Genomic DNA, 72,089 nt, shown 5'->3' on the forward strand with positions numbered 1-72,089 from the left:
ATATTGCTGGTCTTGCAGTGTTTGCGTGTACATCGTAGTTTAGGATGGAATGCAGTCTGCATAGCTCTCAACAGTGGGCCTATCCACATGATGGTCAGTGGATTGTCTGTTTGCTTTTGCCTGTGTACCACACAGGGCTTGTCCTAGATATATCCCCGGCAATCTATCTGATGCATGCTATCAGTACATGGCTACTTCCGTTTGTGTTCCTGATGTGTTATTCTTGCATAAGGGTATGTTGCAATGAATCCTGTGATGCCAGCAATTTGCAGGGTGTGTAACAGCAATATTATGTGTATGGCCCTATGTTCCTGCCTCTGTCATCCACATATATGGCTGGCTTTGTCCTGCTGTGATACGGTTAGGGGTTGTTCGGTATTGGCCTATCATTATTTACTGCTAGCATTCCTGCTATCATCCCAGTCATATCGTGGACTCCCACAATGTTTGTTGGTCAGGGTCCATACATATGACAGATACATAGACATTAGCACAGGTAATAAATGTCCCCCTAGGCCTTGACTACAGGGTGTAACTGCTGGCTTCTGAACTGCATCTGTTATTGTTTATTGTTAAATATCTCGATGGCAAATCCTTTGCCTACAGTTGTACGAATTGACGGGCTTGGGCTGGACAGCATAGTATGTTAAATATCCGCACTGTCTACATCTACTGTTTTGTGTGGGCCTTGCATTCCTCACTGATTAAATAATTCCAGATCTATGTGCTGTAAGTAATGGCATATATTATTGTAAAATAAAAAAAAACACCGTAGCACTGGATGTAACACAGCAGAATATCCAATTTATTGTAAGTAAGTGCTTTCAAGGGTTAACCTCTTCATCAGACTTAGATAAAAATGAATTAAAACAACCACATTAAATAGTATTCCAATTAACATTAATTACTTCAATTAAAAACAATTAAATTATTTAAAGCCATACTTAACATTTTTAAAAACATCACAGCATACATAAACTAAAAACTTGTGTCTCAACTCTCTCGCTTTTAGGAAAGGTTTAATGGAAACCATATTATTCAAACCAGGTGCTTTGTCAGCACGCAGTAATACAATCCATTTTTGTTCAGCCGCCTCAGTAATATTCTTCATATCTCCTCCCCTTTTTCTGACTGTAAGTATTTCCATGACCAGAACCTTAAACATGCTCACTACCTGCATTCTTGATGTGCATAGCCAAGGCACTACTTTCCTTTTTATTTTTTATTTCCCTCATATGTTCAAGTATCCTGTCTTTGAACTGTCGATTAGTCATGCCAATATAATATGAAAAACATTTGACACAATAACTCAAATATATTACATTGACTGTTTTACAGTCAGCATAGTGAGAGGGCTCTATTCTCAAGCCTAGCTTAGGGTGTACAAAGTTAGTACCTGTGTGCATATATGCACAGGCAGTACAACTTCTGCATGTATATGTACCTACTCTATCTGATCTAAGAGTAGTCCTATTTAAACTAGATTTATAACAAAGATGGTTCTTTATGGTCTTATTATTTCGAAAGCTAAACTTAGATTTGTCTCCTACTATCTCCTTCAACCCATCCAAAGTAGAGAGTATATTCCATTTCTTATTAATGACATAGCAGATCATATTTATATTATTGGCATATGTCAAAGTTATTCTGAAATCATTACTACTCTCATTAGTGATCTGTCGTAGCATCTCACTACTCTCGACAACACTACCTACATGTGGGTCACATACTGTTGCATGTAGGTAGTGTTGTCCATGTCTATCTTTCCATGCCTCTTTAATGTGCCTATCTATATCTTTACTTTTATAACCCCTTTCTATAAAATCCAGTTTAAGGGACTCTAGAGCTGAATTCAGCTCTGCATCATCATTATGTCATCCCATCAACCTGACCACCTGTCCTTTTATTATATTACGTTTGCAATGATTCGGGTGCATGCTTGTACTGTGCAATAGGTTATTCTTTCTAACCGGTTTCCTATACAAACTAGATTTAACAGTGTTGAGCAAATGCTTACTAACAGTCACATCTAAAAATTCCACCTGTTGTAAACTATAATTGTATGTGAATCTCAGAAAATCAGTGGTCGTATTGAAATAGTGGATAAACCCTCTTAATCTTGTCTCAGTTCCTTGCCATAATAAAAAAATATCGTCCACAAATCTAATATATTACAAGACAGAGTTGGCATAGGTCATATTAGAGAGTATAAACTCTGTTTCCCATTGCACCAATGAAAGGTTGATGTAGCTGTTGGCACAAGCTGTGCTCCTCGCCACACCAACCTTTTGAATGTAGTATTCATCACTGAACATAAAGACATTGTTACTTAAAATAATGTCGAATAGGCTACAAATTAAGTGTATTTTATCACCCTGAATCCCCTTCCTATGCAATAGTTCACAAATACTATCAATACCCCATTGATTCGGTATGACCGTGAACAGAGATACAATGTCCATAGTAACAAAGTAACATTCAGAATAGTCAGGTTCCCATTTCATTTGTAATAGCTCTAAAAAAAGTTTTAGTGTCCCTTAGAACAGTCTCACACTCTTCTAATATGTGATGTAAGTTCTTTTCAACAAAAATGGATAGGGGTTCCGTAGCTCAGCCTCTGCCAGAGACTATAGGTCACATGGGTGGAGTACTAAGACATTTATGAACTTTTGGCAAACCATATACAATTGGTACCACTGGATGTTCAACTGAGAAGTATTCAAAGAGTGGCTCTGATATCATATTAGTTATTAGTAGATTGAAGATCAGAAATGCTATTCTATCCATAACAGCTTTAACAGTAGCTACTGATATACATTCATAGGTATCACTTTGACTTAAAAGAACATACATTTGTCTGTGATACAGCTCCTTATCTAAAATAACTATACCTCCACCCTTGCCAGCGGGTCTAACCTCTATGGAAGTTAATTCTCTCAGTTCTTTCAGTGCATCATACTCTTCTTTAGACATATTGTGGTAGAGTTTATGTTCATCTTCACTATCAGAACTATCCCTGATCTGTTTATCACAGATCTCCACAAAGGTATCAATAATAGCATTGCTGGGTGGAACAAACACACAGTTTTTTTTAAATCAATTGAGTAGTATTTGCATTATTAAAAAACACACGCAATGTCAATGTCCTGGCAAATAGCCTTAAATCTTTAAGAACATCAGTTATTTGTGTTTTTCTAGCTGGTACAAAGCTGAGCCCTTTGCTCAATAACAGTCTCTGAGCATCAGTCAATTCATACGTTGAAATGTTCCAATCTTCCGTACCTTGTATTCTCGTTTTTTTGGTTTCTCATTCGACTCCTGGACCTTCACATGATCGAAACCCTATCCAGAGTTGCTTAGACAATGGCAGTTGATCAACCTCGAATGCAGAGCAAGGTATTTGCAACTGCTTATTGATTTTTTTCACCCACAAGAAGAAGAGCTAATATCTGAAATCAACAGGTTACAGAATAATATTTATGATAATTATTCACCAACTGTGTTAGGTGATAAGATGGATACACTGTATGAGAACATTCAGAACTATGAGAAAAGGTTGCAAGTAACCAAAGTCAGAAAGTTGCAGAGAGACTTTGGTGACTTCAGGAACGGCAATGTTTTCTTGTGGAATAGAAGCAGGAATGATACATGCCCTATATGGCATGAAGGTGTGGTTGCTGAGACTACCAGCAATGTTAGTAATGATTCTGCCCCTATTGTCTCTGTGGAACACTTCCCGCCCTCCCACTTAGAAGTGAGCCAGAACTAGGAGGCAACATAGTGGTAGCAGGACAGACCTGTTGTCGTGTCATGAATAGACTTTGCTGGTCTACACTGTTTCTCCCACTAGTAGCATCCTGCCAGGGGTTTGAGAAGCAGCAGTTTGCTGACACACCAGACCAGTCTCATCTCTCGCTTCCATGGATGAAGCACGCCACCACGGCGTGCCCCATTTTCCATTCCTCTCTTCAGTATTACACAAGACTACTGTTCTCACAGTATGTGTGGACAGGCACTGCTCATTGATACTCATAGACTGCTCGGAATACTGTGATTGAGCAATGTGCACATGTTTGCTGCTATTAATCTACATACTTACATACATTTCCTATACTGTTGACTGACTGTGCTGGATGATATGTTTGTGATAACAGCAGCCGATTGTATATCCGCCATGCCTTCGTGGTAACTCCCTTGGACTATAGTGTGCAGGGTGGGAACCTGGGACTGCTGATTATGTTGTTACTGGCCACGATGAGGGCTGTGGGCTACAGCGTGCCTAAGGCACTGTGGGGGAAGTGTAGGCAGGTATGCGCTGGTGTGCGTGAGGCTCAGACTTGCTGACCTCTAGTTATGGCATCTTACACTGGGTTGGCCTCCACATTGCTTAACCAGTGTGGGCATTGCTTACCGCCGCCCAAACAGGCGTACTCCCACTTGCTGCCGCATACCCACATGCTACTTCATGAACATGTCGGTATTATACATGTTAAGTCAGGTGTACATGTCAGATATGACTGTTCATCAAGGTCAGTGTAAGATGAAGTGGGAATCCAGTTTAGCAGTTCTGGATAGGTTACACTCAGGTATTCGGGTTAGGTTTAGTTATGCCATACCTGTGTTGTAGAGTAGATGCGAATAATGAAGATGTAGGTGGGTAGGTGGAGGGGGGGACATTTTAACTGTATGGTAGGCCATTTGACTGATTGGTGGGGGAGCAGTAGTGTAGGTTTGCAAGTTGTTGGGATAGGTATGCGAGGAAGAACAGGAGGCGTCAGTGTCAGTAGTTGGTGTACGGGTGTGGAGTGTTGGGGGGTGGACTTCACCAGGTGGTGAGCAGGTGGTGATCTAAGTGTGCTTGAGTTTTCCTTTCATGTCTTATTTACATGTGTCGTCTGGGACAACTGCGGTAATACACCTGGGTTGGGGGTTCCAGATTCTGCCAATATAGTTGTGTGGAGGGTGTCACCTACTTGTTCATAGGTTCATAGGTAAGTACTAGGCTATTGGCCCTAGGGCCTATATAAGCCTAGCCAAAAAATGTACCCTGGCTTTCGCCACCCAAGAAAATTATTTTCCTGTGCCCCTGCCGAACAGAGCCACAGGAGTGATCACTGGGGTGAATTTCCCATTTCCCATCCAATCATCAAGATTTTTCTCAAAGAGTGCTAATGAGGAGCTCTGTTTGACATAGATAGGTAGTCTGTTTCAGAGTATGGGAAGTCTCTTGGACAGGAATCTATCCCTCCAGCATGTTCTTTTTATTGTGGTGACAAGGTTTAGGTCCCTAGAGTGTGTAGCTCGGAGGAATTGGGATTTCTTTAAGTGGAGCATGTCCAACAGCTCTGGGTTTGACATAGCTTTGTATGTTAGGCAGAGATCGCCCCTGAGTAGGTGATATGCAATGAAGTAAAGCTGTAGTTTTTTGAGACGGTCTGCATAGGGCATCTGTTTGAGGCCAGTAATCCTCTTTGTGAGGCATTTCTGTGGCCTTTCCAGTTGTTGTAGATGTCTTGTGAGGTACATACCAAAAGGGGCATTGTACTCTATAATGGGTCTAATGAGTGATGAGTAGAGGGGAACAATGACCTCTTTTTTTCTGGATGAGAATCCTTTTGTGATGAGATGAGCCACATAGAAGGATTTCCTGACCACTGTGGCAATGTGATTATCAAAGGAGAGACTACTATCCACCTGTGTCCCAAGGTCTCTTATCACATTTTTGGCAGTAAGTAGACTACCAGCTATGTGGTAGTTCATAGGTACAGAATTTTTACCAAAGGGGATGACAATACACTTTTTGGCATTGAGCTTCAGGCCATGGCTTTGACACCAGGCATCTGTCTCAGTGAGGCCCTTTTGTAGGATGTCCACATCGTTAGGAGATTTGATTATGGCTCCTAGTTTGCAGTCATCTGGGAACTTTGTTAGCCAAAGACCTTCTCTGTTAGCCTGTACTTCAGAGAAGTAGATACCAAACAGGAGAGGACTCAGGACTGAACCCTGTGGTACTCCACTTGTCACTGGTCTGAAGTTGGATTTAAAGTCTACTACTTTCACAGTGTAGGTTCGGTCAGTGAGCCAGTTGGCAACCCATCTTTTGACATACGGATTTATACCTAGTTTAGTGAGCTTATCTATAATTCCAGAGTGGGGGATGGTGTAGAACGTCTTGAAATATATATATATATATATATATATATATATATATATATATATATATATATATATATATATATATATATATATATATATATATACATGTGGATGCATGGGTGGCTGCATATGTATATATCTATATGTGGGTATTTATATATGTCTGTCTATGGTATGTATACATTTGTACTACAGAGAGGGAGAGGTATATCCCCATGTAGTTATGGGTATATATATACACACACACATACCTCTACATATTTAGCTACATATGTTGTCATGTTGCCTGTTATTGTTGGGTACTGCTTCATGTGCATACCGGCCAACCTTGTGTGCTACGTATGCTTTGCAATACCTACAACTAAATCCATTAGTGTACACAGAGTAACACATCTCTAGTATCTATCACTAGTACCAGATAATCATTCGTCCCATGCAGGACAGCCCAAACATTGGGTATGCAACTTTCGTCTACACCCAGAGTTACAAAGCTAGCCATGGCTATGTGCAAGGAGTATGGTGTGTGCCAGACCTAGGAGACTTGGGTCAATACAACATAAGGGATGGGTCCCGAGGGGGGGTGGAGGGGGGCATTGTATAGTGGTGTGGTAGCTATGGGCCAGTAACCAGGGTTAAGATGGTGGCTGCATGTGTGCAGCAGGTGAGGGGAAGCGGAACTGTGGGTAATGCATGTATGGCTCGTGGATGGCCTTGGTTGGATGGGCCTGTACTGCTCGGGCTGCTAGTGGGTGGGGGAGAGGGGGATGTGATGTCAACATGTGGGACATGACCGAGGACTAATTTAAATCCCTATTTCAATGACACATGTACATTATATTAAGCTTGGTAGTGTTTTGCAGGAAGGTCATGTTTGTCTGGGTGGGGGGTATGCCAATTCGTTTGTGACGTATATTGTTTGAGGCCTGTCAAGTCAGGACAAGTATGTGTCTGTTACTCTACCATTGCTATCTACAGATGTCTGGCCATACATACCTCTGTGGGTGTATATATTTGCTTACATATTTCTAACTATGTCCATATATACCTATGGGGGCATTTCTCTACATACATATGTGTAACTTGCTGTGTATATGTGGACATATGGTTGTTGACATATATATGTGTAGTTGTCGGCATTTGCATGTATATCTGTTCATATATTTGTATATGTATGTATATATATATATATATATATATATATATATATATATATATATATATATATATATATATATATATATATATATATATATATATATATATATATATATATATATATATATGACTACATCTATAGATATGTTGTATCCGTTTAGATAGTAATACATTTGCACACACACATGCATCTAGCTGTAGGTCTACATTCTCTGTGCTGTTGCATGACTGGACTGGATGATATGTTTCTGACATCAATTTTATTGGTATCTTTCATAGCTTAGTGGTAATTCCCTTTGTCTATGGTATGCAGGGTCCTTGGTTTCTAGCCTTTGCAGGAGCTGTTTATTTTGTTGCTGGGCAGGACACCGGCCGTTGGATACAGACTGATTAAGGCACTTTAAAGCAGTTGTAAGCGGGTTTGCGTGGGTTTGAGCAGAGCTAAGCACTGCCAACTGTCAGTTACAGTTTCTTACACTCATTTAGCTTCTAAATTGCTTAAACTGTGTAGGCATAGCTTGCCCCCACCCAAACAGGCTGTTACCTGCTTACTGCTGCTTAAAAGTTCCTACTCCCACTTACCCCCATGCTAATTTCTTTAAAAGAAAAGAAAAAGGGGTGATAGGAAAGTGGTGAAAAAGGAGCACAAAGAGGGAAAGACAATAGGCAATATATCTAGGGATGTGCAGGAAGTGTGTAGGGAAGGTCCATAGCTACCCATTTCATCTACAGCAACAGCTGTGCATATGCAATGACTTTGGAGGTACATTTGAACACTCCAACCCCTAGGAGAGGGGTGAGGACAACAATAATATGTTGTGATGCCAATTAGACCAGATTACATGTGTCCAGTGGACATATGTGCAAAATGGACAGCAATGTATGGGGTGTGATTTTTTTTTGGGAACAGATTGCCCATTTTTTTTTTTTTTTTTTTTTTTAAGGTGAGAGTGGGATGTTGGGGAAGGAGAGTAGGTATGCTCAGGGAGGATAAGTTGTGTAGGATGACAGACAAGATAGCATACAGGGGCTGTATATGACACATGTGGGGGGACACCTTGGATGGGGAGGGGTGTTTGGAAGTCGCAAGTCCATGACCCCCCAAATGGAAGCAGTGGGACTGAGGTCCCCACCCATGGGCAGTCACCACTGCACCTTTACAGCCCCAAAGGTGGTTGTGCTGGGGGCTGTGTAGGAAGGGCTGGCTCAGCCTCTAATTGTGCCACTCAGCCCTCAAGCTGGCGTAGCTGCTCTCGAATCTCCATATCGAGCTTCCTATGCACCACGCCCTGGACCTGACAATGGGTGACATGTTCCTCTCCATGCCCACTCCCAGGGTGGGGTGAGCCCCATCCCCTGTGGTGGCTCCACCCGAAGGTGGTGCAGGGCCAACGGAGGTCCCAGGCTGAGCCCCAGAAGTGCTGGTGCCTGGTGCCATGGCCAGCTGAGGTGGGACAGGTAGGTCTGCTGGGACTGGCCTTCCCATATGAGCTATATTGTAGCAGGTTTATGACAGATATGGGTTAGTAATAGTCAACAGCATTCGGGATTAGTTATAACAGCATGCATAGGTATTCCCATTAACCCAAAACACCAGATTTAAAATGGTTGCAGAGCAAGCAGAACACATGCATATATGGAACAACAGTGGCCATTACAATAGGATGCAGGTTTCATTGATGGCAACAGGCCACCAATATGGGTGTATTTTAACATGGCACATGTATAGAAACAAATGTGAATATTTATAAACCATTAGGACATATGTCCCAACATAAGTTTGGAGTGTACACATACCAATTGAGGTGTGTCATTGGGTTATTTTTGTACATATGGTAGGGGTGAGAGAAAGAGTTCAATTAACAACTAATATATCCTTGTAGTTTTCACAACATTCTTAGTCATTGCAGTGAACTGTCCCTTACATGTATTATTACACTACCCAATGGCCTTATATTGTACACTGGTATGTTTATAGATTATTATATACGTGACCCGTGTCTTATATACAGGTGTAACAAGATGCAGGTTTTAATGCAACATATGTTGAGAATTGCTCTCATACACTTTGGGTGAGGTGCTAGAATGACAGGTTTGTTTTCATATACATTCCCTGAGTATGTACACGTCTGACTATCAGTTATATGTCATTAACGGCTACCTACATTTCTTGGATTATCACACTGATTTTTCAGGGGAACAGAGTACCAGGCTGGTGATATGGGCAATTTATCTGGACATGCTGGACAGATTGGAACAGTTGTGGGGTATGAATATGCATACAACTTTCTATTTGAACATTCTAGCAAATTCTGTACAGTTGTTGGGTGTAATTATGCATACAGATTTCTATCTGAACATTGTACCAAAATGTGTACAGTTGTGGGGTATGATTATGCATACAACTTACTAGCACTCCCGGGATTCAAACCCCTGCTGTGTGTGACAAAAACATTACAGTTAACATCACAGTACACTGTGCTATCAGGGAATTGATGTGAAGCTTTCTACTGTTTTCAGTGTAAGTCTCCCTCACTTGTACAATATGACTGACCTCTTGGCACTTCCAACATTGTTATACAGAACTTCATACACATTTTATCTGCATACCACAGTGTGGGTAACACTGCTTAATACAACAGCACTATTTATAGTATGCAACAGTTCAACAACATATGAAAGAAGAGTAAACAGAAGCATTCCAGGGGTTATACCTTTATTCACAGAATATTACACATTTATTTCTACTGGTATGACACTTTCTAAGACTCCTGTATTTATTTGTTATGACAGTAAACGCTGAATAATTACTAACCTGCCTCGTGATGCAGCCTTTGCAACCTAGCATTATGGACTTGCTGGTTCGCAGCCCACTCATCTGCAGCTGTCAGAGAAATACAGTGGTATTTAGCCATACCTATCCATAGTATACACATCATGGGCTTGCTGGTTCGCAGCCCACTCATCTGCAGCTGTCAGAGAAATACAGTGGTATTTAGCCATACCTATCCATAGTATACACAAGCTAGGCAATTATTAACTACTTAGTAGAATGAGTACTTACTCAGTACTGGGGCATTAGGCATCTGCCGTGACTCCTGGATCCAGTGTTCCAGTACATCCTCCCTCTGCCGCTTCAGGTCAGCATGGTGGTGCCTGACCTGCTCACCAGTCTGGGGAATACCTGTGGCACTGGTGAGGTCACGGGCGAGACTGTCCCAGGCCTCCATTTTATACTGCAAGCCCCGGTACTGGCCCTGCAGTAGTCTCTGCTCACAGTGTTTTACCAGGAGCCATACCATGATTTTTGACTCCTGGATGCCCCAGCACTGTGCTCTGAATCAATGCCTTCACCCACACCCGCCATTCTGCCTGCAGTAGGAAGCTACAACCAGTTATGGGAAGTATTCCCGTCTGTGCAGTTTAAATACAGCCAACTTCCCGCACTTTCCGTGATTGACCGGTTTTGAAAAGGCTAAGCTATGGGCACACCTGCTTACCTAAGGTTGGCAGTGCTTAAGGAGGTATACCAAAAGGCAAATTGAATCAGCTGCCCTACACATTGCTTATACTTAACAAGCTAAGTGGTGCAGTGGTTAGCATTGCTTAACAGTTACTTAGCATTATATTTGCTTTTTGGCAGTGATTTATTATTCATTACAAGTTATATATGTGTCTGGTAGCCATGATTCATGTGTACATACGCTGTATGGGGTCCTGGGGACTTCTACAATTTATTACAATAACACCTCACATCTGTGCTTACTGCAGTACTCCAGTTCACATATTTATGTGATGTAGCTGGGTATACAACATAAGGCTTTATAAAAAGTCCTTTCACATGTTCAGCTTGTTTTCTTATGGAGAGGTTTGTTTCTTAAAACCTCACTCTTATGTACTGATGTGTTGGTTTAGTGGTTAAGTACTGTGACTCAAGTGTACAGGGCACTGAGTTCGAGCCTTGCAGAAGCTGCTTATTTTCTTGCTGGGCAGAACATGGGCCATTGGGTACACAGTGATTAAGGCATTTTAAAGCAGTTCTAAGCGGGTGTGCACGGGTTTTCTTGTAGCTAAGCAATGCTAACCTCCGGTTACAATTTCTTACACTCAGTTAGCTTCTACTTTACTTAATCTGTGTAGGCAATGCTTACCCCCACGCAAACACACTTAAACATGCTTACTAGTGCTTATATATGCTTACTACTGCTTATTTGTGCTTAAACCTGCTTACTAGTGCCTTATTCATTATGACACTGACACTTCACATGTGCATTTAATGCAGTACTCCAGTTCACATTTAAATGTTATTTAGTAGGTTATACAGCAAAAAATTTTCATATACAGATTTCACATGGTAAATGGAATGTGCTGCAGTGGGAATGGAACCGGGAATGCCTGCTCATTAGGTGGATGCTCTGCCCACTACACTACTGCTTTGCTACTTTACTTGGATATATCTTCCTTGTTATCCTCTTCAGCCTTTTAAGCTGCTTTAACTGTAGCTAAGCGATGGGCACACCCATGCACCTACAGTTAGCTTTAATTGGTGTTTTAAAAAGAAATAAAAGGGTTTCTTTATTTACCTTTTCAGTACTGTTGCTGTTGTACACATGGGGAACTGTTGGTGGGGATATGCAGACACCTATGAGCGATCTCACTCATCACTTAACACTTCCTGCTTTTCTGCATTTATTCAGAGAGCTCTGCTCTCAGACATGCCCCCTGCACTGGTATATGCTCTGTGTAAGCCTGGGAACTCAGGCAGTGTGCCCTCATTAATATGCATGGCGCACTGCTGTCATGCTTCTAAACGGGTGCTTCTGTTCAGGACTAAGCTAGTCCTGCACGGAAGATTAGTGAATCCGAGGGAAAGTTGCAAACCAAGCTGGTAACACTGTTAATGCAATATATATATTTGTGTGTATATATATATATATATATATATATATATATATATATATATATATATATATATATATATATATATACATGGGTCTACTTTGAAACATCTAAAACCCATACCATTTAATTTCATAACATTGACACCAGAACATCTAAAACCCATAACATCGAATTTCATAGCATCTAACACTACAAATCACAAGAAAATAACATCATCTCCATATATAATGACACCAAACTACCAAACACACCTTTTACTACATTTCTGCAGAGGGGCAAGCACTCCTGCACCTCTCATTTGGGGGGGTCCACCCCCACCCCCCATAAGTTAAATATACCAACTCCAAGATCACACTACAGTTCGAAAAAGTTAATTTCCTAACCCCACTGTACCAAGCGCCACTGCAGAAATGTAGTAAAAAGTGTGTTTGGTAGTTTGGTGTCGTTATATGTGGGGGGATGTTATTTTCATGTGATTTGTACTGTTAGATGTTATGAAATTCAATGTTATGAGTTTTAGATGTTTTGGGTTTTAGATGTTTTGTTCTCAGTGTTATAAAATTAGATGTTATGGGTTTTAGATGTTTTGAAGGGGACCCATATATATATATATATATATATATATATATATATATATATATATATATATATATACATATATATATATATATATATATATATATAAAACATTAGAGGTCCATTTCGGAAATGCTACTACAAGGTATAGCTGAGGTGTACACTTCTTGGTAAACATTTTGTATTCATAGCAAGCCCCATCACTGTGCTTTAACATTAAGATTTGCAGCACCAGGGTGCCTTGTCTCCATGGCCATGCTAAATGCTTATGAGGCATTCCTTGGCAGAGGCATATGTTAATTAACTAGCTGCTCTCCCCAGAACAGCCTATGGTAAGGCATTAATTGCTCATCTGTGTAGAAGTGACATTGTTGCTCATCGATGTACATGTTGATGAACATGGACAAAAGCTTGTATTCACGCACAGCAGCAGAGGTAAGTGGTGGAAATGTTGGCAGACAAATAGTGTTGGAGCATGTGTGCCCATGTATGTATATATCTGCATGTGTGTATGTGTGTGTGCGTGTGTGTGTGTGTGTGTGTGTGTGTGTGTGTGTGTGTGTGTGTGTGTGTGTGTGTGTGTGTGTGTGTGTGTGTGTGTGTGTGTGTGTGTGTGTGTGTGTGTGTGTGTGTGTGTGTATCTCTGCCTGGCCTGGGAGTTCACAGTAAGATGGTTGGTTAGGGGATAGGTCGGTTTGTGTGTGTGCATGCTTTCAACCATGAATGTGTGAATATGCATTTTGGAGGGTTTGAGGGGTTTTTATACTTCCTCACTACCCTAGACTAATGAGCAAATCCTGCAACATTGTATCAGGGAAAAGACTAGCCACCAGGGAGAAGACTTTAACACAGTGACTTAATGGAACTTAAACATGATGTGGATAAGCGGGAATACAAGCCACCAGGATTATGTTTTTAATATCAAGCTGTTGAGGGGAACACTAAGTATCAGGGACACCTTATATAGCATGCCCTTTCCCTTTAGACATTAGTCCTCTGTGTCACCACTAGACACCAGGAATACTGCACCTTAAAGATAATTATATAGAGAAGGAAAAGCAACATGGGTCTGGGGGAGTACTAGACACCAGGGATACTCTACATATTGTGCTTTAAAGACACTTACAAGAAAAAAAGATGATGTGGGTCAGGGGAGCACTAGGCACCAAGGAATGTGGGGGGGGGCACAGGGTTTGACTTGCTAAAGCAGTTCATATCATGCTTTAGAGGCACTAAAAAAGGATTCAAATCTGGCACTACCTCACCAGGAGTATTAGTCCTCTGTATTGGCACTAGAGAATGGTGTGAAATAATATCTAAGACTGAAAAAATGTAAAGTAGAAAGGAAGGGAAAAAAGGATTCAACACTGCACCCTTAACACAAGGAACACTAACTATCAGTACTCTACACGCAGCATGTTTTTTTTGTAATATAATAACAATTTGGATTATTATTCAAGAACTGCAACAGTTCATAATTACAAAGGAGTTGGACAGGACACCTATAAACATATCTCTCAACCTTGTAGAACAATACATCTGGACATAGACAAAGTAATGGGGATACAAAGGCACAAAATCAGGGACAGGTTTTAATTAGTCCTCTAATAAACTGAGAAAGTTCCTAGAATAACAGATTTTGTATAAAACAGATTTACTGAAGGATATGAAATCTGAAACTCATGTATATCATTAGTTAGTGACTTCAAATCTCAATGCTTTGCTTGAAAACAACAGATTTTATGAGGAGCAGAAGAAAAGTATGAAGCTAAAATCTGGACATTCTGCAAGATTTTGGACATTTGAGGGGTATGTCTAAAAAAGGCAACAGCAGAAGTATCCCATGAAATCAGAGAGAGTTGAGAATGATGGGTGTGACTGTGGTGGAGGAAGCTGCAGGATAAATTCACGAGGAGCACTAGATGACACCAGGAGGAGTTAAAAAGTTAATAGAGCAGTGTGCCTAGCACTGGAGTGTAATTACTGCACAATAAGAAGTGAGAAACTCCAATGTCTGCTGTTATTAACTTACTGTAATCCTCAGGGATTTATGAGGGCAGGAAAACATTAAAGGAGACACTGGGGATGTTCTGACAACTCAGGAACAAGTACAAGTATGTGGTGTGTGTGTGTGTGTGTGTGTGTGTGTGTGTGTGTGTGTGTGTGTGTGTGTGTGTGTGTGTCTGAATGTGTGTATGTGTGTGGGAGACTGAATAAGGAGGGGCGCCTGTGCCAAAGTGATGCATAGGCCATCAGGGTTAACTACCAAAGGAAAGTCCTGATTTGCACTTGTGATAGTTAATGGGGATTCAGATACATGCAGATTTGCTGATAATGAGGTATTTCCTCATTGTAGCTAATGTGTCTCTGCATCCTAAATTAAGATACTGGGGAAAGAGACCATTTTTACTGCAGCCGTTACTGTGGGTGGTGGGGTTCTTTCTTATTACTCAGGTATATTTTAGACGGTTCTGCAATATTGAACAGTTAGTAAATTTGATGCACAGATAAAAACAAATTCTACAAATTCAGACGTGGTATGTTTCAGAAATGTGAGATAGAATTTCCATATATTTAAGGCTTGTTGTAAAAATAATCTTGAAATGTGAAGAGATATTTTATTTGTTTATCCAATGCTTAATAATATAACATTTCAGTCATGCTGAAATAATAAAAATCAGCACATTTGCCCCATTTTCAAAAGACTTGACCACTGAGAGTAGGTGTTTTGGAATCTGGTCCCATAGTATGCCGGTTTATAGATAGGCCTTACACTGAAGTAAGCAACTTACACAAACAGCAAGATTTTCAGACTCAGGGCAGACTTACACTGACAGCAACTCTTTTGGAATGTGGTCCATTATTCCTAATCAATGCTTGGTACAGTTATGTTTAACATAGCATTAAATGATCTTCAGTCAGTAAGAAAAACATTCAGTAGTCATCTTCTTTGGACAGAAGGCAAAGACAGAGACTCAGATCCCTAATAATGCTAACTTATGAAAATAATATAAATATTGTGAAAATCATTAATTACTGATGGTAACATTTGAAAAAAGGAAGACAGTTGTATGTACATAAATGGTGTTTGCTCCACTCTTCTTTAAGACCCACAGCTTGTTCATAGGCTATCTGCCCTCTGCCCTTGTGAGCCATATTAAGACTAGCCAACTCCTCCATGTGAGAATCAAACCATGCACCTTGTGTTTGCAAGGTAAACACCTTAACCATTATGCCAACCTCCCACCTGACATTCAATGGTTATGTCTGGATTCGAACCCTGAACACCACTACACAAGCTAATTGCCCTAGCCCTTTGAGGCACAGAAGCTCTGTCCACTACTTAAAAATATTGGTTTGAAGAGTATGAAGAGGGGTTAATAAGATATATTATGATTGGCAGTCTGATTATGACCAACATGTAAGGAATGGAATTCACCTCAAGGGTAAATCATTGTTCATTGTAGTGCATGTAGCTGTTCCATCTACAAACAATTGCAGAAAAAATGTAGAAGCATAAAGTATTTTACTGGAAGCATAAAGTATTTATCTGGCTTTCAAAGCATTTAACGGCCAGTAAAGCACTTAGTGTTGTCAAAAAGACAGGAGGCAGAAATGAAGTACCCACTGTAGAACAAATGGCTTTAGAAGCTGTCAGACACTTCATTCACTTTTTATTTATAAGTGTGGCAGACTGACATTCTAACAGCTTTTAAAAGCTGTTTTATCGTCTTCCACTTTACTTGCTGGCCAGCCAGCTCTGTTCTCTGTTAGTCCCTAGTGGGTGAGTCAGTCTTAGCAGTGCAAAGATGTGCTTAAGCTTTTACTAAGTCCCACTGCCCATCATAGTAATGCATATTAATTCCAACCCTGCCTCTAATCCTAACCCTAACATGCAGGTTACATTAATAAAGGCCATTCCAATAACACCACCATTATTCAGAGAAAACTGAGCTAAATGAATGCTAGGGTTATGGGTAGTACATCAGAAAAGGAAATGTTGTTCCTTTTTCGATTTACCATGTATAAAGCTTATCTGTTGTTGATATAGTGAATGGTCAACATGTTTTAGTTGATGTTTTTGTGCTCTCATAAAATGTTCTGACAATTCAGTTTGTATCTGTCTGTCTATTAGTCTATACACACACATTTATGAGATCAGGCACAAACAGAACAATCATGGTACAATGTTATCCTTTGTATTTTGAATTTCCTAAGAAAAAAAATATGCAAATGCCTTAACAGAATACATGCTATGTATATTTAAAGGTAGCACCTGATAACACTGGTGATCTGTGTTCCTCGTGTTAAAAGTTGGATGATTTGCTTACCAATATTAGAAATACTTACTGATGACAATTGTACTTGTACAATTGGCACAGCCTGAAGAACTGTTGTTACATATATTAATGACTGGACTGATTAGATAAATAATGTTAGGCAAAGAGCCAATAGAACACATTTAGGAAATGAGGTATCTAGTTTCAGCAAAGAAAAAGAAAATGATTAATGTCTATAAAGCAAAGAGAATACATACTAAAAAGGACACTGCTTTGCTATGGAACACAGATCGCAGGGAATGATAAAATGTTTCTATTAGGAAACCTTCAGTCTACAGGAAAAAAAAACTACAGGGAATGGAACGTACTAGCATTGTTTATAATCATGAAGCTATAAATATCAATTTGTAGTGAGATAATTTTTCCAAACTGAAATCTAAACCAATGCAAAAAAGATTAATAAGAGATTATATTTAAGCAAAATGGTCACTATGTAAAACTGATTGGAGTGATGTATTCAGTAGAAAAACTGTAGAAGGAATGTTCAAAGTTCTGAAAGATCAATTGTTTGAATGTAAAAAAAAAAAAAAATACTTAACATCAGGATCTAGCACACAACTTCAGGAGAATATATTTTCATAATTACAAGATACTTGATTAAGGTGAGAGACAAAAAAATAAGAAAAGGAAAAGAGGACGAACTATGATTTTGAAAACTGAAATAATAGAGCTAGACACACAAATTAAGCACAATATGAGACAAGATCAAGAAAAAAATTGATGAAAATCGATATAAAGATATTGAGCATAACAGAAAAACATGTTATAGATACATAAGATTTGGTAGGAGTAAAGACATACAAACTGATACATTTTGTGTAGATTCTAAAACTTATTCTCAAACAGAATTGATTATAGATATTTTTTATTTATTTATTTTACATTTGTTAACCGGGAGAGTCCGACTGGATACATGTCCATTTTCAGCGGAGGCCCGGGGAGAAAAGCTCCAAGTACATAACAGACATATGAACATTGTTAATGCAAAAAAAGGAAGATAGTTGAGTGAGTTCTAAATACAATATAAAGATACATCACATCTTGGGAAAAAAAAAACAACAGCAGCATATAAAAAAAAAAAACATAGGTCAGTTACAAAGCTTGTTAAAAGTTAAGGATAGTGAGGTAAGAGAAAATGATAGTGGTTAATCAGGTTTGGACATTGCCAGAGAGTATTGAGATGGGGTTTAAGCTTTTTTTTGAATTGTAGGAGTGAGGGTTCTGAGGTGAGCATGGTGTTAGGGAGTTCCACATTTACCTACAAAGTTTGAGAATAGAATCCCCAGCAGAATTATTGGCTTTGGTAGTTTGAGCTAAGATCTTATTGGAGGAGCGTAAAGATTGCAGGTTAATATTGGGGTTAATGATGTTCTTCAGAGCTGGTGTTTTCTCTGGGTGTCACAGTCTCTGGTGTGCCGTTTTGAGATGGTTGAAATGGAGTTGGCTGGAAAACTCTAACCACCCTAGTTGCTTCAAGTTAGTGCAGTGGTGCGTTCTAAAGGTGGAATTTGTGGCAAATCTAGCTATGTGATTGTAACAAGAAGCAAGTTTGTTAAGGGTTGTCTTGTTTAGGTTTGTAAAGCATAGAAAAGAGTTGATAGTAATTGTAATTTTAGAAAGTGTTTTACTTTATAGAGACAGCTTTTATTGTTTGATGGTAAGATTGAAATGGGTGTCAAATTTAAGGAGTTATCAATGGTAACACCTAATAGCTTTGTGTGAGCTTCTGGTGATATAGTGATTCCATTGGAGGATGTAATAGAAGGTTTAGTGGGTGAGAAAGTAAGTAGTTTTGTTTTGTTGGGGTTGAGAACTAGTTGTCGACTTGAGAACCATTTTTCTATTAGGTTGAAGGTGTCTTGGGTTGAAGCAGTGAGGTCTGCCAGGTTGGAGGCAGTGCTGATGATAGTCGAATCATCTGCATATTGAATGCATGTGGCATGGGGGTGATTGTGGGCAGGTCATTAACAAAGATGGTGAAGAGAAGAGGGCCAAGAATAGATCCTTGGGGAACTCCAAGTGTAACAGGTAGGCATGTAGATAATTTGTCCTGCCATAGAACAGCCTGTTGCCTATTGGACAGGTAGGATTGGAACCATTTCAGCGTGGAATTGCTGAGTGATAGTTTTAATGTATGGAGGAGTTGAATGTGGTTCACCATATCAACGGCCAGGTCTAAAAGAGCAGATGATAGTTTATTATTGTTTCTGAAGTTATTGATGGTATTAGAAAAGGATAGTAGGGCTGATGTGGTACTGTGACCATGTTGGGAGTTAGCTAGAATTTTATTTTTGGTGAGGTGTTCCATCAGTTGTTTGTGGACACACTTTCCATAATTTTGGCCAGGGGTGAGAGTATAGCTATAGGTCTGTAGTTGGTTAGCTCTAGTGAGCTACCACCTTTATGGAGAATAATGTGGGACATTTTCCATATGGAGGGATGAAGGCCTCTGACAAGGTGCAGTTTATGATTATGGAGACGGGATAGGAAATGGCCTCAGCTGCTTTTGCAGAAACTCAGCTGGGAGAAGGTCAGCTGCTAGCTTTGAGTGGGTTTTAGTTTTAAGAAGAGATGTTATAAAGGATATGGGTACTGGATGTAAATAGATGATCTGATGTAGTTGTAGTATTCTGCTGGCATGGGTAGTGGAGTGGGCTGGTTGTTTGTTTGAATTGTGTGGCCAAGATTGTATAGTTTCTGTGAAAACTATTGAAACTAGTAGATATGCCTTAATGTTTACAGGGCAATGTTGTTTACCAAGTTGTTGGAGTGGGGGTGGTTGCCTGGCCTGGGTGCAGGAGCCCATTTAGCCTGCCCAAATTTTGTGATTAAAGGTGTTTGTGTTGGAGGTGGAGGAAGAAGTTTTTATCATTTAATCATTCTTTTAGTTTCATTTCTAAGTTGCCAGAAGGTTTGGTGGGAGTGTGGGTCTTTAGAGGCCATGTGACCCACATCTTGTTTCTAGATAGGATTTTGGATTTTGTTTCCTTAGAGAGCATGGTCACGGTTTTGGTTTTAGTTCTAATGGATAGAATCTTGAGGAAGGTGGTGTTGAAGTAGATAACTGCTCCTGATTTTTTATGGTTGTAAGAAAGGTGATTTGATTTCTTTGGTAGTAAGTGATCACTCATGAGTGATCCTCATGTCCCTGGGGTGAGTACTGCTGAGTACTGGTCAGGATCTTTATTAGTAGGATCAGTCCAGGATGCTGTCTTTGTTTTGTAAGATCCAGTCCCACTGTCTTGTTTAGGGTTTACCTAGTCTGGTAAAGTCACCTAATACTATATTTCCTGGGTGAGAGTTTGAGTTAACCAGTGGAAGTCCCTCTCAAGGTTTGTTATTATTGTTGCCTGGGGGGGTAAATATGGCTGCTATAAGGAGGGTTGTGGAGAGGGAGATTTGTAATGTATTTTGTAGAGTATGGCTACACACACCTTCTGAGTTATTCAACTGGTCCTCTTAATATATCATACCCTGGTGGGATTATCTGTGTGTCTTTCATTACTTGGTTTAAGCCAGGTTTCTGTGAGACATAGTAGGTCTAAGTAGCTAAAGGGCATGTGGGTTGTGAATCTTATTGTTTACACTTCTGATGTTTAGATGACAGGTCAGAAGAGAGTTAAAGGGTCTAGAGTTTAGATTGAGAAGTGGAGGATAGGGTGGAATTACAATTGAGTGGAGGAAGTTGGGGTGGATATCACCATCTGTGGCTAGTCTGTGTGGTAATGAATTTGAGGGCTTTGAGTAGAAGTTTGTAGTAATGTTTATCATTTGGCCTAATATTGGTAGGTTTGATAATTACATGAGTTCTAACAAGGTGGGTGAGTAGGGAGTTGAGTCATGGCCTCTGTTGTTAATTATGGGTGAGGGTTGGTTTGGTAGCCTGGGTGGTGGGAAGCCTAGCAAGACCAGGTTTCATATAGGGTAGCTAGGTAAGGGACAAGTAGGAAAAGTATGATAAGCTTCCTGGGTGGTGTCATATTCCGTTTGATCTTAGAGTAGTGAGGTACAGGAAGTTAGTGGACAGTAGGGGAGTGGTTTGAGGTTATAAAAGTAAGTACTGGGGGTGGGAATAGGGGCAGGCGAGTGGGGTTTACTAAGCCACTAGAGCCCAGGTTTCAAGATGTAACTCCTGAATAATTAAACAGGTGAGTAATCTCATCTAAACAAACACCAGGTTCAATGCCTATGCTTTGGGAGCTTGTTTTACAATTTTAGCAGTTTGCCTTAGTTTTAGAGTGTGTTCTGTAGTTTAAGTGGAGTATATGCAAACAAGCTTGGATTTTTGTTTGGGTAAGCCTTTGTGCTAGTGCTGAGGACCCTTAAATAATACTTTACTTTAAAGTCTATACTAAAATGACCAGATAATGATGTTATAGATACATAAGATTTGGTAGGAGTAAAGACATACAAACTGATATTTTGTGTGAATTCTAAAACTTATTCTCAAACAGAATTGATTATAGATATTTTTATTTATTTATTTTACATTTGTTAACCGGGAGAGTCCGACTGGATACATGTCCATTTTCAGCGGAGGCCGGGAGAAAAGCTCAAGTACATAACAGACAACATGATAACATTGTTAATGCAAAAAAGGAAGATAGTTGAGTGAGTTCTAAATACAATATAAAGATACATCACATCTTGGGAAAAAAAACAACAGCAGCATATAAAAAACATAGGTCAGTTAAGCAGTTAAGGATAGTGAGGTAAGAGAAGGGTAAATGATAGTGGTTAATCAGGTTTGGAACAGGGACAGTATTGAGATGGGGTTTTTTTTTTTTGAATTGTAGGAGTGAGGGTTCTGAGGTGAGCATGGTGGGTAGGGAGTTCCACATTTTACCTACAAAGTTTGAGAATAGAATCCCCCAGCAATATTTTGGCTTTGGTAGTTTGAGCTAAGATCTTATTGGAAAAGATTGCAGGTTAATATAGGGGTTAATGTTTTCAGAGCTGGTGTTTTCTCTGGGTGATACAGTATCTGGTGAGCCGTTTTGAGATGGTTGAAATGGAGTTGGCTGGAAAACTCTAGTTGCTTCAAGTTAGTGCAGTGGTGCGTTCTAAAGGTGGAATTTGTGGCAAATCTAGCTATGTGATTGTAACAAGAAGCAAGTTTGTTAAGGGTTGTCTTGTTTAGGTTTGTAAAAAGGGGGAGGCATAGAAAAGAGTTGATAGTAGGTGTGTGCTGGCAGTTGTAATTTTAGCGTGAGGAGTGAGAAAGTGTTTTACTTTATAGAGACAGCCAAGCTTTTGTTTTGATGGTAAGATTGAAATGGGTGTCAAATTTAAGGAGTTATCAATGGTAACACCTAATAGCTTTGTGTGAGCTTCTGGTGATATAGTGATTCCATTGGAGGATGTAATAGAGAAGGTGGGGAAGAGTCTTGTTAGTGGGTGAGAAAGTAAGTAGTTTTTGTTTGTTGGGGTTGAGAACTGGTTGTCGACTTGTTTTCTATTAGGTTGAAGGTGTCTTGGGTTGAAGCAGTGAGGTCTGCCAGGTTGGAGGCAGTGCTGATGATAGTCGAATCATCTGCATATTGAATGCATGTGGCATGGGGGTGATTGTGGGCAGGTCATTAACAAAGATGGTGAAGAGAAGAGGGCCAAGAATAGATCCTTGGGGAACTCCAAGTGTAACAGGTAGGCATGTAGATAATTTGTCCTGCCATAGAACAGCCTGTTGCCTATTGGACAGGTAGGATTGGAACCATTTCAGCGTGGAATTGAGTGATAGTTTTTAATGTATGGAGGAGTTGAATGTGGTTCACCATATCAACGGCCTTGGAGAGGTCTAAGAAAAGAGCAGATGATAGTTTATTATTGTTTCTGAAGTTATTGATGGTATTAGAAAAGGATAGTAGGGCTGATGTGGTACTGTGATTTGGCCTGAAGCCATGTTGGGAGTTAGCTAGAATTTTATTTTTGGTGAGGTGTTCCATCAGTTGTTTGTGGACACACTTTTCCATAATTTTGGCCAGGGGTGAGTATAGCTATAGTCTGTAGTTGGTTAGCTCTAGTGAGCTACCACCTTTATGGAGAGGAATAATGTGGGACATTTTCCATATGGAGGGGATGAAGGCCTCTGACAAGGTACGGTTTATGATTATGGAGACGGGATAGGAAATGGCCTCAGCTGCTTTTTGCAGAAACTCAGCTGGGAGAAGGTCAGCTGCTAGCTTAGTGGGTTTTAGTTTTTAAGAAGAGATGTTATAAAGGATATGGGTACTGGATCGAAGGTAAATAGATGATCTGATGTAGTTGTAGTATTCTGCTGGCATGGGTAGTGGAGTGGGCTGGTTGTTTGTTTGAATTGTGTGGCCAGGGATTGTATAGTTTCTGTGAAGAAACTATTGAATGTTAGCAATGTTTACAGGGCAATGTTGTTTGCAAGTTGTTGGAGTGGGGTGGTTGCCTGGCCTGGGTGCAGGAGCTTGTTTAAGCCTGCCCAGAATTTTTGTGGATTATTAAGGTGTTTGTGTTGGAGGTGGAGGAAGAAGTTTTTTATCATTTAAGATCATTCTTTTAGTTTCATTTCTAAGTTGCCAGAAGGTTTGGTGGGAGTGTGGGTCTTTAGAGCATGTGACCCACATCTTGTTTCTAGAGAGGATTTTGGATTTTGTTTCCTTAGAGAGCCATGGTGGGGTTTTGGTTTTAGTTCTAATGGACCGTATTGGAGCATGGGAATCTAGAATCTTGAGGAAGGTGGTGTTGAAGTAGATAACTGCCTCTTCAAGAGGAAGAGACTTGAGTATTGTCCAGTTGTGGGCTTTAAGTTCAGTTTGAAAAATGGGCGTTGAATTTATTATTATTCCTGATTTTTATGGTTGTAAGAAGGGGGTGATTTTCTTGAATTTGATAACATAGGTGAGTAAGTGATCACTCATGTCCTCTGGGTGAGTACCTGCTGAGTACTGGTCAGGATCTTTATTAGTAAGGATCCAGTCCAGGATGCTGTCTTTGTTTTGGGGTTTACCTAGTCTGGTAGGAGTGGATATGAGCTAAGAAAAGCCATGTAGATTTATGCTGCTAGATGGGGAGCTAGATGAGAAGGAATTCCAATCGATGTTGAAGTCACCTAATACTATGGATTCCTGGGGGTGAGTTTGAGTTAACCAGTGGAAAGTCCTCTAAGGTTTTGTTATTATTGTTGCCTGGGGGGATGTAAATACATGCTATATTTATGCTTTTATGTTTGTTTAGTAGAATTTCGACATTGTTTGTTAGGAGGGTTGTGGAGAGGCAAGGAGATTTGTAATGTATTTTTGTAGAGTATGGCTACACCGCCACCTTTGAGTTATTCGGTCTGCTCTTAATATATCATACCCTGGTGGGATTATCTGTGTGTCTTCGTACTTGGTTTAAGCCAGGTTTCTGTGAGACATAGTAGGTCTGGGGAACAAGTAGCTAAAAGGGCATGTAGGTTGTGAATCTTATTGTTTACACTTCTGATGTTTAGATGACAGGTCAGAAGAGAGTTAAAGGGTCTAGAGTTTAGATTGAGAAGTGGAGGGAGGATAGGGTGGAATTACAATTGAGTGGAGGGAAGGGCCAGGGTTGGGGTGGATATCACCATCTGTGGCTAGTCTGTGATTCAGAGTGGTAATGAATTTGAGGGCTTTGAGTAGAAGTTTGTAGTAATGTTTATCATTTGGCCTAATATTGGTAGGTTTGATAATTACAAGTTCTAACAAGGTGGGTGAGTAGGGAGTTGAGTCATGGCCTCTGTTGTTAATTATGGGTGAGGGGTTGGTTTGGTAGCCTGGGTGGTGGAAGCCTATGTAAGACCAGGTTTCATATAGGGTAGCTAGGTAAGGGACAAGTAGGAGGGAAAAGAGTTAGTATGATAAGCTTCCTGGGTGGTGTCATATTCCGTTTGATCTAGGTACAGGAAGTAGTGGACAGTAGGGGAGTGGTTTGAGGTTATAAAAGTATGAGTACTGGGGGTGGGAATAGGGGGCAGGGGGAGGGGGAGGCGCAGTGCTCATGGAGGCTTTACTAAGCCACTAGAGCCCAGGTTTCAAGATGTAACTCCTGAATAATTAACTTGCAGGTGAGTAATCTCATCTAAACAAACACCAGGTTCAATGCCTATGCTTTTTTTACAATTTTATAGCAGTTTGCCTTAGTTTTAGAGTGTGTTCTGTAGTTTAAGTGGAGTATATGCAAACAAGCTTGGATTTTTGTTTGGGTAAGCCTAGGAGATTTGTGCTAGTGCTGAGGACCCTTAAATAATACTTTTAAAGTCTATACTAAAATGACCAGATAATGACCTGTTTTGTTTTACAGGTTGTGGGCAAAAGTAGTTTTCTGCCTTGTGCAGGGGAAGACCTGGGAGGGATAGAGAGAAAGCTTGATTTCAGAGGCAGTCAGAAGCAGCTGTGTAGCTTAAATAACATTAGATTACCCGAGGAAACCCCTAAACTATGTTAGTAAAATCTTCACATATCTTTACATATAGCATAAATCATTATAACACATTAGCATTTTACTGCAACAGTGCCTTATGACTGAGAGTCAAAAAATGTTGAATGTTGAATATCCTGCTTCTCAAAAAATATACAGAAGGCTCTCAATTTTCACTCTAATGAACAGCTCTGCAAAGAGCTTGTCATACTAAAGTCTGGTTACCAAACACATTTAGCTATAGAGACACAACTTAGCTTTAAAGAAACAAGTAGCTACAATATTCATGCCATTCAATACTGCATTATGTAGTTATGTAGCAAAAAAGAGTTACATCAGGTACTATTAAATCACACAATTCAACTTAAATACATTTAACAGTCTATTAGGAACAATGAATAACAGCTTAATACATACCTCAGGAGGTAGAGGCCGGTAACAAGGTCCTACAGCACTAGGAATTTGAAATTAAAGGCACCAGACAAGGGTTATTTCAAACCTTTGTAACAGGGCTAGAATGGGGGTGGGGGGTTTACACTAAGCCACTAGAGCCCAGGTTTCAAGATGTAACTCCTGAATAATTAACTTGCAGGTGAGTAATCTCATCTAAACAAACACCAGGTTCAATGCCTATGCTTTGGGAGCTTGTTTTTACAATTTTATAGCAGTTTGCCTTAGTTTTAGAGTGTGTTCTGTAGTTTAAGTGGAGTATATGCAAACAAGCTTGGATTTTTGTTTGGGTAAGCCTAGGAGATTTGTGCTAGTGCTGAGGACCCTTAAATAATACTTTACTTTAAAGTCTATACTAAAATGACCAGATAATGACCTGTTTTGTTTTACAGGTTGTGGGCAAAAGTAGAGTAAGTTCTTTTCTGGGAAGACCTGTTTTGTTTTTACAGGTTGTGGGCAAAAGTAGAGTAGTCGCTCAAAAGGAAGTTCTTTTCTGCCTTACGCTGTGCAGGGAAGACCTGTTTTGTTTTACAGGTTGTGGGCAAAGTAGAGTAAACTCGCGAAGTTCTTTCTGCCTTACACTGTGCAGGGGAAGACCTGTTTTGTTTTACAGGTTGTGGGCAAAAGTAGAGTAGTCGAAAGGCAGTTCTTTTCTGCCTTACTGTGCAGGGGAAGACCTGTTTTGTTTTACAGGTTGTGGGCAAAGTAGAGTAGTCGCTCGAAAGGCGAAGTTCTTTTCTGCCTTCGCTGTGCAGGGAAGACCTGTTTTGTTTTACAGGTTGTGGGCAAAAGTAGAGTAGTCGCTCGAAAAGTGCGTTCTTTTCTGCTTACGCTGTGCAGGGGAAGACCTGTTTTGTTTTACAGGTTGTGGGCAAAAGTAGAGTAGTCGCTCAAAAGGGCGAAGTTCTTTTCTGCCTTCGTGCAGGGGAAGACCTGTTTTGTTTTACAGGTTGTGGGCAAAAGTAGAGTAGTCGCTCGAAAGGGCGAAGTTCTTCGGCTGTGCAGGGGAGACCTGTTTTTTTTTACAGGTTGTGGGCAAAGTAGAGTAATTAAACCGAAAGAGTGAAGTCTTTTCTGCCTTACGCTGTGCAGGGGAAGACCTGTTTTGTTTTACAGGTTGTGGGCAAAAGTAGAGTAGTCACCGAAAGGGGCGGGTTCTTTTCTGCCTTACGCTGTGCAGGGAAGACCTGTTTTGTTTTACAGGTTGTGGGCAAAGTAGAGTAGTCAAAACAAAAGGCAGTTCTTTTCTGCCTTCGCTGTGCAGGGGAAGACCTGTTTTGTTTTACAGGTTGTGGGCAAAAGTAGAGTAATTAAACCGAAAGGGCGAAGTTCTTTTCTGCCTTACGCTGTGCAGGGGAAGACCTGTTTTGTTTTTACAGGTTGTGGGCAAAAGTAGAGTAGTCGCTCGAAAAGGGCATTTATATATATTTGCAAAATCGTATGCAAAGCAGTTTAGCTTCACAAAGGAGGTGATAAATTGTCCTAGAAACAGCCAGGTAACCTCAAATACTGAAATGAATTTAGATTTTACTGAAAAAGAAATAAACAAACTAGATCCAAACAAAGAACAGGGACAAGATGGAATTAGTAATAATGATCTGAGAACATTTTAGCATGAGCTTATCATACCATTATATTTGTTTTTTACTAAGTTGCATAAATATGGGGAGATTCCTCAAGACTAGAGACATGCATTTATTAAACCTGTATTTAAGGGAAAGTGGAGTAGGACAAATCTAGATCACGTTTACTTTAATGTTGTGGAAAAGCAAAGGAGAATGTTATATTGGATAAATTATTGTCAGAATTGGGAAGGCTGGGTCTTCAAACTATATATCAGCAAACATATTTTCAGAATAAATGTATTACCACCTATAATATGATGTTCTATGACAATATAATAACAGTTATGAATGAAAACGTGTTGTGATGTAATTTCTATAGATTTAACTTCAGCATTTGATAGGGTCATACCCAAAACATTGATCAATAAAGTAGAACAACTAGGTATTGATGAGCTTTTGATAAGATGAATAGCTGCATGGCTTACAAGTATGACATGGAAAGTATCATACAGCGAACTGGACAGATGAAATTTGAGGTTCCAGTCAGGGTGTCCTACAGGGCATTATCCTAGGCCCACACTTGTTCAGATTGTACCTTTCAGACCTATCTTTTTCATCTAAGATGTTCTACAATCTGTATACAGATGACCTGATAATGGCTAAACTGATTACATGTGTTACAGATAGGGCACACCTGCAAAAGAACTTAACTAAATTTACCATTTTGGTACAGGAGAATAATATGCTGATAAATACATCAAAACTAAGCATATGAGATTTGGGATTAATAAATTAAAAGGTGAATATTTAATACAACACTCAGTGTTTGAAACTGTAGATTCATTTAAGGATCTGGGCATATGGGTAGATACAGCTTTGAATTTTTCTAATCATATCAGCTAATTGGTTAACGATAGTTATAGAACTATAGGTTGTATAAAAAATTATAAAGTCTAGGAAATTAGAAATGATGAAGTCATTGTTTGTTAATTACATTAGACCCAAACTTGAGTATGGAATAACAGTATGGAAACCTTATAAGAAAACAAGCATGAGTACGGAGGAAATATACCAAGGGCATCTGTGGATGTGAAAATTTAAGTTATTCTGAAAGACTCAAATATCTGAACTTTCACGGTGTCTCAAATAGATATTTAAGAGGAGACCTTATTCAGTTATATAGGGCATTTAAAAACAACTACCTCTGTGAATGTTTGGGGTTATCAAAATGCAGAACAGAATCATCAGACAACCCATGTAGAAGATACTATAGGAATTAGATGTGATGTACTAAATGAGTCTGAGAATGAGCAACTGATGTATGGAATAGATTACATTACATTAAAGCAAGCACTAGTTTAGATATTTTTAAGAACAGCCTGAATATTTATTATGGGTACAATTGTTTTGGTATATTGATGAACTTGAAGGGCATTATTATCCATGCTTGAAATATTTGCATGTATGTGTATGGTTTGCTATCAAAAGATAGAATTAATGTTTGGTGAACATGGGGATGTTGAATGGCGGTTGGACAATTTCTGTGTTGCCGAATGTTAATTGAGTGAGAGATATCATATCAGCAAATGCCACTGCGCATTCACTGATAGAACCTCAATGTTATGAATACAGATTGCGGTACAGTACAAACTGGGAAATCCATCCCTTTCCTCACTGTAGTGCGATCTTGGATTTGGAATATATAGTTAGCAGGGGGGTGTTGGGGGTGCAGCCCCTCACAGGGGGATGCAGGGGGGGGGACTTGACCACCTGCAAAACAGTGAATTCCAGGGTAGAAGCTAGACATACTTTAGCTCTTATGTGGACATCCAATTCCATATTCAATGTAAATATTGAATCTGCTGAATTAATTCATCAGATATGACATTTGCACCTCATTAGTATGCATGGATTCGGCATTGTGATTAGACTTTAAAACCAGATTTTGTTTTTAATGTCGAGATTTTAACAGTAAACCATTTATATATGTATGTACATTTGGAACTGATAAATGGTTCCATATATTTAGGCAAGAACCAGGCTGAATTTTGTTTGTAATTACTGTGCTGTACATTTTTTAAGGACGTCTAGTCTTATTTTGGTTAATTTTTCAGTCTAGTAAGTCCATTTGACACAACTGTCTGTTGCTATGGATAATCAGGGAGCACTCTTCTAGTTAAATAACAGTGCAGATGGTTGTTAATTTTTCAAGGGTGAATGGCAGAATTAAATCATCTGTGCTTTGGAGGATGCATAGCAGTACACTACCTTAAGTATCTGTGTAAAAATGTAAGACAGAAGTAAGCAGTTCATTTGTACAATCAACAAAGTTGAAGGGAGATTTTAATAAGTAAGCAATAATGTCTGACAGGGTGTGTATTAATGTGCAATTAATGCCTACCCAGGGGTGTTATGAGGCCCGATGCCACAGGTGGAGGGCCTGTGCAACCCTGGAAGGGCATTGATTATAAATTAACACACACCCTGGAGGGCATTATTGCACTTAGAGAATAGGCTCTCTGGAAAACTGTTGTTTTACTTATTTTTTTTAAGTACTATATTATTTTTTAAATCTATTTTTGATGTAAAATAGTTCCTCTGCCTAATGTTTCAAACTTTCTGCAGTATATGCTAATGGTATTGGAGGAAGCATTTTACATCAAAAATATATAAAAATATAATATACTACTTAAAAAAATAAGTAATAAAACATAATTTTACTGAGAGCCCATTCTCTCTCTCTCTCTCTCTCTCATATACAGTCACTTCTGCTTTCATACACACATTCACTCACACAAAACCACTCTCAAGTCGCTCTCGATCTCTCTCTCACACACGCAATCATATCTGCTTTCATACATGCATTCACCGACACAAGATCACTTTCACTCTCTCTTGATCTCACACACACACACACACACACACACACACACACACACACACACACACACACACACACACACACACACACACACACACACACACAGTCTCCTCTGATTTCACACACACACACACACACACACACACACACACACACACACACACACACACACACACACACACACACACACACACACACACACACACACACACACACACACACACACACACACACACACACACACACACACAACACACACACACACACACACACACACACACACACACACACACACACACTTCTTCCTGTTTATTTATTTTTTTTACACTCACTAAACAACAAAAGGACTGCTTAGCGAGTGAAAAGAAATGGCGACTGTTAGATTTTTTAGCAGTCTGAGCTCCATGGCAGCTTGATATGCTGCCATGAAGTGGTGGACTCATTTTTCAGCAGGCATTACTATACATTAATACCCTGCTGGAGAATGAACTAGTTTGTCCATTCTCTTACTCAGAGTTAATTGCCTATGTGGTTTTGTGACCATATCATAGTATTTTAATTGCTTTCCTTTCTTTTTAGCACAAGTATATATGCTTACAATAACTGTATGGCTGATTTAAATAAAAAGAGTTCTGTAACTGTTTTATAAAGTGGGGGAAATTTACAGTAATCAAGGCAAACTATTACTTTTCTAAGCCTCCAGTGGGATTGCCATTTTTTTATGATTGCAATAGAAATTTAATTGCTGCAATTCCAGTTGCTAATGAAACTTTGTACTAATGGCTATCAAGGAATAGGATGCTTAAAGAGGTGCATTTAGCTGTTCCTAACACGTGTGAGTTCCTGAGTGTTTGTATGCCTATAAGCAAAGCTGAAATTGCAGTATGCTGGTAGTAAAGGCATAGTTTTGCAGCAAATTAAACAATACTTGTTACTTTGTTAAGACACTAATCAGTGATTTGTTCAGCAGATTCAGGATGTGAAGATCATTCCTTTGTAACAATTGATAGAGCAGATATTACTTTATTAGAAGTTGAAGATTCTTCAGATCTGGTCAGAAACGATATTCTTGTAATTAGAGATTCAGTTATTAGAGGAAGTGATACTTACACTTGCAGAGAAGATAATGAACACTGAATAGTGTTACACTTGTCAGGAGCAAACATAGAGGATGTGAGACAAGCCTTCATGGTTGGAATTTTGTCAGTATAAAAAAAAACATGCTTGTTGCATAACTGTCACATACATAAACATGTGTATTGGAAATTGCAATCATTGGCCATTCCAGGGAATTCATTTACACTAAAAAATGAAATAAAATAAAACAAAGCTACAGAACATACTCAGACCTCTAAATATAATTAAAAAGTAAGTCAAGGACAGAAGTATCAATTTAATGTGTAATAATATACAGAAGAAAGATCAGGTAAAGTGTTCTCCCAGGATATGGTATGTTAAATTGGGTTCTGAATGTTGAAAACCTGACTCTACGAAAGTGTCAAACAGAGGTATAAAATGGAATAGTTCACTTATGGTATGTGTAAGCCTCCCCCACTCCCAGTGCTGTGGGCTTAACCTGCACTCCTTCACTTGCAAGGTCACATAACCTTTGGATAGATTCAGCAATCATCACTTGCCAAATCCAGTGAATACACTTCTGAACAAAATATTTCCTTTCTGTTTACATTATGAAAATATTTTATTCATTATTGTCTACCTGTAGCTCATTATTCTAATGAATGTAGGGAGTTTCAGCATGACCTTCTTAAGGAGGCATTATGGATAAATATAGTTTAGGAATTTATATATTCATGAAACATTTATATACAGCACTTTTTAAGAAAGGTGGGATAGGTGGAGACAATAATCTACTACTAGTAAAGGTTCTGCAGCTAATGTATGTGATAATGAGATATGCAGACAGTCATTGTAAGTTACTAGCTCTTCCCTTAGGAATTCTCACTGTCATTTTTCCCCTTTTTTTGCTCCCTTTACACAACAAACTCCTCAACATTAAAAAATACATAACATCCCAGCAAACACAAAGAATACCATCCTGAGACCTCCATTTATGACAACAAGCTGAGTAAACCACAAAACGAGGTGCTCATACTGGCAAGTTACAATCTTTGATATAAAAAAGTGCTTGCTTGATTGTATAAAAATAAAGCTCACAAAGATAAACTTTCAGTCATAGTGTCCCACTGTTGCATCTGATCACAGTAGTGTATAAGGTTGCCTATAGTATTTTAAAACATTTTTGCAGGGGGAGAGGGGTGCTGCACCTCTAATGTGGGGCCTCAGTTCTCATACCCTGATTTCCAGGTCATGCCAGCCTGGGGAAAAGGGAAATCATTTGGTATACTTTTATTAATGTTTCCACAACCTGTGATACAATACATTCAAAAGATGGGGTGTGGAGGCAAATACCTCCCTCCCCATATCAGGGGCAAAAACATGGTAATTGTTAGTTCTATCATTTAAATATATCATAATGGCCTATAATAAGGCTGTAGTAAAACTGTACACAGTAGACTAGTTTTGGTATATATTAAGTGGGTAAGTTGAAGCAGAGCCAGAAAAGAAATACACCATCATTGTAGGTCATTCATTCATTCTCTATTATGTGTATCTGCAGAGCTTTTAGCAAACAAACTGGACATAAAAATCAGACATCAAGTATTGACTTAAAAAGCACCCAGAAAATGATATAAAATTGATTAATGAAATGGAATATTTCCTCGAGAGAAGAGCTGCAGTCTGGCAAGACAAGAATTTTCATAGGACTCAGTGGGTTTGCAACATTTATAAATGTATGCATCTCTATAAGGTGGTGCTTAATCTGGTCTCCCTGTCATCTTCAGAAAAGGACCGATCCAGTAATGCCGATATTCTAAAAGTGCTTCTGAACCTTAAAACACAAATACTAGATGAACATTAAAAACTTAAGGAGCTACTAACCAAACATGACAGGTGGTAGAGGATGTAGAAAAGAAAATGATACACAAAATAGTGAGCATAAAGGAACAAGAGTTACAATATGATTCCCTGATAAAGCAATCTCAGTCCTTTTCACAAAAATTAGACAATATGGAAAACAGGTGCAGTGGCCCAGTTTGATAACCTATTTTTATTTTTGGCAGAAAGAAGAAATATTTAGAAGAGTATGGGTGGCTGCTTTTTTTCTACTACAAACCTAAAATTTCCATAGACAATGGCTATTTGCAGCATATTGGGCTGGAAAGAAAATTATTTACCCTCTCTAACTCATCCTGAAGAAAAAGCAGATTAAATACTGCATTCCATGCCGTAAACTGAGGGTAGCAAAGGATACAGGAAGGAATTCAGGACTCTGCATTCCCTAACCTGGGAGTGATACCTCTGTGAGGGCAAAGACTACTTCCATCTGATATGGAGGTGCATTGTGGGATGGCAACAATTTCAGGGTTAGAAGGTACATGCACCACTCTCCCATCAAAGCCTTTTTACCTCAGCAACAGGAAAAGTAGGAGAAATAACTTATAAACAGTATAGTAAATGAGGAACAATGGAAGGGATGAAATTATGGCAACACGCTAGTGATCAACCTGAGGATCACATTCTTTGCCAGCAGATTTCAGAGGACATTCTCAGTAACAGACTTCAGGTACTGGTGGGTTTTATATCACCTATAGATATATAATATAATATATATATATATATATATATATATATATATATATATATATATATATATATATATATATATATACATATGGGTCCCCTTCAAAACATTTAAAACCCATAACATCTAATTTCATAACATCGAGACCAGAACATTTAAAACCTAAAACATCTAAAACCCACAACATTGAATTTCATAACATCTAAAATGTGCATCAGAACATCGAACACTACAAATCACATATAAATAACATCCCCTCCACATATAACGAATGAGAGCAAACTACCAAACAAACATTTTACTGTTTCTGCAGGAGGGCATGATACAGTGGGATCAGGAAATTAACTTTTTCCTACTGTAGTGTGATCTCGAAGTTGGTATATTTAATTTACGGGTTCTGTGGGGGGCAGAGCCCCCCAAATATGGGATGCAGGGGGGCTTGCCTCCCTGCAGAAACATAGTAAAAAGTGTGTTTGGTAGTTTGCTGTCATCATATGTGGAGGGGATGTTATTTTCATGTGATTTATAGTGTTCGATGTTCTGATGCACATTTTCAATGTTATGAAATTCGATGTTATAGGTTTTAGATGTTTTTGGTATTAGATGTTCTGGTCTCAATGTTATGGGTTTTTAGATGTTTTGAAGTAGACTTATATATATATATATATATATATATATATATATATATATATTTTTTTTTTTTTTTTTGAAAGGCCATATGGCTACATTTTCACCCAGCCTGCTTTCTGTATCTTAAGACTATATTTGTATGGGAAGAAGCTACCTAGCAGTCAAAAAAGCAGACTTATAATTAAGTTAAAGACTGCTCTAACCTTAACAGAGGCAGTGTATGAAGGAGAGCCCATGGCGTATAAGTGACTATGTTAACAGTCAATGCTCTTTCAGGGTTAGCACTTGACAATTGAATCTATGTAAATTAAACAATTTAGTATTGAACTTGCCCATAAGAATAATAAAAAAAGGAAAATCACTCCCTGGGATTTATGAAGCTCAGTGCAAGGATGGTTTTAGCCTTGCGCCGAGTGTCCTCATTACAGATGGCGCAGCAGCGCCATATGAATATGTATGAGAGCGTGCTGCAGCATCCTCGACGTGCACAGGAAACTTGTGCGAGTGCAGGGAGCGTGTTTAAGTGCTCTATGGAGGCTGAAACATGCCTCCACAGTTGCACAACCTACTATACTTACTATTAGAGCCAGCCTTTAATAGTAAGCAATTAATTCAGTGTCCGTGGATACTGAAATGTATGCTAAGCATACAAAAGTTCCACGAACACTGAAATAAAATCAAAGTAGTAAACACACAAGCATGTAGCGGAATGTTGAGCCCCGTCCCTAGAACTTTCACAATTAGATTCCCTGTGTCCTTATTTTACATTTGTATTGCTTCAATATCGAAAGTGTAAGCGAAGTGCAGCATGTTTGTGCGTCGCTGCCCCCTGCTTAGTATAGCTTACACATCAAAATCATCCAAATAGAGAAAAACATGGGAAATCAACATTAACGTCAATAGTATAGTGGTTAGAGCATCCTCCTAACGAAGAGGAATGCACGGTTTGAGCCCAACTATAGCACATATCATTTTCCATGTGGAATGTTGTTTTGCTGTATAACCTACATAATAACATGTAAATGTGAACTGGATTACTGTATGAAATGTTTAAGTAATGTCATTCAGTCAAAGTGGTAGTGTCATAATGAATAAGGCACTAGTAAGCAGGTGTAAACACAAATAAGCAGTAGTAAACATATACAAGTACCAGTAAGCAAGTCTGAGTGCGCTTGCGCAGGTGTAAGCAGTGCAAAGCATAGGAAATGCATATAATTATGTAGATGTATGTGTCTGTAGAGATATACAATATATATATATATATATATATATATATATATATATATATATATATATATATATATATATATATATATAAAGAATGAACGTTGTAACAATAAAGCATGCAAAAATAATGAGAAGGGAATCAACAGCAACTCCAGTATTATATAGATCTGTCAGTGTATGTCATACCAAGCTGGGCAGGGGTGAGCAGAGCACTGCTACTCACACCACAGGTGGGATACTACCAGAGGGAGTAACATTGCTGATCTGCTAAGTCTACTTTACAAACAATCACAGGGTAGTCCCTGGTTGGACTACCCAAAAATTGTTAGGATGGTTGGACCTCTGACCATTTCACAAGCAAGGACAGGTATGTTCAAGGACTAAATGGTGGGAGAGCCTGATAATACATAGGTTGGGACAACATACGTGTAGGGCCCCTAATGCTGGGAAGAGGGCAATGTGTGGAGGTGTGTCATGGCTGTGATAGCAACCTGAAAATGGATGGTTTGCGTGTATGTCGAACTTGGGTGGGGTGGAGGAACTATGGGTATGAAATTATGGATCCAGGCGTGTCAGGGTTGGATGGCCTGGTTCTACTTGGACCGCCTCATGAAGGTCAGCGAGTTTGTTATAAGTATATATGCATACACACATGCATACATATAGAAGTACATTCCCTGTAACGCATTTATTCCTTTTGCAGACATAAATAACATGAAAGTGCCCCTACAAACCTCGACAGTAGATAGAATAATAGGTTGTGCATAAGAGGGAAGGGACGAAACTGCTAAAATGCAGAAGTGTGTACAATGTCTGAAGTCAGTGCTGTTCTCAAAAAATCAAATGTGAGGACTTTCTCACACATGGAATCATTCCTGTGATCTGCCTGCTATGGCAACACCAATCACTAAACCGGTCCTATTTGTAAAATAATATTGCCGAACCTGTACATTATTAGCTCTCATGTTACCACATAGTCATACCTTTTAATTTATTGAAGTGTCATGTTAACGGGAGTAATGATGTAATTAAGTATAAAGTCTAATCTTGAAATAAAGACATGTGTGTCCCAGGTGGGACAACCCAAATATTGCGAATAGTGTCCTATTGGTCCACATTTCATCAATATTTGTGGACTAAAAGTTTGGGATGTCTGAGGATATGTGGAGTGGGTCAACCCATGGGATGGGTCTACAGGAGTAGGGAGTGGCCAGTGTGTAGTGGTGTGGATACACCGTGTATCCAACTGAAGAATGGATGACTGCTGTGTTGGGGTAGGTGCTTGGGGGAACTAAGAGTCATGGGTATATGGGTATATATGCAAATGAAGCAGCACAGTAATAGTGTAGTGGTTAGAGCATCCACCTAATGAACAGACATTCCCTTTCCGAATCCCACTGCAGCAGGTACCATTTTCCATTGGTAATCTGTATATGAGCATATTTAGAAATCTGTCTGCTGTATAACCTGCATAATAACGATTAAAAGTGAACTGGAGCGAAGTGTCAGTGTCATAATGAATAAGGCAGTAGTAAGCAGGTTTAAGTATAAGTAAGCACCAGTAAGCATGTTTAAGAGCATTTGTGCAGGGGTATGCATTGCCCTTCAGAGTCATATATATATATATATATATATATATATATATATATATATATATATTATTTCACTGTAAACCACATTTTGTGTGTGTGTGTGTGTGTGTGTGTGTGTGTGTGTGTGTGTGTGTGTGTGTGTGTGTGTGTGTGTGTGTGTGTAGATATACACAGATATACAGCTATGATAGAAACAGCACACAAGAATGACATATGTTCATAGGCTATGCCAATGGAAGTGAGGGGCCCAAGCAAGAAACATGTAACACGTAGCATGACCAACCCCCAGCTGGACAGAGGAAACCCACAAACAATGTAAATAGTCTACTGCTCCCCAGACCACAGGCAGGAGATATAACTGGGGGGGGGGTTCACAGTGCACTCGTGAAGTCTAATCTTGTAACACAGACAGGAGCGTCCCTTGCGGGACGCCCCAAAAATTGACATATAACCAAAAGAAGGTGATATGCCAACTGTTTTGGCCGGGGTGTGTACATACCTGGAATACAAGGATGAGAAAGCCTGTTGACCCATGGGTCAAGACAACGTATGACATGGGTCCCATGAAGTGTAGTGGTGTGTTCAGACCCAACCAGCACCCAGAGTAAGGATGGGTGCTGTAGAGGAGGTGCGGGTGGGGGAACTATGGGTAGCTAGTTATGGGTTTAGGTCTGCAGATGTTGGCTGATGTGGGTCTATATGGACAGCCCCAGGGATGTAAGCAAAAGTGTTCATTGGGCAGAGGCATCACCCAACGAGCAAACACACCCGCTATGAGTCCCACGGCAGCAAAGTGTAATCTACATGGCAAGGAATGGAATAACCAGATGTATATGTATATATGTTGAGGTATGTGTGTGTATATCTACCCATAGCTACATGGAGATATACCTCTCCCTCTCCGTAGTACGAATGTATACATACAGAAACAGAATACATATATATACTCACATATAGATATATACATATGCAGACACCCATACACCCATATGTTGTTAGATATACATGGATAGCAATATATAAATATATACATGTATGCACACATATACAGATATAGCTGTATATAGTAATGTATATATATATATATATATATATATATATATATATATATATATATATATGTGTGTGTGTGTGTGTGTGTGTGTGTGTGTGTGTGTGTGCATATACACATGTTTAAGCTAGGATATGATACAGCAGTTATGAATTACATATGTTCTGAGCCGTGCATATGGGGGTGAGGGGTCCAGTCAACAAACGTGTAACACATAGCATCAACCCACCCCACCAGCTAGACCGGTGAAACATACAGATACACAATAAAAATAAACACACCACTGCTTCCCAGACCACAGGCAGGGTACTACCAGTGGGAGAGACCTGCCAGGTCTAATCTTGAAACAAAGACATCAATGTCCCTTGTGGGACACCCCAAAAATTACTGATCATTGGAGCCAATTCCTGTCATGAGTCATCAAACAAGGCTGTAGCCGTACATGGACCAGGAGGTTGTGCAAGCCTGATAATCCATGGGTCGATACAATGTACCGACACGGGTCCTGACATGCGGAGAGTGGGCAGTGTGTAGTGGTGTGGTTAGACTCCACCTGCACCCACAGTAAGGATGAGTGCTGTAGAGGAGGGGCAGGTGGGGAACTATCGTGTCTGAATTATGGACCTAGGCATGCAGGTGTTGGCTGTTGCAGTTGTATTAGGACCGCCCCGGGGATGTAAGTAATATTCCAAAATGGGCAGAGCTTACACCCATACCTCTCAACCCCTAAGAGCAAATCCACTGGACAGGACATAAACCGCTGGGGGAACAAATTGGGACCATACCTCGCAAATCACCCTGATTTTCAGGGACGTCCCTGATTTTGACTCAAATTTTCACTCTGTCCCTCTTAATCCCTCCTAAAACTATTGACGTTTGGAGGAAAGGTGGTGAATTACACTTAATGAATAATGACAATAATTAAGACTTATAAACGTCTTTTACATCAGAAAATGTGTATTAAGTCACATGCTCTGATTCTGTCAGTGTTTCAAGTTAATAGCACTAATATTTTAAAAGTGTCCCTGATTGTCCCTGAGTTTTTCTTGATTTGTCCCTGATTCAGTTGAAATGTGTCCCCACTTGTTTGAGAGGTCTGATAGGGACAGAAAGCAGATATTCCACTTACAACCTTAGAAAGCTGATAGAATAATAGGCATGCATTAGCATGACTTGGCTGAAGGATATGGGGTCCTAAACCCAATTACTTGTCTGTATTTAAGGTGTCAGTTCTCAAGTATTTGCCAGACAGGAGCAGATTGTAAAGAGTAACACACCAATAGTATGAAGCAAACTCTGGACAGGCCACGGATTCCATACAGTCGAAGCTGGCATGTTTACATCTAATGGGCAGCCATTCCCAATATGGGTCCCACTGCAGCACAGTCCAGTTTAAATGGTTTGGACATTATGACCATATGTGCCATTGCATAACCCGGATCAGGAAATTAACTTTTCCTACTGTAAAAGCGATCTCGAAGTTGGTATATTTAATTTACGGGTTCTGTGGGGGGCAGAGCCCCCCAAATATGGGATGCAGGGGGGCTTGCCTCCCTGCAGAAACATAGTAAAAAGTGTGTTTGGTAGTTTGCTGTCATCATATGTGGAGGGGATGTTATTTTCATGTGATTTATAGTGTTCGATGTTCTGATGCACATTTTCAATGTTATGAAATTCGATGTTATAGGTTTTAGATGTTTTTGGAATTAGATGTTCTGGTCTCAATGTTATGGGTTTTTAGATATTTTGAAGTAGACCTATATATATATATATATATATATATATATATATTTTTTTTTTTTTTTTGAAAGGCCATATGGCTACATTTTCACCCAGCCTGCTTTCTGTATCATAAGACTATATTTGGATGGGAAGAAGCTACCTAGCAGTCAAAAAAGCAGACTTATAATTAAGTTAAAGACTGCTCTAACCTTAACAGAGGCAGTGTATGAAGGAGAGCCCATGACGTATAAGTGACTATGTTAACAGTCAATGCTCTTTCAGGGTTAGCACTTGACAATTGAATCTATGTAAATTAAATAATTTAGTATTGAACTTGCCCATAAGAATAATTAAAAAAGGAAAATCACTCCCTGGGATTCATGAAGCTCAGTACAAGGATGGTTTTAGCCTTGCGCCGAGTGTCCTCATTACAGATGGCACAACAGCGCCATATGAATATGGCGAGGCGTGCTGCAGCATCCTCGACGTGCACAGGAAACTTGTGCGAGTGCAGGGAGCGTGTTTAAGTGCTCTGTGGAGGCTGAAACATGCCTCCACAGTTGCACAACCTACTATACTTACTATTAGAGCCAGTCTTTAATAGTAAGCAATTAGTCAGTGTCCGTGGATACTGAAATGTATGCTAAGCATACAAAAGTTCCACGAACACTGAAATAAAATCAAAGTAGTAAACACACAAGCATGTAGTGGAATGTTGAGCCCCGTCCCTAAAACTTTCACAATTAGATTCCCTGTGTCCTTATTTTACATTTGTATTGCTTCAATATCGAAAGTGTAGCGAAGTGCAGCATGTTTGTGCGTCGCTGCCCCCTGCTTAGTATAGCTTACACATCAAAATCATCCAAATAGAGAAAAACATGGGAAATCAACATTAACGTCAATAGTATAGTGGTTAGAGCATCCTCCTAACGAACAGGAATGCACGGTTTGAGCCCAACTATAGCACATATCATTTTCCATGTGGAATGTTGTTTTTCTGTATAACCTACATAATAACATGTAAATGTGAACTGGAGTACCGTATGAGATGTTTAAGTAATGTCATTCAATCAAAGTGGTAGTGTCATAATGAATAAGGCACTAGTAAGCAGGTGTAAACACAAATAAGCAGCAGTAAACATATACAAGTACCAGTAAGCACGTCTGAGTGCACTTGCGCAGGTGTAAGCAGTGCAAAGCATAGGAAATGCATATAATTATGTAGATGTATGTGTCTGTAGAGATATACAATATATATATATATATATATATATATATATATATATATATATATATATATATATATATATAACAAATGAACATTGTAACAATAAAGCATGCAAAAATAATGAGAAGGGAATCAACAGCAACTCCAGTATTATATAGATCTGTCAGTGTATGTCATACCAAGCTGGGCAGGGTGAGCAGAGCACTGCTACTCACACCACAGGTGGGATACTACCAGAGGAGTAACATTGCTGATCTGCTAAGTCTACTTTACAAACAATCACAGGGTAGTCCCTGGTTGGACTACCCAAAAATTGTCCAGGATGGTTGGACCTCTGACCATTCTTCACAAGCAAGGACAGGTATGTTCACGGACTAAATGGTGGGAGAGCCTGATAATACATAGGTTGGGACAACATACGTGTAGGGCCCCTAATGCTGGGAAGAGGACAATGTGGAGGTGTGTCATGGCTGTGATAGCAACCCGAAAATGGATTGTTTGCGTGTATGTCGAACTTGGGTGGGGTGGAGGAACTATGGGTATGAAATTATGGATCCAGGCGTGTCAGGGTTGGATGGCCTGGTTCTACTTGGACCGCCTCATGAAGGTCAGCGAGTTTGTTATAAGTATATATGCATACACACATGCATACATATAGAAGTACATTCCCTGTAACACATTTATTCCTTTTGCAGACATAAATAACATGAAAGTGCCCCTACAAACCTCGACAGTAGATAGAATAATAGGTTGTGCATAAGAGGGAAGGGACGAAACTGCTAAAACGCAGAAGTGTGTACAATGTCTGAAGTCAGTGCTGTTCTCAAAAAATCAAATGTGAGGACTTTCTCACACATGGAATCATTCCTGTGATCTGCCTGCTATGGCAACAACAATCACTAAACCGGTCCTATTTGTAAAATAATATTGCCGAACCTGTACATTATTAGCTCTCATGTTACCACATAGTCATACATTTTAATTTATTGTAATGTCATGTTAACGGGAGTAATGATGTAATTAAGTATAAAGTCTAATCTTGAAATAAAGACATGTGTGTCCCAGGTGGGACAACCCAAAAATTGCGAATAGTGTCCTATTGGTCCTCATTTCATCAATATTTGTGGACTAAAAGTGTGGGATGTCTGAGGATATGTGGAGTGAGTCAACCCATGGGATGGGTCTACAGGAGTAGGGAGTGGCCAGTGTGTAGTGGTGTGGATACACCGTGTACCCAACTGAAGAATGGATGACTGCTGTGTTAGTGTAGTGTTGGGGTGGGTGCTTGGGGAACTAAGAGTCATGGGTATATGGGTATATATGCAAATGAAGCAAGCACAGCAATAGTGTAGTGGTTAGAGCATCCACCTAATGAACAGACATTACCTTTCTGAATCCCACTGCAGCAGGTACCATTTTCCATTGGTAATCTGTATATGAGCATATTTAGAAATCTGTCTGCTGTATAACCTGCATACTAACGATTAAACGTGAACTGGAGCGAAGTGTCAATGTCATAATGAATAAGGCAGTAGTAAGCAGGTTTAAGTATAAGTAAGCACCAGTAAGCATGTTTAAGAGCATAGTTTCAGGGGTATGCATTGCCCTTCAGACACATATATATATATATATATATATATATATATATATATATATTATTTCACTGTAAACCACATTTTGTGTGTGTGTGTGTGTGTGTGTGTGTGTGTGTGTGTGTGTGTGTGTGTGTGTGTGTGTGTGTGTGTGTGTGTAGATATACACAGATATACAGCTATGATAGAAACAGCACACAAGAATGACATATGTTCACAGGCTATGCCAATGGAAGTGAGGGGCCCAAGCAAGAAACATGTAACACGTAGCATGACCAACCCCCAGCTGGACAGAGGAAACCCGCAAACAATGTAAATAGTCTACTGCTCCCCAGACCACAGGCAGGAGATATAACCGGGGGGGGGGGTTCACAGTGCACTCATGAAGTCTAATCTTGTAACACAGACAGGAGCGTCCCTTGCGGGACGCCCCAAAAATTGACATATAACCAAAAGAAGGTGATATGCCAACTGTTTTGGCCGGGGTGTGTACATACCTGGAATACAAGGATGAGAAAGCCTGTTGACCCATGGGTCAAGACAATGTATGACATGGGTCCCATGAAGTGTAGTGGTGTGTTCAGACCCAATCAGCACCCAGAGTAAGGATGGGTGCTGTAGAGGAGGTGCGGGTGGGGGAACTATGGGTAGCTAATTATGGGTTTAGGTCTGCAGATGTTGGCTGATGTGGATCTATATGGACAGCCCCAGGGATGTAAGCAAAAGTGTTCATTGGGCAGAGGCATCACCCAACGAGCAACCACACCCGCTATGAGTCCCACGGCAGCAAAGTGTAATCTACATGGCAAGGAATGGAATAACCAGATGTATATGTATATATGTTGAGGTATGTGTGTGTATATCTACCCATAGCTACATGGAGATATACCTCTCCCTCTCCGTAGTACGAATGTATACATACAGAAACAGAATACATATATATACTCACATATAGATATATACATATGCAGACACCCATACACCCATATGTTGTTAGATATACATGGATAGCAATATATAAATATATACATGTATGCACACATATACAGATATAGCTGTATATAGTAATGATATATATATATATATATATATATATATATATATATATATATATATATATGTGTGTGTGTGTGTGTGTGTGTGTGTGTGTGTGTGTGCATATACACATGTTTAAGCTAGGATATGATACAGCAGTTATGAATTACATATGTTCACAGGCCGTGCATATGGGGGTGAGGGGTCCAGTCAACAAACGTGTAACACATAGCATCAACTCACCCCACCAGCTAGACCGGTGAAACATACAGATACACAATAAAAATAAACACACCACTGCTTCCCAGACCACAGGCAGGGTACTACCAGTGGGAGAGACCTGCCAGGTCTAATCTTGAAACAAAGACATCGATGTCCCTTGTGGGACACCCCAAAATTTACTGATCATTGGAGCCAGTTCCTGTCATGAGTCATCAAACAAGGCTGTAGCCGTACATGGACCAGTAGGTTGTGCAAGCCTGATAATCCATGTATCCGTGTACAATGTACCGACATGGGTCCTGACATGCGGAGAGTGGGCAGTGTGTAGTGGTTTGGTTAGACTCCACCTGCACCCACAGTAAGGATGAGTGCTGTGTAGGAGGGGCAGGTGGGGGAACTATGGGTATGCAATTATGGTCCTAGGCATGCAGGTGTTGGCTGTTGCAGTTGTATTAGGACCGCCCCAGGGATGTAAGTAATATTCCAAAATGGGCAGAGCTTACACCCATACCTCTCAACCCCTAAGAGCAAATCCACTGGACAGGACATAAACCGCTGGGGGAACAAATTGGGACCATACCTCGCAAATCACCCTGATTTTCAGGGACGTCCCTGATTTTGACTCAAATTTTCACTCTGTCCCTCTTAATCCCTCCTAAAACTAGTGATGTTTGGAGGAAAGGGGGTGAATTACACTTAATGAATAATGACAATAATTAAGACTTATAAACGTCTTTTACGTCAGAAAATGTGTATTAATTCACATGCTCTGATTCTGTCAGTGTTTCAAGTTAATAGCACTAATATTTTAAAAGTGTCCCTGATTGTCCATGAGTTTTTCTTGATTTGTCCCTGATTCAGTTGAAATGTGTCCCCACTTGTTTGAGAGGTCTGATAGGGACAGAAAGCAGATATTCCACTTACAACCTTAGAAAGCTGATAGAATAATAGGTATGCATTAGCATGACTTGGCTGAAGGATGTGGGGTCCTAAACCCAATTACTTGTCTGTATTTAAGGGTGTCAGTTCCCAAGTATTTGCCAGACAGGAGCAGATTGTAAGAGTAACACACCAATAGTATGAAGCAAACTCTGGACAGGCCACGGATTCCATACAGTCGACTGGCATGTTTACGCCTAATGGGCAGCCATTCCCGATATGGGTCCCACTGCAGCACAGTCCAGTTTAAATGGCTTAGGACGTTATGACCATATGTGTCATTGCATAACCCACTACACAACACCTATGAACACATGGTCGCAACACCCCATTGTAGGCATGTAAGCCAATGTAATAGGCATCAGAAGGTATTATCATAGTCCTCACCCCCACCCAGGGGTGTGAGTGTCAGATGCAAACATCAAATGCAGTGCATTTGCTAGTGCAGGAGCAAGTAGGTGTAAGCCTGTTTGGGTGCCAGTATGCAAGCATCACACTGGTGAAGCAATGCAGAGGCTAACTGAGTGTAAGAAACTGTAACTGGAGGTTAGCATTGATTAGCTCTGTGCAAACCCATGCACACCTGCTCACAACTGCTTTAAAGTGCCTTAATCACTCTGTACCCAACAGCTCATGTCCTGGCCAGCAGCAAAATAACCAGCCTCTGCAAGGCTAGAACTCAGGACCCTGTACATCACAGTCATAGTAGTAAACCACTATGCCATTATAGCAATACATATAAAGGAGGTATCAGCAAACTAATCTTCACAACAGGGAAATCAAATCAAATATGTGAACTGAATCTATGTACAGTGTAATGTGTTGTAACCTGCCACAGACTATAAATATGTGAATTGGAGTGCTGCAGTAAACATAGAGTTGAGGTGTCACTGTAATAAAGATATGAAGCCCCCAGGACCCCATACAGTGTATGTACACATGAATGACGGATAGAGAGACACATATATAACCTGTAATAAATAAGACATTGTTGACAAAAGGCAAATAAAATGCTAGATAACCAATAAGCAATGCTAACCGCAGTACAGCCCAACTAAGTAATTGTAAGCAATGTGTAGGGAAGCCAATACAATATGCCCACAGGTACACCTCTTTAAGCAGTGCCAACCTGAAGTAAGCAGGTGTGCCCATAGCTTAGCCTTTTTGAAACTGGCCAATTACAGAAAAGTGCAGGAATTTGGCCCTACTTAAACCAAAGAGGCACAAATATGGCTCATAACTGGTTGTAACATCCCCCTGCAGGTAGGATGGCTGGAGAGGGAGAAGGCACTCCCTATAGAGTGCAGTGCTGGGGAATCCAGGAGTCCAAATTCATGGTATTGCTCCTGGTAAAGCACCATGACAGGAGACCACTGCAGGGTCAGTACCAGGGCTCACAGTACAAAATGGAGGCCTGGGACAGTCTCGCCCTTGACCTCACTAGCACCACAGGTATCCCTCTGACTGGTGAGCAGGTTAGGCACCATTATGCAAACCTGAAGTGGCAGAGAGGGGATGTCCTGAAACAGTGGATCCAGGAAACAAGGCAGATGCAGAATGCCCCAGAACTGAGTAAGTCCTCCTTCCACTATGTAGTTAATAATTGCCTAGCTTGTGTATACTGTGGATAGGTATGGCTAAATATCACTGTACTTCTCTGACAGCTGCAGATGAGTGTGCTGTGAACCAGCAAGCCTATGATGCTAGGCTGCAAAGGATGCATCGCGAGGCAGGTTAGTAAATAGCCTGCATGTACTGTCATAACAAATAAATGTAAAAGCCTCAGAAAGTGTTGTACCAGTATACAGAATTGTGTAATATGCTGCGAATAAAGGTGTAACCCCTGCATTGCTTCTGTTTACTCTGCAGTCATATGTTGTTGTACTGTTGCAGTTATTAAATAGTACTGTTGTAGTAAGCAGTGTTACCCACACTGTGGTATGCAGATAAAATGTGTATGAAGTGCTGTATAACAATGTCGGAAGTGCAAACAGGTCAGTCATATTAGACTAAATACATTGGAAAGCCTCACAACAATTGCCTGATAGCATAGTTTACAGTGATCTAAACTGTAATTCTTTTGTCACACACAGCAGGGCTTTGGATCCCAGGAGCACCAGTGAGTTGTATACATAATCAGAGAAGGGCTGGGAGACTAAAACCTAAGCATTGTCTGTCACACACCTACCAGTACAGGGGTTCAAACCCCTGACTGACTAGCCATTACTATTACAAGTGCATGCAATTACTCCATGTGTCACATAGCTGACATGTTGGTGTGCTGTAAGAACATATATGTGTGCTGGTGAGCAATATCTGCAACAGAGATATAGTAGACATACATTAGGTGTAGCACACATAGCTGTCCACATGAACAGATGTCATTGTCAACACAACCACACTCTCTAAGGGACTCAGACACATTGGCACACTTTGGCAGGCTCATAAATACACTTCTTAACTACTTAGTTTGCCACACTACAGTAATACACAGGTGTTATATGCACCACAGGGGTTATCCTGAGGTTCTATGGGCTAGGGCATGTGAATGTGTCTGACATCAGTCAGTATGCCAATGGGAGTTATACTGGGTGTGACTGTGGTTGGGAACATCATACCCCATACACAGACACAAGGTGCCAGTACTGACATGCATGTGTGCATTGCTTCATGGGTGTGTAGTGGTTGGCTATGTAAGATGGCTGTACAAGACTGGTTGAGGGGTAATCCTTGGCATCAGGACACCTGACAATGGTCTGCAGTGTTGTTCAGGGGTGTAGTGTCTGCAATGTCCCACACAGATGGGTATTGTATTATTCAAACCTGACTTTAGAGCTAACGATGCAGTTAGATTTCACAATAGGAGTAAGAAATATGATAGGGGTTTGATGAATAGTAGAGATAAAATATTTTTTGTCACCAAATATTCTCCTTTTTCTAAAACTCTGAAAAATATTGTGGATTTCCTTTGGCCCATAGTTTGTGAAAATGATGAGATAGGACATCTCTTCTATAACAAAGTTTGTTTTTCTTATGGGAGATATGCGAATTTGAAGGAAATGTTGAAGCCAAAGCAAAAAGTTAGGGATATGAATATGTTAGATGGCACATCTATGTCAGATGGTATGTTCAAGTGTGGTAAATGCAAGGTTTGTTCTAAAGTAAAAAATTTATCAGGCAGTTGCATTAATGGTGTGAAATATCATGCCACTAATAAATTTGATTGTAAATCATGTGGGGTTGTGTACATTGTGGGCTGTGGTTGTGTTCCACCTAAATATTATATAGGTCAAACCAAACGTCAGTTAAAGATACGTATTCTGGAACATATGGGGGATGTTAGAAATTATAAGATGGAAAGTCCAATATCTGAACACTTTAACACTGTTCACAATGGTGTTCTGGATTCTTTGTTTTTTTGTGCATTAGCTAAACCCGATTCTTATAATGCTGGTAAGTTTTTACAGAAGTTACTGAATTTGGAAAGAAGGTTCATATTAAGTTTTGGCACTCTGAAACCTAGGGGCTTAAATTTGGAAATTAATCTTACTATTTGAAAGCGTCTAAATGCATTTTTAAAATGTATTTGGGTAAAATACATATTTAAATTATGTTTAATATGCATTATATTGATGTTTGAATCTTATTGTTCAGTATGTTTCACAAGTGTTTTATTAGTGTATGGTCTCTTTAAACTCTCTGATGTATTTAAGCATTTAATTGATTGATTGTTACTTATGAATTTAGTATAAAAGATGCAGCTAAATGTGAGTGGTTATTCCTTTGAAGGCTTTTTTTAGCCGAGGTACCAGAAGAATAAACTTGCTAGCATCCCAGCTCCTGCATTTGGTGTTTTTTTTGTTTTTGCTACTGTTTGGTTTTTTCAATATTGTATTAACTGTCCTGACATCCTGGTTACCATTGTGTGTGGCCATTGCTTTGCAATGCATGCCATGTCTGTGTTTGATAGTCATTGATATGGACATTGCCTAGGATGTGCACGTCCCACATTAATGTACAGTGACATGTTTAAGTGTACCTGGTTTGCCTGGCACATGTTGTGTACACAGACTGTTATCATCAGATGTGCCAATCCTAGCCTGGTGTTGCAGGACATGCTAATAGACAGCAGGTTGACCCTGCACCTGCATTGATAGCATGATACAGGTATTCCCTGGTGTCAGTGGCATCTGTCCATACAGGGCATGTGTGTAAGGCATTGTATGTCCTTTGTGGATCACATTTGGTGGCACCACATATGTTGCAGGCATCCAGTGGGGAACATAGCAAAAGCACATTGTCCGCAATTATGTGCCTATTGTACTGGTGGACAGGGTGCCATGCCCTCTGCAGCCCACTGCATTCACACCATGCCTATTATATGTCAACAATGTGCAGGGTAATAGCAACATAACATGATTTTCTAGGTAAGTGTGTGTATGACACATGGGTTCAGACCGTATTCTGGGTAATAGTAGGGGTGCTTACTTTGTTCACCAGGCCTTTTGCCAGATGTAGGGGTATGGCTTGCCAACACAGTCTCTTAGCTGATTGAAATCTGTAATCCTAGTGAGGTGGACATTGTGACATATAATATGGCCACCATATAGGAAAACTACAAAAACTGCTGCTCAACATGTCCAGTGGTTAGACACTCACAACCACCTCCACATTGGCTCTGATTGTCAAATACACACACCTGTCATGGCTTGGAATAGAACTCTTACCTAACTAGTTTATTACACTACAGCATTAATCAGTCATAGCACATGCTACAGAGATGACTGGGCTACCCCATTCCCAAAGGTGTATTTCACAAGGAATGACATCAGCAGGGTTACCAAAGTAGGGCAATTCAAATTTCCTGTAGGTGAGTAGCCCAAAATGCATTGGTCACAAAACAGTGAGACACACACAACACATCCACAACTGACATGTGTGGGTATAGAACCCATGACCAAGATCTATATCACACTACTGCATGGAGATGTTATAGGATGCACCACAAGGATTACTTGGGACCTTGTTCCACAGAGGTGTATTTGACAAGGAATGACATCAGCAGGATCACCATTGTAGGGCATTGTAAATGTCCTGTGAGTGACTAGGCTATAATGCATTGCTCCCTACACAGACATTGGAACACACAGAAAACACATAACTGCCATGGTTGTGGATGGAACTCTACCACAGTTCTAAATCACACTCCAGCAGTACGCAATTACCTGACGTGCTACAGAGATTACTGGGTTACAGCGGTCCCAGACGTGTATTTCTAGGTGGGTGACATGAGCACCATTGCCAAAGTTGAGTATGTGAATTGCAAGGAGTGTGCATACTCTAAAAGGCATTGTTCCCTTCTTAGGCAGACAGACACACACACACACACACACACACACACACACACACACACACACACACACACACACACACACACACACACACACACACACACACAGTTGGCAAGTCTGGGATTAGAACACCTACCAAACTAGTTTATCACACTACAGCATTATGCAGTTACAGGACACCCTACAGAAATTACAGGGTTATGATAGTCCCAGAGGTGTATTCCTAGGTGGGTGGCATCAGCACCCTTGCCAAAGTTGAGTATGTGAATTGTAAGGAGTGTGCATACTCTAAAAAACATTGCTCTCTTTTCAGGCAGACACACACACTTGGCAAGTCTGGGATTAGAACACCTACCAAACTAGTTTATCGCACTACAGCATTACACAATTACAGGACTCACTACAGAAATGACTGGGTTACAGCAATCCCAGAGGTGTATTTCTAGGTGGGTGACATCAGCACCCTTGACAAAGTTGAGTATGTGAATTGTAAGGAGTGTGCATACTCTAAAATGCATTGTTCCCTTCTCAGGCAGATGCACACAGTTGACAAGCTTGGGATTAGAACACCTACCAAACTAGATTATCACACTACAGCATTATGCAGTTACAGGACATGCTACAGAAACTACTAGGTTACAGCACTCCCAGAGGTGTATGTCTAGGTGGGTGACATCAGCAGGATTGCCAAAGAAGGGCATTTCAAGTGTTCTGCGAGTTGTATATGTCTTTTATCTGTGTGTACCCAATGCTTACTGTCACGACAACACATTTACACCCGGTGTCTTATTCAGTCTTAAATGACATTATCAACAACCCTTATGGGTGTTGAACCCTGGACCATGCACACCAAGGTCACTGGACTTACCACAAAGCCATCTGGGTTGTATACATGTTTTATGGTTTTTATAATACACATTTTACTACAGGTATTCCACAGTACTGAAAACAAATGGGACAGTCACTTTGTGTACATATGTACAGTACCCTTGAATGTACTGTACTCTGTGAAACAACATAGACAAGTCTACATATGTACAACTGTTATAACTAACTACTAAATACATATATGCACTTATGTGTACACACACACACACACACACACACACACACACACACATATATATATATATATATATATATATATATATATATATATGTATATACACACATATAAACAGACACAGCTATAGCCATATATATAAACATGTCTGAACACCCTTTGTGACACAGAAGGATTCCAAAGGAATTGATGTGTACACAAAACAGAGACAACTCTTATTTTATATAATTTAAATCTTAATCAGTTCACCAGAGAAGGGATGGTTGTTGTGTATGTGGAGTCTGGGGTGGGGAATGATGGCTAAAGAAATGTGCCCTGGGGATTGTGGAGTTTGGGTGGGGGAATGATGGGTATGGACATACACCCCGGGAACCACATTTGTGTCACTGCTCAACAGTAACACAGGAAAATAACATACCCAACAGTAGTCGTTCTTGACTGTCTATTCTTTTCTATTCCTAACTATGTAATAATTTGTAGACTCCACTCACCACAGATGACTACCATGGTGTGCAACATATTAAAAGACATAATACATGTGTATGCCTAGCTACAGGGTAGTCACACACACACACAAACACACACATGCTTACCAGTATTGTGCTTACAAGTCTTGCCTAAGTAAAGGTAACTAGTAGAGTGGTATGCAGTTGGGGTATGTGCCACAGAACCCATACAATTACACTTACTCTGATTCTGCTTCTGAGCTGGGTGACATCACAGGACTGATTACTTGCAGTGGGAAGTGGGGAAAGGGTGGTTTAGCTGATGACAAGGATAAAGACCATTGCAAAAGGTGGTTTCTCTTTGGAATGCGGTAAAACCCACTGTCATGACAGGATGCAGACACAAATACACACACACAACCACACTCAGCCATTTGCTGACACACACACAGTTGCCAGTGGTGGGATCAGAACTCCTACCTATCTATAGATCACTATTACAGTACTACATGGTTATGAAACATGACACAGAGATTACACATTTCAAGGCAGTCAGAATGCCCTTCTAAGATTGAGGACATCAACAGAGATACTGACAGTTAAGATGTACATAGCTGTAAACCTGTGTGTTTAAAGTAGGAGTCCATTACAACCTGTATGCACAAACAAGACACATCATCTGCAGGTAAGACATAAGTAGGCCTGAGAGGTATAGTTGTAGCACAACAAGCGCTGAACTGGAGTATGTCCATTTGTGGAATGGACAACTACTATCACTATACAGGGTTACACTGGTCATTCTCATACACATAGAATCATAGGACTTGTTTGGATGCATTGACTCCAATTACTCAAGGTCACAGTGGGCATGCTCATACACTTAGTAGCACAGGGCTGTTTGGGATGCACTGCGACTACAACTACACAAGGTTATACTGGGCATGCTCATACACTTAGAAACAAAGGGCTTGTTTGGATGCACTGACTCAAATTACACAAGGTGGCAGTGGGTACACTCATACACTTAGTAGCACAGAGCTGTTTGGGATGCACTCTGATTCTAAACCGAATCTAACCACAGAAGGCCACAGTGTGCATGCTCATACATTTAGATGTACAGAACATGTTGTAATGGACTCCTATTGTAAACACACAGGTTTACAGCTATGTACATCTTAACTGTCAGTATCTATGCACATCATACAGCTGTCCTACCAGATACCTGTATGTGGCCTGTAAATGATATATCTGCATCTGTGCTGTGTGATACACATGCATACATGTACATGAAGTACTGCCATATATATATGTGAAGTATACACAATCATGCATGTGTGGAAGTGACAGACAATAGGTTAACTGGGACACACAGGTGGATGCTAACTACAGCATGTGTCACACACATTGCTGTCCTGACAGGCATACATTGATATCAGATTGTGGACAGTGGCATTATACTTGGAACAGTGGCATGCACAAGCATAATATGTGAGCCCCATTGTCTAATGGTACTGAGGTGCAGGTGTCAAGATGACCACTACCAGGTGTGTTAGTAGTTGACATTATTAGCAGGACCGCTCCACTAAGCATATCTGGCATTGGTCATCTACACAATGTCTGCTGCCGTCCATCACCTTAGATGTAGCATTTGATACCAAGCACAATGCTGCCACTCACAATGATGTCATGGTACGAGTGGCAACTGCTTGCCAAAGCAATGAGCCAATGTCCTGCTGTAATTATGATGTTGTCCAGTGTCTGTCATTCTGGTATGTCATGGCTGAAAGAAGACATGCCTTTGTCACAGAGCACATGCATCCATGATTCAAGGGAGTGTGTATAATACCTAGGTCACATTTACCCATATAGTCGCATTCCAAGACACAAGTTCTAAACACAGAGGTAACACCCCGACACCTACAAGACAATTGCATTGGATGCTTATGCTAACCAGTGCTAGATGTGTGGCTTTCATAATCCATTTGCTCAATGTAGACCCTACAATGGGGAATACTGACATCTGTGCAGTGAGGAACACCTGGCTGATGGCTCTGTAGTGCACAATAGCACTACCACCATACAACTCAGATCCAGACATGTGGGCCATGGCACTGGTACGGACCACTCCAGGTGGTGGTGTCCACATATTCATAAAGGCTACTCACAAGTAAAGACCACTACTCTGACATAATTCATCACAGATGTGTCAGGTACAGGTGACAGTGGCAAAAGCTGCATTCTATGTAGTATCCTCATATACATCCACCACCATGTCCTCAGACTACCAACACACATCCATACATGTGGTATAAAATAGTATGGTAGAACACCAAATAACCTTCAACTGGTGGACTGTACCTAGCCCTACATCAGCTGTGCAAAGTACCCATGTACTGACACAGTTGCATAATGTGTTATGTAATGCAATAATACCATTGTTTGTAACCAGGTCTGTTGTACACATACCATGGTCCCTTGGATGTTGTCAGCATTAACACAGTTGACTGTTGCTGTACACCAGTAAACAACACCCTCATGGTTAGATATGACCTCAATGTACCTGCCCTGGATATGTACATCTCACACTCATGCAACATAAATGAGAATACCATTGCTGTTGTCCTTTCTACATACAGGTGGCTACATTCATTACACACATGCACATGGAAGATAGGTCCATGGCTGCTGAATACTAACAGTACATATGATTTGATATCTATGTTGACAGAGGTAATATTCCCTCCCTACTGGTTACCCATGACACCTGCCATATCATACAACAACCCATGTGGCATGTATGTCATTAGACATGTCCACCTAATGCAATGCCTACAAACATACCCAAATAACAGGATCATAAGACCTACACACATAGCCTGTATTGACAGACTCAGGGGAATACAGCTATACTCTGTATGTTCCTGAGTAGTTACAGGTGATATGTCCATGACATGTACAACCATGTGTGCCCACAGCTCCTACATATACCCCATGTCAACAATTGCAAGCCATGCATGCTGTGTGCTGTCTGGACATTAATCTTATTACCACAATAGCCAGAATGTGCTGGGATGAGATGTTTACAAGCCATAGACCTTGCACATGCTTGAATAAGTGTAATGCCTAGTTCAAACAGAGCACATTGCTGGCACTCTTCAAGTAATCATGAGGTGTGTGTGGAAAATATGATGTGTGTGTGGCAAATATGATGTGCTCACTGTTGACCATTACAGTGCCCTGGCTTCATAGTGGAACTGTCAGTTAACAGTTTGTGGGATCATGATATGGAATATTGCTGTGTGTGTGTCTTGCTGATGTGCTGTTGGCATAAATGTACACTTGGCTACTCAGTGAAGGTGGTTGTGTGTCCTACCAGTACATGAATACAACATCCATTATGGTGTAATGCTCAGCTAGATTTTACACATGGTGTGGGGAAGGTGTGGAATGTATCCTCTTGACATGATAGTCCACTTACTGATGGAGACTGCATATGTGTACATGTATTGATGTGTGTTTAGAGTCCATGCGTGTGCAGTGTCTGATGTCTGAAGGTGACTGCTGTCTTAGTACATCATGCAGTTGCAATGCAGCCTCAACATTGCCAACTGTATATGGTGATATGCTCAAAGTACAGTAAGCTGTACTTTAGGTATGGACAGATGTTTGGACACAACTACTAAGTGGTAGGGCTACTTTGTAGATGAATGATTACTGTGGACAGCTCACAGGTGTGTTACAACCATTCCTACAATAACCTGTGTAACTGCTAAGCTATGGTTTTGTTAAATGAAGGGGAGGACATACAACATAGAATGCAGTATGGGTGACACTGAAGGCAAAACTCTTGACACCTGGAACAGTAACACCTCCCATGTGCATATATTGTGCATATATCGGCACAGTTGGCAAAGGAAAGAATCAGTATGCTTTGTAGCATGTGCGATAGTGCTGTCACTCTGTAATACCTATCATAAGATAGGCAGGTGTTTGATTCACAGTACTGGCACGTGTGGGTGTGTGTGTCCATATATGTCACATATGGTGGGGAATACATCCCACATGTTTTTCACTCTCCTGTACACTGTTGTAGACATCTGTACAGAGTGAAGTGTAGAAAGCAAGACATAGGCAGGTGTTTGAATTACACACATGTCAAGTGTCTGTATGTGTGTGACATAGGTGTATATCTTTGTGAAAGCCACAGTGTGTGTGTGTGTGCGTGTGTGTGTGTGCGCGTGTGTGTGTGTGTGTGTGTGTGTGTGTGTGTGTGTGTGTGTGTATGGCTGTCTGGTCCCTGGAGTGAGGCTGTATTTTACCACAGTGAAACGATAAGACCCCCTCCGCCCATCTACTCAATGCAATCTAGTATCCATGTTGATGTCATCAATCTTAGAAGGGCATTCGAACCACCTGTAAACATGTATGCCATGAGGTGAGCTTGTAGTTATATAGCCTACTGATGAACCCCCCCCCACATACACTATCCGCAATCTAGTATCCCTGTTGATGTCCTCAATCATAGGCCATTCAGACTACCTGCACGTGTAATCTCTGTGGCGCATCTTATAATTGCGTAGCACTATAATGATGATTTGCACATAGGCAGGGGTTCTCATCCCAACACTGGCAACTGTGTGTGTGTGTGTGTGTGTGTGTGTGTGTGTGTGTGTGTGTGTGTGTGTGTGTGTGTCAGAGAGTGTGTTACTGTGTCTGTAAATCCCTGAGTGTGTGGGTGTGTATGCATCCTGTCATGAGAGCAGGTATTACTGCTTCCCAATGAGAAGTCACCTTTTCCACTGGCCTTTACCCTTGTCATCTGCTAAACCACTCTTTTACCTCCTCCCCACTCCAGGTAATTATACCTGTGATGTCACCCACTATGGATGTGATGGCTCTGGCCACAGTAGCTTACTACACAGCTATCATGCTCTTGGATCATTAGATCAGTAAACATGTTTGAAACTTGGGAGATTATAACTGTGATGTGGAAGCTACAAAGTGCATGCAGTTATTGTCATACAGGCTTGTGCGTAGTCTACATTTACATGTGGGACACTAACTGCAAACACTGACATCCCCTGGCACATGCAATTACACCTGAGAGAGGAAGGCAGAACATCAAGATCAACATGCAGTTACTGTTGTTACACATGATACATACTGTCAAAAGTACAAAATGCATTCTAAAACTGTAGTACATGGTATGTCTGCTGCCTGTCAACACCACTCAACAATTGTAATCTGCAATTGTCTTCCTAGTATGTTCACCCTGTGCATCAGACCATATGAGCATGTCCCTGCACTGAAGGTGTGGATAACAGGGATGTGGCACAGGCATCATCATATGCACAGGGTGATAATGTTTGCCAGAGGCCTAGTCTGCACCATTGGATGACATCATGTGTGTGGGTTAGGGTCTTTGATCTCATTGGGCATGTGTGGATGTTATGTGTGTGTGTTGAGGTGCCCTACATTTGTTTCTGGTGTGTGCGTGTATATATGCACACAGGTCTGGCATGTGGCTGGCCTACACAGGGGTATTATTGACAGTTGCAGACTGTACAGGGCAGGTTTCACAGTTCACGGTGTCTGGGCATGGCCACGTGACCTGCGCCTGCCAGGGGTTGCATAGGCACTACCAGACAGAGGTCCAGATTGGGTACTGTCTAATTACACATATCCACTGGAACTGTGTCCCTGTTGGGACCATTCAGGACCACATACACGTGGCCTGCTATGTCCTGGTGTGGATAGCACAGCACCAGCTGCACTGCTGCTGCTACTGCCACTATGGGAGCAGGCATGTGAAGTAGCAAGTTCACGTAGACCTTCAACAGGTGATGTAGCTGGCCTACGTCCACGTGTCTGGTGCCTCACTCCCACCAGATGTTCCAGCACAGACATTACATGCTTGAGGATTGACATGCCACGGTCAAGGACTCCTACAATGTCACCCAATCATCTAGCCAAAACATCTGCAATTCCCTGGATGTTATCAGTTAAAGAATGGGCAGCAGCCCTCTGAAGCCTTAGACCTTCTCTGTTGTGCCACTCAACACGTGCCTGTGCTTCCATTACAGCCTGACACATGCATCTGGTGACACCAGCTGATCTTCTATGTCTTGCAGGGGCATGTTGGCCAGAGGTCCTCCTACAAGCAGCACTGGAAACATGCCTGTGTGGGACATCACCAGTCAGTTGGCTGGGATCATGGTGTGCAGGCACACCTTCCATAGTCTCCACATTTTCCTGTTCCATGCTACAACCCGCCAACTGTCCTTCCTCTATGGCCACTGGTGATGGGGTATGTGTAGGCATGAGATCTGTGTGTGGGGATGAGGAGGATGCAGGTGGAATGGCAACCAATGGCACAGTTTCAGCCCCTGACAACCCTGCCTGTGCCTCAATCATACTTTCATCATCACTGCTAGAGTCTGTAGGGATACTAACATCAGGTGGACTGCAGGAGGGCAACGCACCTACATCAACACCTGTGAGGGGCAGACAAGAACTGTACATTACAAATTATACAGCACAGTACACAAACACACACACAGACACACACACACACACACACACACGCACACACGCACACACACACACACACACACACACACACACACACACACACACACACACACACACACACACACACACACACACACATGCTATGACACCCAATGGCATGCAACATGCATGTAATATGACAGCAGGCATTCAGCTTAGACATTTATAGTGGTAGTTATCATACATCCCTGAGTAGCACACAACAGCATGCATGTGTTATAGCAGAAGGAATGCACCTTACACAATTATAGCAGTAGTTAGCATACATCCCTGTGTTGCACCATTTGTGTTAGTAGGTTACGCCCCAAACCTGCAACACAATGCACGCACTATGCATCATTGCAATGCACTGCCATGTTTTGTGCAACATACCCCACATGTTAACAGACCATCGCTGACCTTTGTACATCTAGCACAGATGCGTTGTGTTGGTCACTGCCCCTATGTGTGAAGGGGACATGAGCAGAAGGGTATGTTGAGTGAATACTATGTTTGCCTGAGCCCTAGCTTGCATATCTCTCCCAATGCAGTGCATGTCTGTTAAACATTATTCTGCTTACCCCTGAGCCGAGTCTACAGACAATGTGCATGTGGCTGTACACACATTTGACATGGCTGTCCCTACTTTGCAATGGTGCCACAGACCAGCACTGGTTAACAGTACACCAGCCTGATGTGTGGCATATGTCATTGCCAATCACATGTAGTATGACATGTCTTCTGCTGACGTGTTGAATGACATGCATACATGTTTAACACAATGGTGTCCTTTCAAATATACAGTGAGGTAATGGTGTCCCAATGCAGGGATGTGTTATACTAACATGGACCTTCAGCTGACGCAATGCTGTCAGTCCTCCCTACAGATATACAGTGACATACTGCACATTAAGCTGATGTGCATAGCCATTGCAGGGCATCATGTGGCTTCACTATTGCTATACAGTGTGAGTTACAGACACAGTTCATAGCAATGACTGTGTTCAGATACAATACATATCTAATGTGGAATGTGACCCACATCACTGAGGTGTATACACAATAAACCCTACTGTGGAATGTGTGACGCAGGTCACTGAAGGGTATACAGATGACACCCATGCACATCTGCAACCATATTGCTGATGCCTGGCAACTATGCCCAGACATGACTAACTTAGCAGTACTCCATGTCCCACATGCCATCTGTGTACCTCACGCACATGAGGTGCAAGCATGACAGTGATGTCTGACACCACCAAGGTGAATGTACTTTATCTATCTCCTGATGTGGTTGTATGTGTATGTTGTGCAACACATGTATGTATCTGGATACTGTATAGGTGAATGCTTTCATGTCATGACACACTCATGATGTTCAAGACATGTTATGCGGTGGTTTGATGTCATGTCTACACAAGCTGTGCACAGGCCTGTATGATGTTTAGTGTTTCACATCTGCAATATCACCATTACTCAAAGGCCATAGTTGCATTGTGTTGGGCCAATGTACAACAGGGTGTACACACATGTACATCACTTCTACTGTGTGTGTTGCTTCATGTCTCTGGCCATCCTCCATGGCCATGTGTAAACATGCTTTGTCCAATGGTTGTGATGGGCATCTATTTCACATGTCAGTGTCGTCCCATATGACATACACCCATAGATGTCATATGCTCCACTGAGAACAGGGTTATGCAGACAAAGGGTGGTATGTTTGCGATGTGAGTTATCATGTTTTGCAGGATAGTTAAGCAGTGTTGCAGTCAGCCCACTAAATGTCTTGGACATGTCAGATAGCACATGACATTGTGTGACATTCATAGCAAGGGTATAATCCACAATGGTGAATCCTGTGGGCTGGTCATACTCCAGCTCCAAAACATATAGAGTGTGTGCACACATATGCTCTCTGTATAGTACTGTTTGTATTCCCCACATGTGTAATGCTGATCTGTAGTACATGTCCCTACAGTGAGCCACACCTCCACCATTATATTCACAGCTGTACAAACATCTGGCAATGACAGTTTGTAAGGTTTAGTGTAGGTGTTTTATATAGTCTTCAATTATTCCACATGGGTAACCACTGTGATGCATTGCAGGTCTGACCTCTATATATTAACAGGGCCACCAAACATTATGTGCACGTGTGTTAAATGGCCACATGGCAGATAGCGTGCAATTAATATGATCTGTGCATTATCGAGCCTGATAAATAATAACAATCTCACCTGCAACAGGCTGCTGTCGCTGTGAAATGCCAGAGGTCTCTAAATAGGAGTGTCATAGCAGTACGATCATTATCCATACCTGTGTGATAGCTACAGGGTGCAATGTACATGTTAGCAAATAAGCCAGTACAATAGACTATACTATGGAGTATGGACATCTGTGCATACATAGAGTAGCAAACTTTGGTATGTGGCATTTGTGCATACATGCCTTGCATATGATGTTACATTACATATTGAACAGTAACACATGTAATTATATGAAATATAGTTGTGTTATATGTGCAGTAGTGCCTTACCAATCAACTCCAGGCTTAGTGGTTGTGAGACACCCACCTCCACAATGCAGTTAAAGCTTGTGGATGGATTTCTGCAGGTGTCCCCAGGTTGGCCAGTAGCTCCTCATTACGTGAGAGTGGGGGCTGGATGAGTGGCTCCCCCACCTGTTGCACCTTGTTCCCTGGTGATTGCATTTGCATGCTGTTTCGCCCATCTAATGATGTAGGTGCAGTGTTGGTGCAACTGCTGATAGATGCGATTGTGGCCACCAACATCATTTACCCTCCTGTGCATTTCCTCCCACTGGACGTCCCGCTGCTGTGCATCCTGTGGCACATGGCTGAAGAGTGTTACATGGTTGTTGAGGAGGTATGGAATGAGGACCTCATCCTCCAAGTGGGTGTATGGTGGCAGCCTGGCACACGGCATACCTGGAAGACATAATGTTGGAGACAGGTCACAGTAACTCACAGAGAAGTACAGAAGTACAGCTGAACATACATGTGTATCACATTTATTAAGTTTACAAAAATGTGTTTGTAAATCTACATGACACTAACACCACTGACATGTTTAACTCACACACATTTGACACGTACTGGTGATTTGATGTTATCACCGTATATGTGTGTATCGAGTGATGACATTGCTCATACTCCATGCGGATGTTGTCTTGATGTGAGCATGTCTATTTGCCTGCACTGGTGTCTTTACCTATCAGCACATGCCTAGATGTGTTCACATTAATGCAATAGACCTTAATGCTGTGTATATGTCACATATATAGTCATATACAGCCTTAAGGGACATGACCTGTGACCCTGTGGACTTGCTCATGGAAAGTTTTACATGTATGTGTTTTGCCATATACATCTATATGGCACTGTACAGCAGTTTAGCATCCTGCCATGTATTACCTGTGTTGCACATGTGAAACACATGGGACAAGGGCTAGCTTGATGGTATTTGTAGGGTTGGATATCAGCTATAGCATGTATGGTCATAGTGAAATTGTAGGCTATATGCCCTGGGCCACTTATGAGCCTAGGCTGAAATGTTACCTAGCTGTAGCCAACAGAAAGTTAAGTTACAGTGGCCAGTTCAAGCAGTGCCACAGAACTGATCCACAGGGTTACTGATATATTTGCCATGCAGTCATCACACCATGTATTAAAGAGGGGCAATGTGCAGCTTTGCTGGACAGGGATGCATAGTATGGCAGGAATATGTAAAGTGTATAGGACAGGGATCTGTCAGGCATGTTGTGATCGTTCTACTAGAAAACTGGATGTCCATGACATATGTTTTTATTTGGAATCAGGATGTGTAAGTGTAGCATGTCCAACATCTCTGTGTTGGTCATGGCTTTATTCAGGGTAGGCATCATGCTACATAGTGGAGCTAGGGATTGGGAAGGCCAGTGTAGGCCATCTGAACATGGCCAATAACCCTTAAAGAAAATATGTGATCTATTATGGGTCACTTGAGTGTTGAGTATGGCTGAACAATGATCTCTATATTCATGGATGGCACCCTGTCATGATTAGGGTGCCACGTATGACTACCTGACTGGTGTGGTGAAGTAACTATCAAAGGAAAGACTACTGTCTAGCTGCATCCCATACACACACAGTTTCCATTATGTTGACTGCTGCCTAGGTGGTAGTCCATAGGTACATGGTTTATAACATAGAGGATGACAATGCAATACTTAGCTGTCAGATTGTGGCCATATGTCACACACCACACATCTGACCCACAAAGACCCTTCTGTATGTTGCCCACAGCACTCATTGAGTCAACTATTGCTCCTAGTTCATAGTCATTTGCAAACTTCAATAGGCAGATGCCTTCTGTGTTAATAGATAGCAATGAGGGGGAGTACCAGGAATTAAGCCTGTATTACTGTAGCTGGCACTGGTTTGATGTGCGTGTATTAGTCAGACACCTTCTGCAGTGCTGGTTCTGCCAGCAGTCCAGTTGCCAACCACTCCTGTGACATAGGAATATACACCTAGTTTACTGAGTGTAGCTGGAACACAGTATGGGTGATGGTATCCTAAGACCTGGCAAGGTCATGATATGCTGTGTGAATTGACCTTACTGTCATCTACATCTGTACTGACAACATCAAGTAAGTTGATCAAGGTTCATGGCCTTGCAGAGCAGACTCAGTAGGGTAGTAGTGCACTATTTCCCATTATCAGTGGTGTCTCTCCCTTAGTGGGGTGTGATAACTGTTGCTGTGCAACATTCAGTGTGTACACAGCCTGACATATGATTGAACATGATGTGTATGTGGACAGCAAATTGTTCTGACATTTGTGTAGGATACACCCTGGAATACTGACAGGTCCCATGCAAGCTGTATGCATGGCTTTAGAGAGTGCAGCTTGTACCTGCATAGTTATTACAGGGGCTCTGTAGTGTACATGGATATATAAATATGTGTACCTGTTGGGGGGGAAGGTAAGTGTGGGTTTAGGTTATCCAAGACCCTATCTGGATGAACAGGTGCTATTCCTGTAGGTGCAGTACCTCTTATGCCATAGTGCTGTGAAGCAAGGCAGGTCTTGTTGTTGCCATTACGATTCATGACACAGCTATAGAATGCTCTGTGGTTGGCCACATAATATGTGGCTGATTAGTTTCACAGTAGCTTTGTGTGGCTTTATATGGTGTATCTGCATCTTACAGATGCTGACCAGGGATCACCTCCACTCATGTGTGTTCACTCTTGCAACAGTTACTACCTTATGTGGTACAGTTTAAGGCAGGGTACCAACAGTTTGCCTTCCTGCTTGTGTTTGGTTGAATCATGATTCTGTTTCAATGGCACAATCACTGCACTTATGTGAGTGCTTAAAGTGCATTTGTGTAGGAGTCAGTATTTGTACATGCATTGTCCATCTGCATGGGTGCCATGACAGTCACCACTTTACTCTTAAGAAGCATAACATTGGCTTTGGAGACTGACTATGGGTAGCATAATGTTAGCCCTGTTTGTGTGACTATGGTGATTCAGGTCATTGGGGTTGATGAAATCCAACATGCATTGAGTACAGGTGTTGGTACATGAGTCTTCCCAGTTCATAATGGGATAGTTGAGAGTAGCCATTATTATGGTTTTCTGTCTCAAACCTAATATTCCCCATTACAGCACAATATGACAGTTAGGAATTCTGAGGCATGGTGGGTTATCTGTCGCAAGGTGCAATTTGGATTCCACTCTGGCACAAAGGTAGGTACTCAACATACTGCATCTGGAGTTATGCAAGTGCAACTAGCGTGGGGGTGTACATATCCTCCGGGAATATGGACACACCTGTGGCCTGTGTGTGCCAATAAAGGATAATGGCCGAGAGGTGAGGTATGTGTTATAACATGGTCATGCAGGTGTGCTCTCCGGAGCATTGAAACATGTCTCAGTCACTGCACAGATATGTTCTCCATGTTAAGGATTGATGTAAGTGAGTCCATACTGAGGTTCTGAAATGTATCATTGAGTAGCGAGACCCGCATTTTATTGCTTGGCTGTCCCTGTTACAGCAGTGGACTTTCACTGGAACTTTGCATGATGAAGGCACTATAGGGGAAGCATGAGCCCTAGCCAGTATCCAGATTCCCAGGGGTGACAGGTGCAGGCCCTGTCTGGCAAAGCATCATGGTCTGTCAACCATGTTATCCCAGGCAGAGAGGTACTGGATACCCTTTGAATTACACCAGTACATTAGACCATTGTTGAATACAATCCTTTTGTCCCTGTACTGCAGTATCATTCTGGCAATGGCAGAATGCTACCCAGGCCTTGGGACATACCTGCATGGACTACAAGACCTGACAGTTCCTACATGTGTGTTTCCATGCAGTCCATGCTACTGCATCACAGATACTGCACAATAACATGGAATATGCCAGAGCCATGTGTATAGTTCAAAAGGTGGTCTGAGTGTGTGGGTATCTGGCTAATCATGACAGACAGGCAGCTGACAGTATGTTTGCCCTTGTATAGCTTGGTGTGTAACACAGTGCTAGTGTTTGCATTCATAAATGAGTACTGTTGGGCATGTTGCTGGCCACGTATTCTGAGGTGTGGCACAAGTATGCAAACTATGTCATACAGGTTTTGTATATTGTTGTCTGTCTATTCCAGCTTGGGAGGTCTCTTGCTTGGGCAGATACTTAGAAGCCTCTGTGAATGTGTGTGATTTCTGGTGGTATGTGTGGGTGTCCTTACTGTGTTCTGGTAAGGGTATGTGTTGGTTATGGTGATGAGATGCATGTGTTAACCTACACCTCATGACTGTCCAGTCCAGTCATGGCTGTAGACTGGACTGCCTTCCAGCTTACCCCTGTAGCTGCATCCCAGACAATGTGTGGGGTGTGGTGTTAGGTGGGTTTGGCAATGTACATGGCATAGAGATTACATTCCCCCAGGATGGCCACATACACAAAGATGACATTAGGAAACACCAGTAGCTGACTAGTGGACATGCCTGTATGAGCATTCAGTACTACAAGTACCAAGTACTGTATTTAGTTTACGTATTGCTTATGAAGATGTTTTAGACAGTGATGCTCACAAGTAAATATTTGTGTTATGGACATGACAACACTGGCTATTACAGAAACATAGTAGCTACCTTTAGCAGCAAGCCTCCTCTGAGGAGCACATCACATCCTGATAGTTGATTACAGATGATGCAAGTGTCAAAAGGTCTGTATCCTTTTCTGAGTATATACTCACATATCCACCAGAACCATGAGCTCTGTTGGGCACGGACACCCACTCCCCAAACAGAGTCAAGTATCAATAGACCCTGCTACCACTATCAACATGATCAGGATATAATCAGATAATGTAAGCCATCACCTATGAAGCAGCTATTACACATGGGCAGTGGTCTCCTACATCTTACACTCCTACTGCAGATGTTACATTGGAGTTACAGATGATATGCAACCTGCTTCATTACCAATACTGTGCACAACCTTATATACAGTATTTGCAAGTGGCTGTTAGGTTGGCAATGAGAAGTTAGGCTACATGAACCTGAAAGTTCAACCAGTGTGTCTCTACTCTCAATATCCACTCTATGTAGGTGTGCACATAGCCATTTGGTCCAGCCCTGTAACAAGGGTCACTACACATTTGCATAACATGTACAAATGCACAGCTGTTATTGCTTGCAAACAATACTAGTGAGGTGGATATTACATGTCTTATGTGCATGGATAGTTACCTAGCTCTTCCAATTTTCTTTGTATCATGCTGCTAAACTGTCAGATGAATACAAGTCATATGTATCCTGTTATTGAGTATTGTAATTGCCAATAGACATAACTAATGTTTGCATAACATAACAGAAATGCTATGTAAAATGGAATACAGATCTGCCTAAAATACTGTACATTACACAGTTATTGGCACAATATCCCACAATGCAAATCATATTTGCAAAGTAAGCCCACCTTTGACATGTTCATCTCACTAATACACCCATACATATGTCTACTGTTACAATATATCAACATATACTATCCCCTGTTATAGCACATACTTGTTGGACCAACCCTGATACTGACAGTGGCTGGAAAAGAATTGGTGAATTCCAAACCCATATATATCATCCCTTGTGGTGTATGAGGAGTTTGCCTTGTGACCTACAGCAGTACACACATAGAATACTCCAAGCATTGCTACTGCTCAACAATACATCGCTACAAGATAGCTATTTTCACTATATGCATTGATTACACTGTAATTATTGCAGAAAAGGTACAACATACACAGACTTACTAAATGTTATACATACCTTCTTAGTAATTGGAGGTGTCATTGACTGGTATATTAATCATTTTCGGTTTGTGTTTCGATCTTCTGTTGGGTATTTTGCACTATTCTGCAGGTAGATACAGATGGTTTGAATGTGTGACAAGGCATCCTTTTATAGTTAGAGATCAATAACATGTGCTATCCTGATCACCAACTGGTTTTCCACAGTAGTTAATTACATGCACATCAGCTGTGCAGCTACTCTCTTAGCCAATACCATTGCAACAGTGGAGTAAAATTGAGTACTCCACTTGGCATTGTCCCTTTGCCTTACTTGTGAGGAAGACAGCCTGGATGTGTTGTTTGAAATCTATTGCAACAGCTGTATGGAGACAAACAGAAATATATTGTGTGTAATGCCTAGAAGATTTGGTCTACATGTGAGTACTGCTGTTATATTTCTGAACATTGCTACTTGTGCAGGGTTTGTCTGTAAGTAATACTACTGCATATGTTTCAGTCTAGCCAGGATATTTGACCAGCTCACGGCTGTATGGCTATGCATATAATGTTAGGTGGTTTACAGTGTGCTCACCAGACATCTTTAGTTTGGTGTAAATGTGTATCATACTGTGCTGATAATCAGTAATTGGTAACACTTCCTGGTGTAATTACTTTTCAACCCTCTGAAACAGGATTAGTTCAAACAAACCCTGTAACATCAGCAGCTGTTCCATTGTATAACAGCAACTATTTCACATAGGGCCATGTTAGTGTGTCTCTGTCTAGGTATGTTAAGGTCTCAGCAGATGTCGTACACTGGGTGAATAATTGGTTATGGTGACAGTATGTATTGTTGTAATTAGTTTGGATGTGGGGGAGATGATGGTGGGTGTACATAGCAGATGCAGGTGTGTGGGAACTGCTTCTATGCATATTCAATATGTGTGTGGGTGTTCTTTTCCTATGTGAACACTTGTCCCTTAGTGGACTAATACTATGTCAAGGATCTAAGTGGTAACGCACAGATTTGCACGGTGCCAGTGCAATATAGCACAAAATATGCTGACCCTACTGATATCGCCAACATCTTTGCAGATACATTCAGTGCAAACTTCACCCCCTAAAGAGCCCACAACAATACTTGGAAAGTACAGTATCCCAGACATCAGAGACACACAGGTGGAAATGGCCCTCTCAGATGGCAAAGTACAGCGTCACTGGAGGCAGATTGTGTCCCAGACTGCATCTTGCAAACACTACAGGACAAACTAACCCCCTCCACCTAATTAAGCTTTTCAACCTCAGCCTCTACACAGCCTACATGCCCATACAATGGTGCATAGCAACAGTTATTCCACTCCTCCAAGGTGGAAACACAACTGGCCATGGTAACTACCACCTCATACGCCTGACTAGCCTGGTCTGCAAAGCTATGGAGTACATCCTCATGGCACTCATTGACAACGACATTAGTAACCTCCCAACACTTGACCCAACCCAGGTCAGCTTGGTTGAGTACAGATCATACCTACTGAACCTGTTTGACATCTTACAGTCACCAAGATGGTAGATGAGGGGAGAGGTGGTTCACACTTACTACCTGGACCTCGCCAAGGCTTTTGACACCATTCCACACTCAGGTATTATTGATAACCTCACCAGCCTGTACATAAACCCATACATCATAGGATTGGTTGCCAACAGGCTTACACACAGAACCCACATGGTAAGACTAGCAGCCTCCAGGTACAACTCTTAACCAGTCACAACTGGTGTCCCACAGGACTCAGTCCTGAGACCCATACTGTTTGGTATATACTTCTCAGAGGTACAGGCAAACACAGGTGGACTACAGCAGACCATGTTTGGCAATGACTGCAAACTGGGAGCCATAATTGACAGTTCAGCTGACACAGACATCCTTCAAGGGGCCTCACAGAGACCGACACAGGGTGTCAATGTCATGGACTACAGCTAAGTGCCACAAACTGCATGGTCATTCCATTTTGGAAAACTAAACACCCACATGTTAACACGTAAGTGGCAGCCACTTTAATACAGATGAGGTAATAGGGTATCTGGGGACTAAGGTAGATAGTGATCTCTCCTTTGACAATCATATCTCCAGTGTAGTTAGAACATCCTTCTATGTAGGGCATCTGATTACTAAAGGGTTCGCATCTAGACATACTGAGGTTATAGTACCCCTTTACTCATCACTCAACAGTCCATCATAGAGTATAATAACCCATTTGGGATGTACCTCAGAAGACACATCCGACAGCTGGAAGATCCACGAGCATACCTCGCCAAGAGGATTACTGGCCTCAAACATATGTCCTATGCAGCCAGACTGAATAAACTCCTGCTTTACTCAGTGGCATCTCGTTTACTCAGAGATGATCTCTGCTGGCCAACAAAGCCATGTCCAACTCAGGCTTAATGGATATGCTCCACCTATGGGAATCCATGTCACAGTGAGCCACATGCTGTAGTGAGCTAAACCTTGCCACAACAATAACTAGAGGGAGGGACAGATTCCTGTCACAGAAACTCCCCATAAGAAAAACAAACTGCAAAATAAAATAAAGTGAAAAATGGCTCAGGCTCACAGCAAACAGCAAAATCAGGTTTATTCAACGTGAATCGCTTTTCGTCTCATACACTATCACAGAGACTTCCTCAGACAAGTAAAACCTAACTCAAACAATTCAACTCATTTTAAAAAGGACTTCGTAAAAAGAGAACCAATCAGTGATCTTCTCTGATACTCCAGCAGGCTCACTAAACAACCTAAAAGCAACATGCTTAAAGAGGCAAGCAATCCATAAGAAAACTTTTGCTTGATATATCAAGTTTCACCAACAATTCAAAGCATTACAGTTTCCTAAGAAAACACTAGGCTACTGATTTACATTGTACAAAATAACTTATAATGACTAAAAATACAAAAGTGCGTGAAAGTACATATATTGAATGTATAAAAAACTTGTAAAATAAGAAATCAAAAATCAAAAAATCAATTATAACATCCACTAACAAAAAATGTAAATAAGTAAAAAGTGAAACTAGCAACTTCTAGCAGTTGCAAACACTCATAGAACCAAAAAAAAAAAACAGTGAGGACTATCTCAACAAGCTCCTCAATTTTAAAATGCATGCCAGGGATGTGATTTTATTTAACCCAGGGGCATTATAGGAGTTCAATCTAAGTTGCCAAACTAATTTCCTTTTCTTTAAAAATAGTTGAAAGGGACCACCCCTATGGTCAGCAGTTACCTGGTCAATCACTCTAAATGAAAAACGGTGATCGGGGCTCTCGTTGCAGTGTCTAGCTAGGGCGTTGTTCTCACTCCTTTTTCTAATGTAAATATGTTCATATACCCTGTCTCATAGTCTTCTATCTGTCTTGCCTACATAGAAAGCTGGGCATAACGGGCACACTGCCAAGTATACAACAGCTCTCGAATCATAGTTGAATCTCCCCTGGACCTTGTATTCTCATCCACCAATAGTGAAATTAGCCCCAGTGGCAATTAACTTACAGTGGTTACAAAATTTGCATTTGAATGTACCTTTGGTTCTATTACTATTTTTACCTCTTATCTCAATAATGTCCTTCAGGTTCCTACCTTTCCTGAAAATCAAATTAGGACAACTAGTTTAACTGAAAGGTCACCGTCGCTTAGTAAAATGTTCCAATTCCTAAAAAGGATTCCTTTCAAAAGGCTCACTTCCAGGCTATATGTAGTGATGAAACTCCTCCCAAATCTGTTGTCATAATTACTAGTAACCCCTGCGGTATCCACAGCCACTACACTGGAGTCCGCTAAATGGTACAGGTTAAACAAATCGCCGTGGACCATGTTCGTTTGTACTGTACCCGAACTACCTGAAAAAATTGGTCTGTAAAACCCAGTACTCCTTTTATGCTGCACCTCGCATATCAAGTCAACAACAAGTTCAGTGGGTAGCCACGACTGATGAACATTACTTTTAAAGTTTCACATTCTTCAATAAAAACTACATCGCCAGTGGTCATCCTGGCCACTCTAACCAACTGGCCCTTCAATAACGATCTTTTTTGGTGCAATGGGTGGCAACTAGTGTAGTGTAACATAGTGTTAAAATATGTAGCCTTACGAGCTATGAAATGCTGATTTGTCCTGTCCTTTCTCAGGTCCACATCTAACTAACAAATGTGGTCCCTGTGGGTGACATAGGCAAACCTAAAAAAGGAGTACTGCTATTCAAGAATCTGACAAATTCATGTGCAACAACCTCTGACCCTTTAAACATTAAAAAAGCATAGTCTAAAATCGCGTACAAAACCCCACTTTTTCCATCAAACTGTTGTTACTAAAAATAGCCTCTGGAACTCCCACTGGGCCATTACCAAGTTCACATAACTCCCACCACAAGGGGAACCCATGGCTACACCCACGATCTGTCTATAGATGGTGTTGTCAAAGGTGACAAAGTTATTACTTAAAATTATGTCCATCAGTTCATGAAATAATCTGACTTCCAAGTTAGTGGTGCTGTGTGATAGTAACCTATTAACTACTATTTCGATCCCCACAGTATGAGGAATCGAAAAGTAGAGGTCAACCACATCAATTGTCATAAACAAAATGTCATCTTGGTAACCAGAATTTTCCATAGCTGTTAAAAAGGCCCATAAGTCCTTACATATTTGCTTTTCCTTGACAACAAATTTTCTTAACAGGGAGTCAACGTATTTAGCACAAGAGTACATAATCGAGGACCTAGCATTAACTAAAGCTCTCACTGAGGGATCTACCAGGTTTTTGTGTTTTTTAGGTAAGCCGAATAGTGAAGGAATTCTAGGATGCAAAATAGACAAATAGTTGAAGGTATCCAAATCAATTAAACATTCAATAAAAAAAATCATTGATAAATGAATTAATCCTCCTATAGGCCACATTCAGTTCATTTATACTAGACACTACATATGTCCCACCATCAAGGACTGTGTTCATTCTGGATATGTAATCCACGTTGTCCATAATTACCAGTCCACCACCTTTG

This window comes from Protopterus annectens, chromosome 8.part0 (genome assembly GCF_019279795.1).
Source record: "Protopterus annectens isolate FY-2018-M chromosome 8.part0, PAN1.0, whole genome shotgun sequence".
NCBI lineage: Eukaryota > Metazoa > Chordata > Ceratodontiformes > Protopteridae > Protopterus > Protopterus annectens.